General features: G+C 40.4%; 2 protein-coding genes across 3 annotated transcripts; one reads left to right on the top strand and one right to left on the bottom strand.

The window, feature by feature from the left end:
• Window positions 1–37,177: 37,177 nt before the first annotated feature.
• CRELD2 (CRELD disulfide isomerase 2) lies at window positions 37,178–51,515 on the bottom strand. Its single transcript, XM_076329257.1, has 10 exons — window positions 51,313–51,515; window positions 50,045–50,127; window positions 49,032–49,142; window positions 46,538–46,629; window positions 45,358–45,534; window positions 43,995–44,093; window positions 42,270–42,347; window positions 41,365–41,460; window positions 40,331–40,471; window positions 37,178–38,822 (listed from the first exon to the last, which is right to left on the bottom strand). The coding sequence occupies exons 1-10, from the start codon at window positions 51,451–51,453 to the stop codon at window positions 38,764–38,766; spliced, it is 1,077 nt and encodes a 358-aa protein (XP_076185372.1). The 5' UTR covers window positions 51,454–51,515; the 3' UTR covers window positions 37,178–38,763.
• A 444-nt stretch (window positions 51,516–51,959) lies between these two features.
• Window positions 51,960–67,260, top strand: ALG12 (ALG12 alpha-1,6-mannosyltransferase). Of its 2 annotated transcripts, none has more exons than XM_076329235.1 (10): window positions 51,960–52,016; window positions 56,297–56,486; window positions 56,634–56,766; window positions 57,304–57,477; window positions 58,859–59,053; window positions 60,357–60,460; window positions 60,954–61,177; window positions 61,924–62,093; window positions 62,293–62,368; window positions 66,392–67,260. In XM_076329235.1, exons 2-10 carry the CDS (start codon window positions 56,322–56,324, stop codon window positions 66,621–66,623), a joined length of 1,473 nt encoding a protein of 490 aa, XP_076185350.1. In that variant the 5' UTR covers window positions 51,960–52,016; window positions 56,297–56,321; the 3' UTR covers window positions 66,624–67,260. The 2 variants fall into 2 exon arrangements, with proteins under 2 accessions (XP_076185350.1, XP_076185360.1); XM_076329245.1 differs by lacking the exon at window positions 51,960–52,016 and adding an exon at window positions 54,560–54,579.
• The last annotated feature ends 4,829 nt before the right edge of the window (window positions 67,261–72,089 follow it).

Raw genomic sequence — 72,089 nt, 5'->3', positions numbered from 1 at the left:
TAAATAGCAGCCCCTTTTATCCCGGGCGTCAGGGTATTCTCACAGAACACCACTGAAGTCAATAGAACTTCCACCAAGAATAGTTTTTGTCCTTTCCATCATCTTTGTTGCCTAAAATACACGTACCTTTTTTAGTGTGGGGCATGTGAGTCATCTTCAGGAGAAAGTGGTCATAAAGGGCCACTGATTAGCTGTGGAAAGTCCTCCACTGGTATGTACCTTTCCACGATTGCATTGGTCCTGTCTTTGCTGCCTGTCTTCCTTCAGCTGCCTGGCCTTGGACAAGTGATATTTTGGGAGTTACGATCTGAAACATGTCAAAAGGGAGGTAACATGCCAGGGTAGATCTGTGTCTTTTCTCATTCCCATGGAAACTTTTCTTCAACAGGTACCTATTAAAAAAAAAATCCTACTGTAACTTACATTGGGATCAAGTATCCTGAAATCAGAGACCTGTCAATGCTCCCCAGCACAACAGAGTATTTGTGCAATGCCATGAGGTGCCCAAGTTAGTTAACTCAGCTGTACTGCTACAGCACACATGCTAACATGGGTAGTCACCGCCTAATCCTGAGTTTCCATGCATGAATCAGGGACCCAGATACTTGCAGGTTTGCTCCTGGCTAGGTGTTAACACCATCTTCTCTTTGCCTTCTGTTAGGCAGGTTCTTGAAGAAAGTGATGTATGAAAAGTCACCAGGAAGACTGTCACTTCTGTGAGAAGGCTGGGTGCTGTAACCTGTTGATGTGGGAGCGACAGGCTAGTGAAGCTTTATGTTATGTTTGCTCTATTTCAGGAAATGTGTTTACATTTATGCAAATGAAGATTTGTTCCCACTGATTAATGCTGTCTTATTTTTGTTGAGTCACCTCACAATGCAACCACTAATTTCTACTAGCTTGGTAGAAAGCTAAAAGATGAAGCAAAGTTCCCATGAAAGTCATCTAGATTAACTCTGTGACCAAGGGCTAGCTACATGCAGAGATTACACCAATTTAACTAAAACTTTTTAAACGGATTCAGTTAAAATCCATGCAATTCTCATATGCTGCTTGAAGAAATGTATTTGATTGGATGTATATTAATTTTAGGCACTGGTACAGATTGATAAGTTTTTACAAAAGACAGTGAGTCCCAGATTATATAAATCAATTTACAAATTGATTGAAAAACTCTCTATTTTCACACTGGGACCAAGACTGACAAATGTTGTCTTTTTCTCTTATAGCTATATTGATCGAAACAATTGCAGTCATGTAGCCCTGATCACTGTAGAGAAAACAAACAGCTTCTATGTTCACAGTGCCAAAGAGCAGAAGTATGGTGAGGTCTTTACTAAAAGATTTCTTATAAATTACTGGACAACTTTCTCACAAATTCAGAAACTGTTTCTCTTATCGAGTGAGAAGATTATTTTTGCATTATGTCAGGGATTAACTCAAACACTTCAAAAGCAAAAACTGGGAGAGGAGGGAAAGGTCTGGAAAAGTAAATCTGGTTGACTCCTGCCGAGTTTCTGGAGTGTCAGCTGTTATTACAGTTATACTTTGTAATGTGTGTCTCACAGGCACCACTGTGCTACACTCTAAATGGAAGATGTGGTCCCTGAACCAGCAAGTTTCCATCTGGTTTTAGGTTTTGGAGCAGATGGAACACACAAGAAGGGGCCAAAGTAAAGAGGCTAAAAATCTAGAGTAACATGTTACACAGATACACTCTAATCTCAGTTTGATTATAACAAGGAACATCAAAGATTAGGTTTGGATTTTTCCTAAGTAAAAATGTAAATTACTGGAGTTTTTAACTCATCTGTAAGACCAGATGAATTAATAAGCTCAAATAAAGCTCTTGCTCTCATGTATCCTATTTCAGAAGGGCTGAGCATTGCAAGGGCTTGCAATATAAAAGGCAACAACTTAGTTTGGTACAGATGCTGTAGTATACATTAATACCAACTTAATCGATATTATAATGGTAAGGAAGAAAAAGCTAAAGAAATGCAAACCTTGAAGGCCCATCCTTTACAATTACTATCTGCTTGTGTTCTTCACTTTACACTAGTGATGCATGGCCTCCTACGGCAGTGGCTTATCTGATGACAGGAGATATTGCAGGTTGTGTTGAATTGCTTATTACTGTCAGCTGGGAAAAAATGGGAGATACGAGATTCATAATATGACTGTGATGCTGGGTTTGTTTAAGCCAAAAGATAATACTCAACTAGGACATCCACGGGACGTGGCAGGTTCAAGTCTGTGATTGACATTTAAATCCCCATCATCCAGATTTTTCCCTAAGCATAAAGCCATGGGACTCTCTTAATCACTTCTGTGGTGTAATGTATTTAAAAACTCCTCCAAGACCAGAAGAAATTTCTTACCTACACAGATGAGAGTCTCACCCACCAGGCCATAGGATTAATCCCCTGATTTTTCCTGACCTATACCTGCCTCTTTAACAGATTCTGCAGCACTTTTCACACATAAAATGAGATGAAGACTGAGAAAAAGAAAACAGTTGATCCAGTGCTGAATTGTTGCAGCCACTTTGATGAAATTTGGTAACTGCTTAATATCAAGGGAACAGAAATTGTTTAAAATGGGAGAAGGAAAGGGTTGTCATGGGATTGTGAAAGGGAAAAAGGGGGATGTGTCATGAGCCTCTTAAAGCATCTTCCACTGAGACGCTCATCTGCCCACTCTCTCTTGATTTTGTTATGCTGGACCTACAAGCTTCAGGCTTCAGCCATTTTCTCTAGCTCTGCACAAACTTGCAAGCCCTCTCCCCTCATGTTCCCCCTCGAGAGATGAGCCCCACCAGACAATATGAAAGCCATGAGTGCTCGTTCTCCTCCATGAACACTTGTTCTCCCACACTCCCTGGCATCCTGACACACCTTTTCAGGAGCTTCCCAGGCTGAAAATGCTCCGACATTCATCTCATCAAGAGCCACAGGTCAGCAGAAGCACAAACATCTCTTGGGCGACCCCAGGCAGTTCATGCACTCTTCTGTACTTTCTTTCTCCACCTGTAAAACGTGGCTAATAATACTTTTCTTTTCCTACTCTTTTATCTGCCTTTCCTAAGGTTTCAGTCTTACTATAAGATGTAAATACAAGGAAACACCCATACAGAAATATAAAGTCCTCTTAGCTTTAAAACATCCTGGTTTTGCCTGCCCTTGAAAAGAACTCTGCCCAAAGCTAAGATGCACCCTCAGTACCAAAAGTCTGCATATCTATTTACATCTGTGTACAGCGCCTAGCACAGTGCATCCACAGTCTTGGCTCAGGATCCTTCAAAGGTGCCATAACACCACTATTAGATGCTCTATAACACTTTTCTCTATTGCCTTTCAAAACATACATTAACAGAGACCTGTACAAAGTTACACCCCTAGAAACGAAGAATGCTGGTCATGCCCTCAGCTAGTGAGGCTCTGTCAGGGAGATCCACGCCTGAAGAGCACAGCATTAGGAAAAGCAGTGTAAAACAAACACAAGAAGTTATGCCTCCACCCAGTGCAGAGTTAAGCTACAGTTTTTTTTTTTTGTCTCAAGTTAGAGTAGATGTTAAATGCTGTCATAGGTTCAAAAAACATTTAGAGAAATTTATGGAAGAAAAATCCATAAAAGGCTGTTAAAGACAAAGACACTATGTCCACCTCGGGAAGCCCCTCACTGGCTGGAAGAATATTCTGAAATTTATCACTGGATAATTATCCTGTTCCTATGCCTTACCTTAGATATTTCTACAACAACATACCAGGATGAAGGGATACTGCTGAGGTGAGATGAAGACATTCAAGCGCTCTTACAGAACGACCAGTGTGACTAAAGATCAGCTGAATGGTCTGTGGGATCTTCCAACAGTCCATGGCAAAGAGGGTTAGTACAATCTCTGGATCATCAGTGGAAGAGTGATTCAGGCATCTGAGCTATGCTGTGAAGGAGAGAAAGATGAGGAGGGGCTCCACAGTTCTCTTCACTGTGATAATGCTGACCTTGACCTCACTGGAAGGTAACTGGGCACAGAGGATTGTACCAAAGGGGGGTCCTGGGGCAGGAGACAAGGGAGAAGGCACCAGACAACATCTCTGTCTTCTGCTTTTTCCCTTCCCTGCCACCTCAGCTCTCCAGGTGGTTTCCCATGCTGTTCATTCTCCTATTAATGTGTTGTCCTCAGAAACAGAATCACAGAGGCATGGGAATGTGCACAGTTGCACATGCGCACATAGGCACACACTTGCAAGTGTTTAGGGATGTCACATCTGTACACCATCAGGAGTCAGTGCATGGCTTTGATACCACTTCAGAAACCCACAGAGCCTGTCGCACCAAGGCGGTGGACAAGCTGGGACCCCATTAGAACGTGATATGTGGGTGTTTGTCATTCTCCCACGATAGTTGCATGCTCGTAGCCTGTCTGCATTTATTTATTTATTTTGTTGGCATTGCTCATGGAGGTCTTAAATCACCCTAAATGAAACATTTGAATAAAAATGCCTGAGAACTGTCAGCGTGCAATCCCACTCCGCATTCTTTTCTAAGCTTTGCATCCAGCCTTCACAGTACAGATGCTTGCAGTCTGGTGTGTTATAACTTGCTTTTATTTTCAAATAGTGCATTTGTCAACATTTCAGAGCCATCCAACCTCCATCAGGACACAATGACAGCTGATCACAGGTTTTAAATAGCTGCCTGGTATTTGGAAATACAGCTTTCTAAGTGTCCATTATTAACTCCATGATTCATTCAAAGTTGAAAGAAGGAAGACAGTTACTCTCCTCTCATGCACCGTGGTTCTGAAGATGATCTATTTTTAAAAATCTCTGACTAGCCAAATTGTAAAGCAAGGGAAACAGCCAATATGCTAATGAGTGACCACTGCATAACTACATAGGAAGGTCAAGTATCAACATACGGCCAGTGAGTCATGGAGACGTCCTTCACCACTGTTCACCATAAGCTGAGGCTGAATTGCCTATAAAACTTTCAAAAAGCATTAGCAACAAAACAAAACAAAGCCCAGCAAATCTCTCTTTCTTGTTCATTCTTTGGCACGTAACCAAGAGGTAAGTGGAGCTGTGCAGACCTGCAGCAGCAAGATCTGAGGCCAGCAGAGCCCCCCAGCTGGCAGTGTATCAGGGCACTCAGTGCAGAGCTGCCACATAGCTGATCCTCGCAGCCAGGAGAGCACAAGTAGCGTAGTGATGGTTGTGCAGCCCTGAACCCAAGCTAGAAGCAGAGTTAGTCTGGGCTCAGAGCAATATTCACAGCAATATACTGTTTCTATGACCAAGCCAACATCTGTGTCTAGTGTGGCATTATGCTTTGTAGACACAGCTTTCACTCAGAGCTAGCTTAGGGCTCTCTTGAGCATGTACCATTGCAAAATTTAGTCTTGCCTCAGTGGTGGCAGGCTAAAGCCCAAGGATCAGAAATGAAATGATGTCTTTTTTGATGTCTAACTTACTGCTTCAGCTACTCACTGCTCACTGCTGGACCTATGTACAACTACTTGCTTTAGTTCCCACTATTTTTTCTGCACTTGGACACATTTTTTATAGAGAGGGAAAAAAAAGTAGATACTGAAATTCAATTTTCTTGTGAGCTTTGAACACCGAGGTAACATTGCTGAAGTAAATTTAGTGTTTCTTTGTATTAAATTGTTTTCAAATTGTGAAATGTAATTACTTTTGTTAGTTGACTATTTAAGAAATAAAGTACAAAGAAACAGTCATAGGATGCTACCTGAGACAATGAATATCAATCAAGTCTGTTCTATAACTCAGCAATTCAGGATGATTGATCTGACATATTTTAAAAGATGTATTGTAACTCATTTAAAGTGTGGTGGTAAGGGAAAATCTTGGTTTTATAACTTTCCTAAACGAATAACCCCAGTTACTCTTTACATAAATGTTGGCCAATAACAAGTCCTAATGCTTCATAACATTTCAGCTTTGCATTTGTTATTTAGCAGGATTTTGAATAATTGGCAGGATGACCCATTATCATGTTGCTGGATCAGGCTTTAGTGACCACCAAAAGGGAGGCTTCTGTGCCCACCAACCAGGAGAAAACTGGTTTAAATTTTGTTTAACCAATCACTGGCAGTTTGAAGATAGGAGCTTTCTAGTCATCATATACATCCCTTCCCTTAATCCCTAGATTTCAAATCCTGCCCTCATTTGGTACTGCATCTCTCACCCAACTTAAATATCTTTCTAATGTCCTCTGAAAGTGTCTAGAATGCCAAGAAAAACTTGTCATGCTGCTATGATTGTAGATAATAAATGACAGCTGACTATAACTCAAGACTGCCAAAATTCTTCATTAAAGTCTCCCATTCTAGCAAGCAATATTACCCTGTATAAAGAGAAATGCCAGCACACCCTGCACTAGTCCTTGAACTAAGGGGAGACGATTTATTTAAAATATTTGACATGATGTTTTATGGACTATTTGCCTACCAGGGAAGGACCCTAACCATTTGATTGACTGACTGACTGACTGATTTGTTTGCTTTTTTGCCTCAAACATTCTGCTCTCTGCTAGACTGGAGCTGTAAAGATCGACCTGGATTTCTGCAGTTTTGAAATCTGACTTAAAAAGAACTAAGAATTAAAATTTAAAACTAAAGAATACCTCTCCTGTCCCAGTGAAGAAGAGAAACAAACCTGAAGAAGAACAAAGAGGAAACTCAATGAGTTCATAGTACACCCCTCATTCCCCCCAGTTTCTTAACAGAGACCACAGAATAGAAAACGACTAGCACCATGAGCATGGTTTGGTATGAAAACAATTCATCTTAAGCATCGCTTGCCTTAATTGCTGAAATCTCTTCAAATCTTTTCAAGATGACCATCTGTTTTGAAGGACTTTTATATATGCTAAAATGTGGACAGGTCCAAGGAAAATTCTTCTATCAGGAAATGAAAACTTCTCTGAGTTCATGCAGCCGCACAAAGCATCCAGCTTTACATGCTGAAAATCACTCAGGTGATGCTTGCCCACCCGCTCACCCCTGCTGCCCTGCAGCAGTGCCAGTCACCTGCATGTCCTTGGCACAGGAACGAAGCTTCTTGCATGCTTTGGAAATCAGAGTGGCTGTGTCTGGGCAGGGGGGCGCAGAGACAAACAGAAGCTGTGGCAACAGCCTTGGTGGTGAGGTCCCAAATGTCAAGAAACCACCAGAGCTGGGGTAGCAGCCTTATGGCCAGATCCTTCCCTTTTCAAATGACCCAACATGGAGGGAGGAGAGCAGAAGTACTGCCATTGTATGACCCAGCCTGGGAAGCATGCAGCGCTCAATTAAAATTATACATACACTGAGTAAAAGAAAGATTAGGTGTCTGCAAAGATCGTTATTCTCATTTTTCACTTAAAGGAACAAGGAAAGATGACACCAATTCCTGCATGACACAGCTCCTTCTTGGCTCTCATTTCCTATTTGTCCTTTGCCACCACTAGCAGTAGCAATAGCTCTGTCTTCCAGCACTCCCAGCACCTGCTTTCATGCCAAGCAGTTTGCTAACCTATTGCTTTCATCCCATTCATATGCCTTAAAACTCCCCCCCACCCCTTGCCACTTTCCCTGTGAGGAAGGACTACTGGCAATATTTTAGCAGCAATCTCCAGCACTGACTGAGAGAAACAACTTACCAGTCATAGTGACTATTGATTAACATTGCTCCATTATACACTTTGCCATGACTACCTCATACAACATAAAACCCTTGCCATGTTGTGTTGAATTTAGTTCATCACAGGTCATTGGATCAAGTGCACAAACCGACATGGAAGTGGGAAGCAGAATCAAGGTTTTCTCCTTGCCAAGGATGTACCTATAAATAGTAGCCCACAGAATTAGACTCTTTTTCGCTTTCTGTGCTCCCATCAGTCTCACATTTTGCCTGTAGAGTAGATGAGCATAACCACAGGCTTGTCTGTGGACTGCCAAAGGGTGCAGTCTCCTGGGAAGGACAATCTGAATCTCATCAGGATGAGAGGAATATTAAACTAGATCTTCCCCTTTTTCATAACATCTCTAAACTTGATACAAAATGAAGTGCAGTACTACCACTGTCTTCTTTAGCTGTGGCTTGGAAAATACTGCTTTGCTCCGCGCTGAACTCAATACCCACAGTGTGTGCTAGATGGGTCTAATTTGCTCCCAGATTGGCTTAGGTTTAAGACAGATGCCAGAAAGCCCCACTAGCTATGACAGCACTGCCCTGAGGCACAAGCCACAGAGCTTTGACCACCTCTGCAAGTGCAAGGTCACCTGGAGGCACCCAGGCATGCTCTGAACAACCTGGCTCAGGTTCTGCAGTCCGTGTAGTTTGGACCAGCTGACATTGCTTCGCATTAGCCAGGACTGATGCCTGCATTAGCAGAGCTATACAGCTACATAGCTATACCTATCTGTATGACTGCTTGTGGCGTAATACAGATGTATTCCCCCCTGGACGTTTCCTTTCCCTGCAGCGGGGAGGGCTAAGGAGCACAACACACAGGTCGGAGCCACAGCAGTTTGTGTGCTGGAACAAATTCAGGAACAAGTTCAGATGTTCAAGTTCAGTGCAGCAGTCTTTGTAAGGCAATGCTTTGAACTCCCTCCCGGTTCTCTGTCTGCTAAAGGAGGACAGAGGCATTCTCTCCTTCGTAGGGATGTTATGAGAGAAAACATTTAATATTATGAAGCTTGCAGATATTTGGATAATGGGGCCATGCAGCTACCTTAGATGCGTTGTTAGAAACCATATAATGCGCTTGTGATTTGTTAGGAAGTATTGCTTTTCGATTGCAACGTCTATATAGGTACACAGTTATATAAGGGTTAAAACCCTTGCATTTTGCAATAGACTAAATCTTTCCTTTCTACTTTCTGTCCCAAGGTGAAATATTTTTGAAGATGCTTGAGTAAATTGCTCCATCTATCCCTAAGTTCTGTCAAGGTAAAAAAATACTTTTTTTCTCCAATTTACAAAATTAGAGCTGTATTTTTCCATGACAATAAATCAGGAACATTTGAGAGGAAGAGACAGACTGCCTCCTACAAAACACACAAAGCAAAATAGAAATACATAAGCTATACTTCATAGCTAGAAACTTATTTTTATGTTAAAGGTTTAATTCCCTATAACCAATGACATCAGTTACTACAGACTAAATGGTCTAAACTAAAATGGTAAAATCAAACTATGAGGTGTTCTCAAGTCTAAAAACTAGTGTGAAATATTCTTTCAGCTGTGTGTCTGGTTGGATTAGCTGATAACGAGCTTTGTTAAAGTGTGGCTGCTCCCAGGTGATAGCTCTGCCTCACCGAGGCTGAGTGACTGCTTTTGTATACAAATGGGGCCCATCCCTGGAAACCAGCCACTGTACCAAAATCATAATTAGTTACTTAACACTACCCAGAAAACCCCAAGACAATAAAAGGATGAGTAATAAAAGCAGAAGGCTCTTCTCACATCAAAGGCTTTGTGTTATCAATGGTCAAATGATGCAGCAGAAGCAAAAGTTATGGCTTGATTGACAACATGAAGCATATTCCATGCGCAGTTCCACACAGCGTCCAGAACAGACACTATGATATTCAGTGGTGATACAGAGGTGAGAAGTAGCACCACATTTATTGACAAATTAAATTGCTTAGATCATATTTAGCTCAAGCTGGAAATCACCATAGTCCTCACTAAAGTAATGAGGTGAACTCCAGCAGCCGTGTTCCTGTGCACGTTTGGGGAACAGAAGGTCCTGAAGTGCTTTTCTCCTTTGTACTTTCTGATGGAAACCTATGTCTGTGTCCCAGAGACCTGTGTCTGGGCAGTTCTGTGGCATATTAAAGTTTTACAGCACAGCATTTAAAAATCTTTTAGTGGGAGCTGACCATCTGACAGTAATATGAAAAAGGATATTGGGACTGCTTGGGGATTGTTGGTCTGTGCCACGTGCCATTCACACAATATCAAGAAATCTGACCATCTTAATTAAGGTCAGAAGCAATAAATATGTAATAACACAACCAGCAGTAAAGAAAAACTAACTAAAAGCTCTTCCGCACCAAAGGTTACCAAGACCAAGATGCCACTGTTCTGGGGGAAGAATTATTTAATTGTTTGAGAGCTGGTTAAAAGACAGGAAGCAAAAAATAGGGCTTAAGTGTCACTTACATGATGGAGAAAATACTGGGGTATCCCCAGGTACAGATGCTGGAACTAGTTTTATTTAACATCTTCATCAATGACCTGGAGAAGCAAGTGTGCAGTGAAATCCCAAAGTTTCCAGACCATACTAAGCTTTACATGTAGTCAAGTGCCACACCAATGGAGAGGAGACACAGAAGGGCTTCACTGATCTGAACAAAAGTGTAAAGTTCCCCTTAAAAAAAAAAAAAAAAAAAATCCCCTTCAGAATACACTGCATCTGCACTAGTGTGCCTTACTGACACGGCTGTGTAGGAGAGGACTTCTCATGCAGGCAAGGCTTTGCTCCTTCATGGGAGAGGCCATTATCCATGAGACCGTAACAGCAGATGGTCCCATTCCCGGAGGGGAATCTCAAACTTCATTTCGCTAACAATCACAAATTGCCATATTTCAGAACAAACTTGAGGCTCAAGGAGACCTTGCAGCATGGCTGGATGAAATGTTGCATTACATAAATAAAACAGGTTCCAGAAAGGACCACAGTAACATCTCCTGATTCCAGATTGGATTCCGTAACTGATGACAGTTTATTATGTGTGAGAATACTGAGTGTTGTTCTGTTCATCATTATTCGTAAAGCAATATTTTTTACTTTCCAAATTTGAAGAGTTGTGAGGCTCTTTTGTCCCTGAGCCATTCAAGGAAGCAAAAATCTAACTCCTTCATATTTTCAAAGAATAGTAATTAGATCTGCTGTCTTTCGTCTTAGTTTAAGCCCGTTACTCCTTTCCAAAGCCTTCACCATGACTAAATCAGTGCAATACTGATCATCTAGTTACTAGTATAAGCATATTGATGGACATTTGCAAAGCTGAAGTTTTGAGGTTTGTTGATTGGAATTGAAGTCACTGAATGTTAGGAGTAGGATTTAGCACTGGATTAAGACAACTAGGTTTTGGTGTCAAAAGTGTTTAAAGTATTCAAGGAATATTTGTAGGTGCCTTGTGCTACTTTAGAGTACTTAGGTACTCTAAGCCATCTGAGGCATCCTCACAGGGCTAGCATATGACACTGAATTTGCAAAAGATTTGAAATTTTTTGGAACAGCCCGTGGGATGTCTCACAAGCATTTAAAATTACACAGGATCTATGCTGAAATGACACAGGGCCTACATTTAGATAACTGAATCCAGATGCACGTGAGTCTAATCTAGGATGAAATAAACTTGAACTTTGACATCTTAGATTTAAGTAACTAACTTTTTGAGCAACTTCTGTAAGAAGAACTTTGTTCCTAGCGTATTTGTTCATGTGATGAATATGTGTTTCCTCCACATTTTCTTATCACTTTGCATGCACTACACATATGGTTTTAACTACCAGTGATCTCCTGTTCCCAAATGGCCAAGCAGAGTACGAGATCACAGCCATTAGATTCACAGGCATTAAATATACACACCCCGTATGTGCCTTCAACATGAATAGGAGGTGCATGTCCAAGTCCCAGATAGCTTTAGTCAGAACAGCCACTACACTTTAAAAAATTCACAGCAATGTTATCTTGGCTCTGGGCTGGGTACATGCTTATCCCAGCTGCTGCTCAGCATTATGGCCTTCCTCCTACTCAGTGACCGCTCTGCAAGTGTGCAAGATCAGGCTGACCGGTGGCAGCTGGCATTGTACTTACAGAGCAGAAGGGAGACTGCTGCTAGGATTTAAAATACATGTTTTACAGCATGCCAGTGCAAGGCAGGAGCCAATTTTATGAGATTTGGCTGATATGATATGTCTATCCTTGATGCTTTAGGGAACTAAAAAATAAACAGCGCCAAATATGCAAATTCAAATCATTCTATTCCATACACACATTTTACTAGTATGATAGTGTGCCTGACATTTATGTCCTCAACTAACTCTATATCCGGTTCATTTCTCACTCCCCAGGCCAGCCCTTTGTGATTACCAGTTATAAAAATTGGGCTTTGCAATGTACCTAGAAAATTATTATTTTGGGCTTTGTTTATACATGTCTGCACAACTCATTGCAGGTAATTTGGAGAGACATGGCAAGCAAGAGAGCCCTTGTCTTTCCAAAGTGATATGATTTGGCTACACCATTGCTCATAAATTGACATTTATATTTAAAGAATAAAATTTGTGTTGAATTCGATCTTTCTTGAACTATTGCACTGTAAAATGTATATACAGGGGTATTTATATGCACTGGTATTTTTTTATACCTGCTAAAAAACCTGCTGTAAACAAATCCTTGGGCTCCTACATTTTTCACTACTACACGACCTCAGTAATACCGTTAAGTGAAGCCTTTCACAGCCTTGTCTAAACTAAAGGGAACATTTACCGGAGCATACTTATAAGGAATTTTTGAATAAAAAGCATCTTTTTCAGAGAGTCTGAAATCCACTTCACACAGAGATGCTCTGGCAGCTTGGTACTTAACCATCGGACAGGAGAAGGATGTTGTGCGACATCCGAGGTCACGAAGCACCTTACAGGCAGCATTCAAAAGCATGTACGGTCAAATCCAAGCTAATTGTATGAACAGGAAAGCAGCAGGCACTCAACATTACTCTCCATTTACTGGTAAAGCCTGGCTATGAAAGAGATCGTTGTATCTGTGTGTGTGTACATGTGTGTGCACAGATACAAACGCTGACGGCTGGCCCTTCATGGCAGAACAAAGTCAAATAGCAAGCGAAAATGAGAACATTAAAAACAACCTGCTCTGCAGTCACTTTGGTTCTTTCTTAAATCCATTTGGATTTTTTTTTTAAATTTTATTTTAAATCAATGAGATCAGTTAGGCCAAACAAGCAAAAAACCAACCAAAGCAATTATTCACAGTCCAACACAAACCTGTAACCAAGCAGCAGAGAAAACACCCCAATAAAAACTCGCAAAGATAAATAAATGAAAAAAGGGAAATGGAGTATGTTGCTTAGTGTGGATATGAGTAGGATGGGGTCTGGTGTGCATAGCACAGGCTATAAAGCACTTAATCACCTGTTCAAAGCCAGGGGCTGAAACTTTTTTACCATATCCTGGTTACTCAGAAGCTGTTTTGTAGTGTGGTTGGTGTAAGCTTAAAGCCACCACCACACCTGGTGATGCCTCCGAGGCACTGTCGGGAAAGAGACAATGACAATATCTGGGACTCCCTGAATGTGCAAGAAGTAGCAGATTTCCATATGGATTCAAGAGGCCAGGATGTGGTCTGCATGACCATGGAGTTTTCACTCTCCTCTTACCTGAGTGATTCACCTCAATCACCATCAGTGTTTAAAACAAGTCACCTCACAGAGACCCTGGGTGACCACAGAAAGCCACAAAAGCCCTATTTCTGACTGCAGTTGAACCACAGTGCTTGCTTCCTGCCTCCTGACACTTCCTTATAAATTGGAGCTCAGGGGATTCCCTCTCCTATTGCTTTTAAAAGAGCTGTTTCTAGGCTGTCCTCACTTTCCCCTTCCTGGACTTGCTGCCATTTATAATGACTCTGCACTTTTGACTTGCAATTGCCTGCCTTTTTTTTTTTTTTTTTGAAGAAAAGGGATTTCCAGCTGATTTTCTTATATCATCTGGTTTCTGAGAAGTTACTAAATAATCTTGCAGATTTCTCCAGTGCCTTTGGTTCTCTGAATATATCTCAGAGTAGAGATGCACAAACCAGAGACAATTAGTACCCCTGCTTATGGGTCCCCTTCCCCAGCTGAGAGTCTCCTACATACCAGCTCAGCCAGCTCCCAGCTGGGAATCTGCAGCCTGGTACCACTGTACACCGTATGCTCCCATAGTTATGCCAGACCCTTTGAAAGCTTTTGAAAGGTCAGACACCTCATCCATCACATGGACCAAACTCATCTGGAGCTCAGATGAAGAAGTCTTCAGGTTGATTATATAAGCAAACAAATCTCCAGTATGCTCTGAGAGCATGGAGGGTGCTCTAGGAGGCTAGCTCTTGGTTTTGCTGTTCAACTGAGAATTTGAGAGTCGACTGTCACATGCTCAGGCAGTTGTATAAATTAAAGGCACTCTAGTGCAGTACACGTGATGGTTCACACAGCTGGAAGCTTATTCCAAGCTAATCAGCATGCTTCTCCATCTCACAAATCCTTGAAAAACATAAGACAAAGATGACAACTTTTAGAGCAGGATGGAAGCTTTGTCCAAATTAACTGAAGTCAACGAAATCTTCCTAATTGACTCCACTGACCTTCAAACTGGACTACCCCCAAAAGTTTTCAAGGCATTTGAGAGCTTTGGGTAGCTTTAACGGAATGATATACCATGGAAGTGCAGTAAAGCACACCAGGAGGAATCAGGAAGGTGAGAAGGCTTCTGACATTTTTGGACCATGTGCCAGAGACTTGTCACAGTACTCAGCTGCAATAGGGAATTCCTCAAGGGGAGAAGATGGTAGTATTTACCCTGAAAAGAAATGGAAAAGGTATTAGCATTGTTACTACCATATCTCTGAGCTCAGAGGCCTTCTCTTTGCCCCAAGGGAAGCAAAGGTATTTCATCAACATGGGTTTATTCTTGTAAGCCATCACATGTCTCTGTAATAAACTTACGGGACACAGAAACAACAGTGGACATGAACCAGGTGTCTCAACTCTATTAGGATACTTATTGTCCAGGCTTCCTTTATCCACAGACTCTTCCTGTATAAATAGAACTGTATAAAGGATTGCTATATCCCAAATATATCTAGATAATGCACACATATTTTAAGCTTTCTCCTTTCCATAAAAACCTAAATAGTAATTTCTTTATCATTTAAAGAGGTATCACTGAATGGGTTTCTTGTGTGGCCAAGCGTGCAAATGCTTCTATCTTGGTGTTAACGGAAATGGGAATCAGGGATGTGTATGGATGAAACTTTTCCTGACCAGGTTTCATTTTCTTACCACGTTTCCCTGTGAATCCAGCAGTCTCATACCAAACACATCACTCGAGCACTTGTAGATCTCTAGAATAAAACGTCCAGGGGGGCCAGTGGGGGTCTCGGGGCCACGCTTCCCTCCCGCGGTGCGGTCAGATGTTAGCGTGAGGGCAGCAGCCTCCCTCCCCATCCAGCCTCTCACCCGCAGAGCCGCTGTCAGAAACACCGTCCCTCGCCCTCCACCGTCCAACTGGGTGAAAGGGAAAGCTCCAGGCACAACCTGCCTCCTGCCTGTGCGGGACTTATCACAGACACAGGCCAGACCTGGCAATGAAACATTAAACAAATACGTATTAGCAACAGAAAGCCCATGCTCAAAAGCCCCTAAATCCAGCTTCTCTGGCACAGAGTCGCAGTCCCCTCTAGTGGCTGTCTGACACCGGGGAAACCTCACCAGCATTTTAAAAAGACCAAAGGTCAGGTCCACGTTGGTATATGTAATGCAGTGAAATCAACTGATGCACGCTCACACACCTGTTGTATAGAAATAGGTAAAGATAGGCATATGCAAGAAATTTTCAGTTATGAATGCAAATGTTTTAGGCCTGAAGGATGGGCTTTTTAGGATCAATCACAGTGTTTAATACATTTATACACATGCGTATGCTTATATGTACATATGCATTTCTTAGTGCCATTCACTCTGTGTTGGTTTTTAAATCAGCACCCTACTAGATAGCTTTTCCTTTTTATTTAGGCACTTGCTGCTCGTAGACAGACACAAGCCAGAAGGAGTTCGGAACAGATAAACATCACATTCCTGGAGCTCTTTCACTTTGCGAAGGGAAGAGGAAAAGCACCCCAATAACAGGATGTAGGTTTCTCCAACGGAAAACGCCAGGGAAACTCCCACCACCTCTCAGTAAACCCCAGCAGTTTTCTAGCCAAAAGCTAAAAATGACCCGATAAGCCAGCGGCACCTTTAGTAAGGGAAAGGGCAATGGAGGTGCCTTGACGTGGCCCACACTGCGTATTTTAAGCATGTGTTTGTGCATGATGTGAAAGCCATGCCAGGGAAACTCATCAGCCTGGATTTCTGTGACCCCACCGGACACTGCAGGTCCCAGATAGCCAGCCACCAAAACGCCTGGGGATGACACGTCACAGCAAGCTTTCCGGCACGGCTCTCAGTAAGTGCTTTTCAGGTAAAAAACATAAAGTTAAAGAAATGAGATAAGGAGACATAGACACGTGCTTTCCCTCTAGTTGAGAAAAGACAAGAAACAGAAAGAAATTTAACTGGGAAACTGTAAAAAATAAGATTTGTGCCTGTGTAGTGACTTGTGTCAAAATAAGCAGTTTAGAAGGTGGACAGCACCCATCAATTAGAAAAATGCGCCACTGCTTTCTGTTTCTGTTTTACTTACACACAAACAGGTTTCGTGCCTTGCTGTCCTGTGAGGTTGCTGCATTTCACATTATTTGTGAGTTATATACTTTTAATAGCACCTAATGAGATATCTTCTGCAGAAGCCTCCTCTGTCTCTAACACATGATCCATTGCGCGCATCTATAGAATTACATGCCAAAAATAGCTTACAGCTACTACCCACTATTCTATCACACAAAAGAAGCACAATAGAGGAGGCAGACGTAAATAGAAATCATGTGTAATGTCTCAGTAGAAATGTTTCTATCTAGTAATGGAAAAGTGTGTTTTAAGATTACTATTAAGGGTGATTTGAAAAGTCAAAATGCACCAGCAAAAAGGATTATTGCAATTCAGACTTCTGTAAATGCATTGGCATTGTCTTTCCTTACATGATCTCACCCTATTTTTAGCAAGATTCGTGTCTTATTTAGTACTCACAGGTTGAATGAGATAGAGATAGGTGGGAAGAAATGTTTTTCCAAAACGGTTGTAAGCTTTCAAAGAAAAAAATCTCTTTTTGAACTGAAATGAACCCTCACACTTTTAATAAGGCTAATGTGGGGGGTTTAATACAAAACCTAACCCCTTAAATTCATAGAAGAGAGTGAGAGGTTTTCACCAGCTCTGAAAGGAACAGGACATTTTGCCAGTTTGTACCACAAAAAGTGGTAAGTGTGGATGAATGGCGAAGGTCAGGAGTGTGGTCATATAGTGAAGAGTATGTTTTTAGTGTTCACCACTTCTCATCCATTTTTGCTAAGGCTCCCTCTCCCTCTGGGCTGGCCTCAGTCTTGTCTTTTCTACATCCCTGCCTCCAAGGCTTGCTCCTATTTCCCTCTCCCTAGCCAGGCCCACTCCCCCTGCCCCGGACGGCTCAGGCAGCCTGGCTCCCCTCTCACCCACCTCCCATCACTTCTCCCTACCCACAGGTCTTGATCCCGGGAGTTCAGATTTCTAATTTCTCTTCAAACTCCTCAGCCAGTTGCAACGCCCTTGCCCTGGACACCTCGGTCCCTTGTCCTCATGTCCTTGCCTAGCCCATCTCAAAGCTCCACTTATCACCAAGTCCTTGTTGGCTCTGCCGTCTCTGTTCTCCCTTTGTCCAACCTTATCTTGCACTTTCCTGGTCCTTGTCCACAGTTTCTTTGCTTCCTTCACAATCCATCAGCCTCTATACCATCCATTATTTCCTTTCTTACTTTACAGTCCCAGTTTCCTTATCAAACAAGTCCCAGGCAATGCGGTCAATGAATCCAGTCATCATAGGGAACTTTATCCAAGTTTTTAAAGTCCCAAGGAAAGCCACGGGAAGAATGTCAAAGAAAACACTCCAAGAGATCCAGCAGAGACCTTGTTTAGCCCCTTTAATTTTTTTAGGAGAGAGCTTTATATGTCTCAGAGGAGCATGCTGAAGAAACCCCTAGGAGCAGGAATCACTTCTCTCTGCTGTCCTGGAGTAGAGTTGTGGAAGAATGAGTCATTTTGCAGATCAAAAGGTCTGGGAATTGTTCTTGTTTACAAGAGACGTGGATTCAAGATCTAAGCTGAAAACACACTGATTACACAGGAGATCAAAGTAAGAACATCAAATACATCTGACCCAGATGTAACGTGGCCACAAGGGCCTTTATGGTTTTGTCATGTTATGCCAAGCCATATTTCCATTTAAAAACAAACAGCACCTTATCTGAATAGGATGGGACATCACAGACAAATGCAAGTTTCACCGTTTTGCTTTGTCAAAATAATATATGTAGTTTTCAGGTTTTCATTTCTTTATCCAGGTGCTTGAATGCATAACATCTGTTGCTTTCATCCCTAATTCCCAAATGATCCACTGCCAAGCCATTAAGGATGGAAGTTTTACAGATGCCATGTGCTCCTAGTTCAAGCATATGTCATTTCACTATTGTTCCTGAACTGCTTTGTTCCCCCCAGGGAAACCTGAACAGAACTGCGAAGAGACACCAAACATGCTTTGCATAGCTGCACTGGCTACCAACACTGTTGGGTCACCTTCATGTCACAGGAGGACTGAAGGAAAACCAGCTCTGGGGAGTCAAATCACAAACTCATTCCACCATCTAGTACAACAGGCTCCTGCGTCTCTACTTCAGGCCAGTGCTACAATAACGAAGCAGGCTGGATAACTGTGGTTTTCAAGCAGATATTAAAACCAGATTTTGTAACAGTAGTGCTTATTTAACTATGCATGCTGCAGAGTAAGTGTTGACAACATAAATATCAAAGGACGTCATAATTGCATGTGAAAGGAAGATCAAGAAGTGCAAATGTATAATATACTTAATGTTATCTGAATTGCTAACAGTGCTTTTTTAATGATCAATTAGCAGCTATTGTACAGCAAACCATTATATACATAATGTATATAGCATACAGCCTTCTCAGAGGTAATTTCTCCAGCATCTGAAGGCCTCACCCCATAAACTGATGCAACTTTGCTGAAGTCTTGCCAGCTGAGGATCTGGCCAATTACAAGTTTTTTTCTGTTTTTCTTTTACTTATTTCATTCCATTAAGTTAATTAAAATAACAGAAGATAAAGGGTCTAAGTAATGAGGTCTTGATATTTGGAGACATAGTGGCTTCAAATATCAGCGCAACAATCAGTTGCAGTTTTAGGAGCACACTAGTAGACATACCTATTGTATATAAGGCAAAGGCTGTATACGATGTGGAACAACAGATCCTGGCATTTCTGAAAACAAGTGTTTGAATCGTCTTGGTAAAGGCAGCAGTAATAATGACAGCTATCTATTAGATACCTGAAAATGTTCTTCATAGTGTTTTAGAGGATGTGAGGAGAGTAAAGTTTCAAAACACCTCAGTATCGGCCAGCAACAGCGGAGACCACACAGAATGAATGCATCATCTGCTGGCCAGAGGTACAAATCACTCAGTTGAGTATACAGATGAAGTCAACATAAACTGACAGGGCACTCACAGGGTAAAGCACCATTTAACATCAGTATTAAGTTTGTACCTAAGCAGGACACCACAAGAAATGTAAGTTTTTGTAATGGTAGCTTTCATTACATTCTCAGCTGGAGTGAGAATAAAATGTATTTTGTGCTCTTCAGTGAGAACCCGTGACCGTTTTCATCATTAGATTCCAAACTAAATACAACTCAATTAATATAAAGCCTGGAAAGAACCCTAAAACTTAATGAAATTCTACAGCGCAGATAATCTGAGGCCAGGTTTCTAGTAGGTGAGGTTTATTGTCTAGCAGGCTGAAGCTATACAAAAGATAGTGAATACAAATGCTTGGATTTAAAGTGAAAAAGAAGGGGTTATGCCATTTCCCTGCTAAACAAGTTCTGTGCGGCTGTGTTTGCCATGATTCATCTTCAGGACTTGCTGCAGTCACTGCTCTGCGCTTTACACATTGTGGTACTCTCTTTTTTAGGGAGGAAGTGGAAACAGGTGGTTTCAGTTACTTTTGTGGGTTATGTTTGATGAACTGCTATATTCCGCAAGAATCTAATTGTCTTATGGATGCTTTTCTTTCTGTTTCTTTTTTTTTTTTTGTAAATGAACACTCAGCAAGTACTGGGTGACATGAACACAGCATTTTTCCAGCATAGTTTAACTACTCTGAAGTCTAAGAGAGTTAAGAATCTGCTTTTCTCCTGTATTTCACCAAGTTCTTGTCTCACTGAGCGGGCACCTCATACCATAGTTTTGCCTAGTTGCAAGTCCAGGAAAGGAGTATATCCTAAGAAGAAAGTAATTTCCTGTTCTGATTGGGTATAAGCAATGAGTCTCTAGCATTTCACAGGTGGTTTGTATTACTTAAACTATTCATAACCCTACCCTATAAAACAGCTCTGTAATACAGAGGCTGTATTTCTGACTGAGGACGCTCATGTGGGCAGTGGGTAGGGACCTTTTTTGGGGTTTGACTGACACATTTAGCATCAGGCGTCTCGTGAGGAAAGGTTCAGCTTGCCATGAGTTAAGGAGTGGGCAGCCTTTCCACAGTGGGGAGCATATGGGAAATAGCGATGTACTTTTCTGTTTCCATCACCTTCAGTCCAACGAGAGGCCAAAGAGGCTCCTACAGGAGTTTATAACAGCACATACGTTACTTCAAACTTAGTCTGAGACCTGCTTCTAAGAGCTATGTTTCTAATTAGGGAACAAATTTCTCCTGCTGCTACGCTGTATTAAGTCCATTTTGGTGGCTTCTATGCCAAGGGAACCCCTGGCTGCCCTGATGGGTAAATCAACACCCACTGAGCCTGGAGCTAAGTGTAGCCCAGACAATAGGAACTGCCTAGAGCTTCTGAATCTGAAGGTTTTGGTTTTGAATGAGGTTCTCGAACATCCAGATGAAGATTTCTCAAACTCAGCTGCCGCCCACAGACAAAGCTGACTTGGGGTCCCCGTGCTCCTGCTCTGAAGGGAGCACACAGCCAGCGTGCAGGTGGGTCAGTGCCAGGCATGAGTGCTGATCCAGAGCCAACGCATCTACATTGAAGAATCCCTGAGCACATTATGCCCAGCATCTCTTGACTTTTTTAAACAAACAGCCCTGGCAGTTAAGGCTAGCTCCAAATGGACAGCTTATTGCACAGTGCACCCTAGATATTGTAGAGTAAACTATATATGACATCAAAACTTGAAAAGTTTTTTTGGAGAGACTTGATAGAGGAGCAGAGAATTCCTAAGTAGTCCTAAAAGCTACCACTGCTGGACACCACAAATTTCATATACACAAAGCTGGACACACAGAAAATTCATGCTTTCTTTTGGAAGACTTGGAAGATACTAAGCAGGTGTTAGCACAAATACCAAATAATTTAATTGCAACATACAGGTCTGGTCCTGATTGGTACCTAAGGCATCTGATGACTTACCATAAACTGTCCCCCATAATTACATTTTTTGTCATTTGTCATTTTTGGAGAAACTATAAAATTGGTACAGAAAGCAGACTTTCACAGACAATTATTACCAATGATAATTGAATAGCAAATGACTTCATTAATAATAATGGAAAATTAGGTTGAGAAACATAATTTACTGAATTGGTAGACATACTCAGCCAGCATAACAATAGAATCTTACATTGAAAATGTACTCCTTGCACGAGAAGCCTCACCCTACAGAAGTGGCATGCTATTTATTAGTAATATAGCGTAGCACTAAAACTACTATACAACTAATGGAATTTGGGATTAATTATCATTTTTCTGTCCCATAACACTTCTGCAGGCATAAATTCTTACCAATATGATAAAATAGAGTTTATAAAAGATGTCTGTCTGTTGACTGAGTTCAGTCTGCCAGAAGAACTATTTCCAATTAAAAAAGGACACATTTTTCTGTTCTTTTCCGTGGTGAAACTGCAATGCAGATCTGCCTTGAAAAATATATGCTGATTCTGAAGTCTTTGTGCTTTTGCATCCAAACCTCTTTCGTACCTTTAGTCTGTGATAACCTGCATTCAAAGTGGCGCAGTACTCCACAGCCAGATTTTATTTCTATCACTGCATACCCATTACAATGACATTTCTGCTAACTCAAGCCAAATTAAGCCTCCCTGCAAGACAAAAGACTATCAGTTTCTAAAACGGGAGGGACTGTTTTGTTTGCTGAGTGCTACTTAGTCTGTTTTCTCAGCTTCATCGGGGGGATATAGTAGTCTGACTTTGCATTAAGCCACTGACACATCCAAAACAACAAATCATCATCAAGACAGCAGCATTTTATTCACTGATGGGTTCAATATTTTTGTGTTCAAAAATATTATCTATGTTTTACTTGGACAACAGTTTCATAAATATTTTTATTTGCAATTTTACTCAGCAGACTACCAGGCGTTGTTTAAGGTGTATAAACACGCTGCCAGCCCTGCTCAGTACTGCTAAACCCTTGTGGAGAAAGTCTACAATCATAATAAACAACTCGTAATTTCTCTGTGAAGCACCTAATGTGGACTGGCACTGTACCAAGAGATCTTCAGCCACCTCAGCCCAGCGCTTTGGGAGGAGATTGTTTTTCAGAGGTATTTGGCACCTGCAGGCCCAGAGATGCAGTTACCAATATCATCCAAATTCCTGCCACCAGTCACACTCGGTCCTTATTTGCAAGAACTTCCCATGTGAGGATTTGGCTTACGAAGATACTTTGCTTTTTCTTATATATGGGCAAGCAAAACCATTTGCTATTCAGTAATTGATATTTATTCATTTGTTTAACCCCTATTCTTGCATTTCTTTGGAGTTTGATATTTTTCTTTGTGAGAGGACCAGAATAAAGTTTTCTCTGTTACTCTATTCTTTAATACTCTAAATTGAATATTCAGATAAAATCTATTTCTCTTCTTTATTTTTTGAGCTTTTGTTCCTTTCTGAGAGCTCATTTGCTCCAATACAGAGGAGTCCCCAATGACTAGGGTATTTTCCTTGCAACAGACCTCTTTAAAACGTTGGCAGAAAGGTTTCTGGTTTTTCTTATTCATTTTCAGTGCTCTAAGGTCTCAGTCATGGTCCAGTTAAAAGCTGTGGGCGAATCCCCCACTGACCACAGCAATGGTCACACCTTACTTGCAGTGATACCCCAGAATGACAGGGTTGGCTGCGCAAGTTGGGCTAGTTACATACTGACTAGTCCCATCCCTTCCATGGTGTTGAATCCCTGGGGATCATCCGGGATTTTACTGGCGAGGAAAAGCAGCCGATACGTCTCTTCAGATGCCAGCAGAAGTGAGGTAAGCAGGGACTGAGAGTGGAAAAAATGTAAGCAGCAAGCAAAGGCCTTCGGACAGCTGTGGTCTGAGGAAGGAGAGAGGCTGCAGATAGAAGCAAGGAGGGAGTGGGGAGGAATGCAGCAGGTGGGGAAGGGAGGGGTGGAGAAAGCCAAGGAGTTAGCCAGAAAAAATGATCCTCAGCATCGCTTAATCAGTATCACCAGTCATGTCCAAAATCCGTTCGGTGTTGGAAAGCATTCTTCAACTTCCCTCCTGCCTGCCTGTCTGCGTGCACAACTTTACTAATTAGCTAAACATTTGTACATAACTTTGAAGCTGGAGAAGGCCATCCAAGTAAAATAACTTAAGCTGCATTTGCAGCTGGAAAAGAATAAAAATACCTTTTGTCTGGTTTCAGTGATTTCCACTACAGTAGAAGCTGATTTTCAGCTTCTACTTTAAACAGGAATCACTGTATCTAAGAGCTTTTATCCTGGAAAATATGTTGTGACTCCTGCTAGCAGAAACAAGTATTTTACAAAATCATTCATCATTTGTCACCAGGAGATAGATCACTCGCTATGAAAGAATGAGAGGTTAAAGAAGTTTCATGAAGTTTAGTATTTCTTGACAAGTTGGTCAAGAGAAAGGTTGGTTTTGCTAAGAAGAAAGAACATTTCGTCCTGCTGTTAATGCCATCCCCTGACAAGCTTTGTTTTTATTAGAACTGGTACTTTTTAGGGAAAAAAAGGAAAAATTTAGAAGTTTCCATTTGGAAAAGAGAAGGATTGAGGACAATATGTATTTGTCATGTTGCATTTTGTCATTTCCTCTGTACATCTATTTTATTATTGCTGTGGGAATGCAGCAAAGTGCTGATTCCCTGAACAAGAGGCTGTATAAATTCCAGTTATGACCATACGACCAAACCTTGTATAATCAAAAGCAACTTTTTTTTCCCTGCCTATATTTTGCTTGAGTTCTTGCCAAAAATGCAGCTGCCTGTCCTTACAAAATCTACATTAATTCTCAGTTTTGTCTGAACTGGTGTGAGATATGCTCCACAGTCCAAAGCCTGTAGTTACTTCATCATTTTGGACACTTCTCATTGGGGTATTTGAGTGCTTCTCCCACTTCTGTGGTGATATGAATTTCACAGAAGCACTAGAAAGCACAACATTGCTTTGATCTCTGTGTTCACTAGAGGTGTTCAGTTTACACCAGATGCCACTGTGTTCATCCAAAGCCCAGGCTGCCACGGGCCTGTCGGGTTCTCCAGAGCAAGTCAGGAAACCATGAGAATTCTCTGAATAACAGTGGCTATGGTGGTCACTAAGCCCATTAAGTTACCTCGTTAAGGTCAAAGCTTTCCATTCCTGAGTCTGGCCTCCAAATTCAATGGGAGGCACTGGAGTCATTTCACTCTCTATATTAAGAGAGATGCCTTCCTACCTGTCCTGGTTTTGGCTGGGATAGAGTTAATTTCCTTCCTAGTAGCTGGTACAATGCTGTGTTTTGGATTTAGCACGAGAATAATGTTGATAACACACCGATGTAGTTGTTGCTAGGTAATGCTTACACTAGTCAAGGACTTTCCAGTTTCCCATGCTCTACCGACTGAGAAGGCTGGGGGTGCACAAGAAGCTGGGAGGGGGCACAGCCAAACTGGCCAAAGGGACATTCCATACCATGTGACGTCATGCTCAGTACATAAACCGGGGAAAGCTGGCCAGGGGGGCCCTGCTCGGGGACTGGCTGGGCATTGGTCGGCGGGTGGTGAGCAGTTGCACTGTGCATCACTTGCTTTGTGTATTCTTCTTCTTCTTCTTAGTATCTTACTTTATTTCAATTATTAAACTGTTCTTATCTCAACCCATGAGTTTTCTCACTTTCACTCTCCTGATTCTCTCCCCCACCCCACCGGCGGTGGGGGGAGTGAGTGAGCGGCTGTGTGTGCTCAGTTGCCGACTGAGGTTAAACCACACTACCTCACGCTGGGATAACACTCCCCAAGCCAACCTATAAAGTACAGGCCTGCCCAAAGAATAAAGCTCAATGAAGCAAATAATCCAAAAATCACACAGGTAATTTACAGCAAGGCTAGACCTAGAACTCAGAAATCTCATCCCTGCCTGCACTCCACCAGACTGTCCTTTCCCATGGATTTGTTTATGGACATGCTATCTGAACCTCCTGCACTTTCAAAAAGGTGCCTCAAAGGTGTCCCTGGAAAAACTCAGAGCAATCTTTGTTGTTATCTTGCAGGATGCAACTGACTGACGTCTCGGTGTGCTACTGTTACACACATCTTAATTCATCAGTCGTTTGTCCTTGCTGACAGGTGTAAGTCAAAAAGCTTTGGAGACATGTTCCACAGCTCCTCCTGTGGAAGAACGAAAGCAGAATGTCAGCATGCCATTGAAACGACTTCTGTGGCAAAGGCCTGCTCGTTCCATTTCACTGGCATTGTCTTCACCGTATATTCAGGGTTATTCTAGTTTTCAGAAGATTCTATGTTTTGCTCTACATGTCATCACATCTATTTTTTCCTATAGTCCCATTGGTTTTAAAAAAAAAATTGTTGAGGTGAAGCTCACCTACAGTTTGGATGCTTTGGTAAAAATCTTATGTTTACTGCTTATTTATAGAGGACAACAGAATTAGAAGAAGAGATATTTGCAATGACAAAGCTCAGCAGTGACTGTTTCCCACAACCGCTTATTTTTACAAATCCCCATCATCTCCTCCTTCAACCTGCTACTAGGAACTGTAAGGTTTTTAAGGCTTTCCTGGGACCTTAAATACAACTGCCGAGCTTAGTTTGCAGAATTACGATTTTTTTTCTGTCTTTATATTTGTAAACACAAAGACCCAAAATAGAAAGTATAGCATGTCCATTCTTTCACTGGCAAACTGAGAAGGCCATGATCCCGTGATAAAATCCCTCTCTACCCCAGAGAATAGTGAAACTTTGTCACAGCACAAGTATTTCCTGGAACCATTTTTAAGTTCAGAAATAAACAAATTTCCCATGGAAGTTTATTCAACTGCTATTCAAAGAACATTAACTCATATAGTTGCTTCTTTCCAGTACTGTGTTTCTAACTCATGTAAACACTGTGTTCTTACTTCACATTGTGGGAAGCCCAAATATTATTACAATAAAGAATGCAAGCCAATAGGGAGTGTGTACTACCACTGGTGATGACTTCCCTGGTAAATATCATACTATTTTCAGAGTAATAGCAGATAACTCTTCAGAAGTACTACATATTCTTGTTTATAGAATACTATGAAAACTGGCAGGTTTTTAAATTGTTGTTAACAGACACATAAGTTCACAGGATTTGGAACACATGCTCTGATATAGCTAAATTCAACAACCATGGATGTTTCCCGTGGAAGTGTGAGATGTAGAACAGGGGTCAGCATCTTCTCAAGTGCAGTGTGCCAGACTACTTTTTTTTTCCCAAACGAGAATCTAAGTGCACTGGAAGGAGCTCAGTGGGAGCTAGGAAATACAGCCTCTGAAAGGGATGATGCAGCCGATTGTTCCTCCTCTTTGCAAGGCAGGGATGTCGGAGCCCTGAACTCAGAAAGAGTCGGGAGAGCCACCAAATGACTTGTCAGGACTCAGTAACCCTTGCTCTTTATACCTGAGTGACATTCAGGATCTATCTCTCCCCCACCTTTGGCACTTATGCCATATGTTGTTGACCCTTGCCATAGATTGAAGCATTTCAGCCATCATGCAGGTATCTCTCTCTTCAATAGCGCAATGCACTGCTTGAACCCTCCAGGTCAGTGCTGAATCCTCTCACGTGGGTATTAAATTTTAATTGCACCAGTCACACTGAAGACTGTGAGATTATTCATAACCTTAAAACGAAGCATATATGTTATTGTTTGAAGAGCATCAAGCACACATCCATGCTGATCTACTTGACTCAGCAAATTGGTTAAACCTCTGCTTAAATCCCACTACCTTTATGGGAAGAGGACTATGTGTATGTTTGGCTTTGAGTACTTTCTACTTAAGCTGTACACACTTTCCTGAATAAGGATGTACATGTGTATATTTGCATGGATTTACTTTCTTCTGAAGAGTGCCCAAGCCAGGTGAAATAAAAACCAGATGTACACATACAAAATACAAACACAAGGATTTTACATTTGAAGCAATGTGTATTCCTCATGCCAAACTGAAATGTCATTTCTTATTATTATATTTGGCATTTCTATCATACTGTTTGAATGGTCTTCATAGTAGTGATAAAGAAGAGTTAAAAAAAAAGAATTGCCTATTTAAAGTGATGATGGTTGGAAAAATAAAAAAGCTCTAAGGAGCAGAAGACTGACCTCACCTTTCTTCAGGAATCAAGAATGCTGTCTGGTCTACTCATATTCCAGTACATAATTCCCTCCTTGCTAATCTCTTACTTTTTCTAACTATCAAACCATAAAAAATTAAATAAAAGGGGAAGTACACTAGTCTGTGACCTTTACAGAACCATACATTTTTACTGTTCCAATACGTTTCCACAAGGTTTTGGGAAGAAAGAGGTAGAATTTAATTGGCTGTAGTGTTAAGTCAAGGGTCTTTACAAAACACTGCTATACTGCACCTAATGAGTCATCAGCTTTCATTAAAACTCACCTGGTTCAGGTGGTGCCAGGTTGCAAATTGATCATAAAAGTGGTTCCATTAGTCTCCGTGCTCCTATGATCCTGGAAGCTCCAGAGGTGCCAGCAAGAATCTTGAAGAGGTTCCAAGTGTTTCTGGCTACCTCATCGCTCTGCTTCTAATCTGCAGAAAACATACAGCTGTAGGCAATAGGAACAACTGGTGATATAGCTGACTGGCAAAGGCAAAGACTGAAAACCACCGAGGGAGCAACAGTTGTGTTTTAAATAAACTGTACTTGTACAGATGAGTAATAACATAAATACATATGGTTTTTAGAGAAAGATTATGAGCCTTTAAAAATAAAGGTCCTACCTACATCATCCTATCAAGTATAGTGAACTGTGCATTTGTGCCTTGTACTTTGACTATCACATCACACAGGAGATATGTAAGCTATGTAAGAAAGACTATTTTTCTTCTTGAAGTATTATTTTTCAAAGACAACGTAAAACTCTGTTCCTCTGTTATTTGCTGAATAGGTTAGAAATCCATAACCTAATTTTGTAGTTTTGCTTGTAGTAACTTTATGTATAAATCTGTAATCCACAAGCCTACAAACTTTTAGGTTTTATACGTGTAATTCATTCTATTAAAGGCAGTGGAACTGTTGATTTGAATGAAAATGAAGTGTAAATATAAGAATTCACAGAAAATTGGGATCTATCCAAGCTGGAGGAATGGACTGACAGGAGCCTTATGAAACTCAACAAGGACAAACCCAAATTCCTGCACTTGGGAAGGAAGAGCCCCTTGCAATGATACAGGCTGGGACTGACAGCTGGAGAGCAGCTCTGTGGAAAAAGCCCAGGGGGTCATGGTGGGCAGCGAGATGAGCAGGAGCGAGCACGAGCCAGCAGCGCCCTAGCAGCAGAAAGGGCCACCAGCCTGCTGGGCTGCATGAACAGGAGCAGAGACAGAAGATCAAGGATTCATAGCAGTGCACGGCAGGAGGGCAAGAGACAACAGGTGTAAGTTGGAAGAAGACAGGTTCAGCCTGAATATACAGAAAAACATTTTGACTGTGAGGACAGTTGTCAAAAGAGGTTCTGTGGTCTCCATCCCTAGAGGTTTTCAAAAGTGGGTAAGGCAGCTACTCAAACCTCACGGCTGACCCTGCTTCAGTAGATGGTTGGATGAGAGACATCCTGAAGTCCCTTCCAACCTGAATTTTCCTGTTTCTAAGACCATGTTATTTTATATGACTGAGATCATCTCAGTTGTTTGTGCTTTTGGAAAGAATGAAGCATGGAAGATTTATTCAAAGAAGTATATGACCTATTCATCAGTTTCACTTAAGTGCAATCAGGCCCATACAATTAAAGAGATCACATATTTGGCCCCTCCCCTCAGTACTGTAACCGTGTTTGAGATCGTGGCCTCCTGACGCAGCCAATATAACAACTTCTTCTTGGAAGCTTAAGAGTACCCTCTGCTGGCTTAACACGAAAGTTGTGAAAATCTGCAGCACAATCTACTGAAACAGCATCGCAGAGATATACTCCTTTCCCAGCAGAGCACAGCTGTGCATCTCTGCATGGGGCAAACAGCTGTGCAGTAACATTTATCATCTACAAAGGGAATGCCTGAAGCAACATCACACCATGCCTGCCACAGAGGTCTCTTTCTCAAACAACAGGAATCCCAGAGCTGTCATCCCATTAGGATATCTGTCTTGTCAAATAGCCTGTCAAACGCCATCTGTGTGAAAAGCTTTAACATAAAATAAAACTTATTCTAGGGACACTCTGGTTTTTTTGAACATGAACAGTGCGCAATGAATTGATAACAGAATTGTGTCCTAAAGGACGGAACAGCTTGTGTCTTCATGACTCATCTTTCTCCCTTGCAAGATCATGGGAAGAGTTTATCCACCTTCTACAGCTCACACTGCAATCAAATTTCTTGTTGTGAAGTTGACGTCAGGTAGGAAGAACTTATTTTAATCACTGCATATAGTATAATGTATAATAAAAAAAAAAGATACAAAGTTATGAAGTACTTCAATTGAAAGGTGTTTATCTATACTATGGCACATAGGTCTTATATAGACCTACCTATGAAAGTATTTCTTTATAAACATAAGCATTTAGATGTATAGATGAATAAATGTAAAAATGCAGTTGAGACATAATTCTTTATTTCCTAACCTGATTACTAAGGAGAAGCTGCTGCTTCAAGTCCAGGCTCTTGGACAAAATTATTAAAGAGCTCTAAGAGGTTGCCATTGATGGTGGATCCCACACCACCCGTTTCTGGTGGCTGCTTGATACACCTGATGACTTCTCACATTCCCTTTTCTCCATTCCTAGTGATGTGTGATCTTTCTATTTGCCAACGCTGAGCGGCTACAGCTAACCTTGTTGTTACTTGATAAATAAATGAAATAATAACTTTCTTAAAGTATGTTACAAAGTCACTGAGGGGACACACTCATACAGCAAAAATCATGAATTTCCTGAGAGCAAGTTAAAGTTGATCTTAGCACTGAAACTACATGTTTCATTGCTGCCAAGAGTTATGGTTAGCCATTTCCTTTACATAACTGCATTTCATATGAAAATGTCATCTGTTGTCATGCTTTTCTGGAGTTTCTGGCCTTCTTTGCTTCAGTGCCTGAAAATGTGACATTGCCTACTCCAGGAACCAAAAAATTTGAAAGTGAACTAAAATCCTGCATACTATTTATGTTAAATGTCAAAGATGAGTCTCAGTTCCCTGAATCCATTCCTCTTCCACTTTTTGCAAGGCAAAGATCTTATATAGGACCATCTTTTGTGTCTGTGCATTACCTCAAACAAATGAGACCATGATCACAGCTGCACGTAGGAGAGCTCTTATTTATTATGCTAGTCATTAAAAAGAATTACTATCAAATGAGCACCTGACAATAGGTTCTGATAGATAAAATAATAGGGAATGATGGAAAAGACATTACTTCAGCAATTCTGTAATTAGATACTGCATTTCCAAATGGCACAGAGAGAATAATTCCACACTGGCAAGGGAAGAATAAGATGACCCACAAGGTCTCTCCTGTTAGAATACTGAACAATTTATTCACACATCCTTTTTTGGGCAGCCTTTTTTATCTAGAAAAAACCCAAACAAAACAACTCAATATGTAGGCCACCTTATTTTTTGGTTTTAAAGTGTGTGTTCCTCCTTTCTCTTCCTCCTCTTTTATTAAAAAAAGCCAAACTTTTTTTAAACTAAGAAATATTAAAGAACAGCAATAAATTAGAAATAAGTTCTTACAGGTACACAGAATGGGCAAGAATAACAGGATCCAGACTAGATTCCTAGAAGACACTGAAAAAATTAATGTGAAGCAGAGCTGATTTTATTTAAGGTGCCTTTTCTTTTTTCCTCAGGAAGGATAAATATGCTTAGTCCAGGTATAACTCTCAAAAAGAGGACAGAAAAGTACTGGGTTTATAAAGTTATTGTATATGAAATCTACCAAAATGATAGATTATACTACATGGACATTACAGATTTGCAAAACATGAAGCACCATCACCAAAGTATCCATAATAATTTCTCAAATATGCTTAGAAATACTAACATAGCAGCCCCAAGATGTATTTAAAGATGATTGTCTCCAACATTAACAAGCTTAACTTGAGCATTCATCTTACAGCTAGTAAGAAATCCAACTTTTTTCCCTTCCCCCCCCCCCCTTGGACTTACTGTGCCCTGTTAATACAGAAGAATTTAGCAAGAGAAGAATGTTTCTCCTAGCTGCACAACTTTCCAGCTACTACTCAAGCAGTTTCTGCACTAGTGGATGCAGTGGTAGATGTGGATCCTACATATCAGATGCTATGATGCAAACTGGGGAATGGGTGAGGATTAGTGCACGACTATTTAACAAAAGCAAACCAAAAATATGACCCTCAGCCCCAAAAAGCCTATGTCTCCCTACTGACAAAAGCTAAATTAGGAGGGTCAAATTCAACAAAAAAAGCATCATTAAGTAGAGAGAATATTTTTACCTCAGCAGCAGACCAACTAGTGTAACCAAATATCATTTTGCCATCAAAGCAATAGCAGGATCATAACCCTTGACGTCAGGAGAGTAAACCTTGGCCTGTTCTGGGATCTGCTTGGAAGGGAAGCTAAGGCAGACAGTCCTAGACAGAAGAAGGGTCCAGGAGAGTTGGTTGATTTTCGGTCATCGCCTTCTCTAATCCTGATGCGTGGGAAATCAAGCAAAGGTGGCAGGAAGCCGGCACGAATTAACAAGTAGCTCCTGACTAAACTCAAGACATAAAAAGGCACACAAGGTGGAAACAGGGGCAAGTGACGCAGGAGGAATACAGAGACACCGTCTTAGCATGAAACGATGGGGTCAAGAAAGCCAAAGCCCACCTGAAGTAGAACCGGCAAGGGATTTGAAAAGCATCAAGGGCTGCTACAGGCATGTCTGTAGCAAATGAAAGATGACAGAAAACATGAGCCCACTGCTGTGGGCAGGGGATGAGGTGACAAAGGACACAGAAAAGTTCAAGGTACTCAAAACCTTCTTTGCTTTGGTCTTTACTGGTAAGATTTGCCTTCAGGATTTCCAGGCCCGTGGGAATGTCTGGAACAAGGAAGACTCACCTAGAGGAGAATCAGATTAGGGAACATTTAAACAAGCTGGACAGACAGTAAGCCCATGGGGCCTGATGGGATGCACCCATGAGTGCTGTGGAGGCTAGCTAAATTAGTGCAAAGCCATTCCTGATCATCTTTGAAAAGTCATATTGATCAGAAAAGGTTCCTGAGGACGTGAAGAAGGCAAGGTTGTGGGGTCTCCATTCCTGGAGACATTCAAAACTCAAGTAAACATGGTCATGAGCAATGAGGTCCTGCTCTAGCCGACCCCGCTTTGAGTAGGGTGCTTGACCTAGACAACCTCTGAAGGCACATTCTACTCTCAATCATTCTGTGATTTTGTCATCTCAGAAATTCATTTGGCTTATATTCCTGGCAGTGGCAAAGCTCAGTTTTGGTCAAGTGGCAGAATGAGTTCTGGCTGCAGCAAGTGTAAATGTGGAAGAGTTAACTGCGTCTCAGGCACATTTAAGAGACAGGTCACTAACTTCCTTACAGTCCAACTTTAACGGACAACCAGGGTTGGTGTAATCAGGACCTGCAGCTCATGATCATAATACCATAGTAGCAAAGCAAGCTGATGCTAGGCCAGGCCCAGGTTAGCTCAAGGTACGGGACATAGCGCTGTGCCAGGAGTGGAATGGAACAGTTAGTACTTTCATGTAATCACACTCTCTGCAATCTGGACTTCTACTAGATTCCACTCTAGGAGCCCAGCACCCACTATGTGTGAGCAGGGTGCCAACAACAGGTGTAATCTGTTCTAACAGCAATTATCAAATAACTTGACCAGGCTTTGACGTCTACATTCTAGATAGCCAAAGTTAAGCAAGCGACGTATATACTCCTAGCCAAAAACACCCCTCAAACCTCCCCCACCCAGGACATGAATGAGTCTGACTTTTCATTCCTTCTACAGAACTTAGGTGTATGAATCGGGATCAGCAAGTTGCGTCTACTGATAACAGATACTCATTTTCTAAGAAAAAAAAAAAAAAACACCACCAAAAAACCACAAAACAAAACAAAAAAACCACAAACAAACAAAAAAAACCCCACACCAACCCTCTCCCCCTCACCTAAAAGAACACACAAACTTGTACAAGCTCACTCTTTTCTTTTGATGTGTGGTCAGATGTAGCCTTGCCCATCTAGTTGTTAGAAAACCTAGTGGTTAGAGCACTCTCAGAAAGCAAGAGAAATAAATCCAGGTCTAGGTCTCTTACCTCCCAGCGGATTATCCCAGGAGATTCCTCTACCTTCCAGAATCTTGGTTTAAGAAGTCTAGATTCAGTAGGACTAACAACAACTCTCCCCCAAGAAATTCAAAGACAGGGTAACAAGGACGTGCCTGTTATCTCAACTACTTTACACGTAGCCATGTGTGCCACTAAGAACAATCAGTAGACTAGAAATTAAGTTTTAACATTCCAGTCCTGTAAGAGGAAATATTAACTTTTCTTTAAAAAAAAAAGTTAAAATCAAGACAAAAAAGCTACAAAAAAGAGGTTTAATGATACAGAAATACAATTTCAAAGGTACTTTCAAGTAAGAAAGAATCTGATACACTAGTGCAAGAGAAAGGCTACTACATTAGCATCCATTAAAATCTAATTCTAAAAGAAATCTGAGGAAAAAAAAAAAAAACCAAGATCCTTGCAAACATATTTGAGCTCTGTCTGCAGATCACATTTGGATTAACATTGGAACTGAAACCAGAAAGTTAGACATGGTGTGAAGTTGCTGAAAAAGATGAGGAAAATTCCATTTTGATCCAAGGAAGAAAAAAAAAGCACAGGCAGTTGCTTTAAATAACCTCAGAAGTTTCCTTTCAGAACAGGTAAAATATAATCTTAGAAAATAACCCATGGCAGACTGATAGACAGAGGGAAGGAAAGGGTATCAAGAGGTTAGCTAGGACCATTATGGAGAACTGTCTTTTATATTATTGCTATATATGATCCAGGACTGCTTGAGTTGGGGTTTTTTTTTGTTTGTTTGTTTTTAAAAGCTTTTTTTTTTCCTCCTCCCCATGCATTCTTTTCAATTAGTCACTTATCGAGGCAAGCTTGAATTATTTGTATGCCTAACCTTGTGCTGTATTAAGAACGGTCTGAAAGCAACTTGAAGGGCAGAGTGCACCCTGTCTGTCAGGGAGAATTGTCTTAACCTATGCACATAGTGCTGTATACACTGAGAGCTTAACACTCAAAATGTGATTTGGTGATTTTCACAGCTCTTGGTGCTTTTTCAACTTGCAAATGTCAGTTCAAAGGCTAACACTGACAACTGCCTGACTGAAGAGTACCTCTCCCATACATACGAGGATGATGTATGATCAGTCCTCATCAACCATAAAAGGAAAAATAGTGTTGTGTTTGTACAATATATCCCATATATTTTACAGCGACCTGTGTCCTGATCTCATTTATAACCTATGGGCTTTGGCATCTCTCCTGAGAAATAAGATAGTGATTTGAACCCTTTCAAGTGATCTCTGAATTCCTGAATTACCTAAATCAAGTTACTCTGCAAAACAGACTTGTTTTACCCTATTTATGAATGGATGGTATTATACTTTGCAGAGAACTCAGTGTCTATGGCAGACGTGCTGGGAATTCACACCAAAGAATAAATCCAGTATTATGTCCCAATGCTCAGATGAAAACATTTCAGCACATACTTTGATTCCTAAGTTTAGACACTGCAGGGGGATTTTGGTATACATGCTGCATACCTGAGACTGCTTTCCTGGCCTTGTTTAGAGCTTTAATTGAAACATGCAGGTCTGTAGGTTTGCTTGTTCCTAGAAAGTGTTCCTGGACCTTCTGTGGAGTCCAGCTATAAAGGACAAGGTTCTCTAGTATGTTAAAGTGACTAGACGATACTGAGTAGTGTATTTCCCATTGCAAAAAGTGCTTAATCTTAGGTCAAGAAGCCCCAAAGAAGTAGCAAGACAAGCTACCAAAAAAGGGATGCTGTTTTTAGTTTGATACCACGCAATATGAAGTTTACAAAATAATAGATGTGAATCTAGAAGTTCAAGGTTCACCTTGGTATTTATGACAAAAGTACCTCACCAACACTTCACTAAGGCACAAGTCTTGTTTGTTGGATCTCTCAGATGACTTCTGAAGTATTTACCAACATATTCATATAGTTTGACATGAGACCTGTAATTCTAGGCAACCGTAAGTACAAAGTCTTGTACTGCATAACCAGGTCTCCTTACAATGTAATGAAACATTTAATGGGAACAGCTCACTTTTTTCAGCACTAAGCTGTTAATACATACAGTAGAAAGCATTCCTACCCTGGACTGGTTTGGTTAACACAAACCATTTGACCTTCATTGCCAGTTTCTGCTAATCAGTTTAAATCCTGCTCCCCCACCCCCTTCATTCTGGTTATGAGGGGCAAAACCCAAGACAACTAAGAGTTGGATCCCCACTCTATTCAAGAGAGAGAGGAAAAAAAAAAATTCAGTCAAAACGATTTTTAGTTCCAACCTCTAAAACAGAGCAGTAATTACAGTCTGAAGTAGTAAAATGAGGATGCAGAATAAAACAGGAGGACTAACTCTAGAAACTCAGCATTGAGAAGGCATAAGGCAGTAGCATAGTGTTAAATATTTTTTTCAAGTACCTAACTTGGTCAATATTCCTTCAGAGAAAGCTCTAAATATTTGAATTCACCCTTCTGGGCCCCTGACTTAAGAAGTTTATCCACAATAAATTAATGCAGAGCAATAGGTGCTAATAATCAGGGGGCAGGGGAGTGGGAGGATTGAGGAAAAAAAGATACATGACTCCTAATACCCAGGTACCACGTCTATGTATTTCCTAGGGAAAAACACTCTAATGGTTCTACTGTGGTAATGGAAAGCTGAAAACATTATTCTCCGGAACTGAACAAGAGTTTGGTTATATCAGACTACTCTCATTACTTTTGCAGGTCAGGCTGGGAAGAGTTTCTCCTTTCTATCACCAGAGAAAAAACAAAGTTTTTGTTTTTCATTACTTCATCCCAGAGTTGAGCTTAACTAGGACCAATTCAGTTAGGGCTTTTTGTCCAGAGCTTGGCAGGGGAGGAAGTGGAAAGCAAATGCTTCTACAACGTAGTTAAGAACCTCTTCAGATATCCCCCCAGAGTCCCAAATAACTTGAAGGGAACTTAGAATAGCAAGTTGTTCTTCATATGAGGAAGCATTATTTCAGGCTTGAAACATTAATAGAAGAGTTTGTACTGGAGAGACAATTCTCTTGAGTGTGAGTTGATGGTAGTTTCTAAACACAACTGACATTTCATGTTACTATTAACAAGGACCATTTGGACCATCATCTGGAACACCTGGGAGTTAAGTGTCAATGACTGAGCAACAGAGACAAGCTACACTCCTCTAAGATCCTTAAGGCCTAATAGTACTATAACTGGCTACACCTGTACTAAAAAAACCCTAAAGATCCTCGAGATGTATTCCCTGTGCTCCCCAAACTGCCTACTTTTTCCCCCTTTTAATTTAGCACTTATTAAATACAACACCTACCCTACAACTTGAAAGATACGTGGCATATAGGTCCATCTCTGGCAATTACAGCTGAAAAAGCACTAAAGTTTTCATTCTCAGACTGGCAAATTAAGAAACATCTAGATATAATGGCTGAAGAAAAATAACTTAAAACTGTTACAGATAATTTAATACCATCAGGTATTTAAACTACAGCACACAAGATCAGCTTAGCTTTTAACATAAGAATCCAACAGAATCCTTTCTTGTACAATATTCACATAAATATCTATTGCACATACAAATCCTAAATGGAGTGTTCACAAACTGAACTGTGACTTAGTCTGAACGAAAGTCTTCAGAAGTATACAGAAGGTGTTCGGCCTTCACTGCTCAACAGGTCAATCCTATTCATACCCTTTTTATTTCCACTTACCTCAGGGTACTGTTTATACCTTCTTCATAGCCAAGCCTAAGCTATGATCTTTTTAGCTGTATTCTGTAATCCCTCTTTATGCTCCCTGTATCCACCACTGCAATGTATTCCAAACTTTACTCACTTCCATCAGAGCTTTAAATACTGTACCTGGATGGTCCCTTAGCTTATTTACAGCTGTGATGGTCCTGCACAATATACCAATTTTAGCTCTTATACTTGCCTTTAAGCTTAGAGACAACACATAGGAAGTTGTGTCTATGCTGTGCTTATTAGCTTTCCCTCTGAAATGGCACAAGAGACAACAAGATAAATTGATTGTAGTATGCTTGCTCTGAAAAAGACAGGAAGCTATTACATGCAGCAGTAGACTGTAGTGAAAGCCATGTATTCATCAATTCTAGAGAGTACTCATATAACAGTTGTGAGCCACTAAGTGCAGGTGTTAGCCAAACTTACTTTTCATCACTGTATAAACTAGTTTACATACTTAGTGCAAGTATCTGGATGAAAGACTTGTCTACCTACCTTTGGAAAGTTTTTTCAGTTTGACATAATTCTTCCTTTAGAGGAAAGTGTGTGTGTGGCAGGGTTTGTTGGGTTTTTCTTTTTTTTCCCTCCATATACATTCCAGCACAACTGAGTGCTGGAATTCAGTGCTGAACTGAAATACAGTGCTTACAAGGTTCTGGGGTTTTGTGGGTTTTTCTGGTTTTTTTTGGGTTTTTTGTTTTTTTTTTTTTTTTTCCACTGCCTAAATGAAAAATAGACATGACGACAGCAAGGTATTAAAATCTTAAAGATTTTTAAGGTACATTCCAACAAAATAAACTTTTATTGAATGCAGTATTAGGCATTCTATTTTGTTTAAGGGAACAGTGCTTCCCCCCAAAAAAGATTCCCTTTGACAATTTCTAAAAGCTGTATTTCAGTTACAGAAATATTTCTCATGTCAAGAAACACCAAACTTCAGTCTAATTTTTTCTTGAATTATGAAGTGCAACTAAGTCCTTCCAAATGATGATTGTTTTCAGTAGGCACTAGAATGAGAAACCTGCAAATTGTTTACCATTGCTGGGTACAATCTTATGTTAATTCAAATTTTATACTAACCCACCTAGAGTGTTGTTCTTGAAGAATTATATAAAAAGTGGCATTTAAGAATAAAGAAATGCAGCTTAAAGAGCAGTTTGTCACCATTAAAAAAAATCTTAATGGCAACCTGCATATTTAATATCATTTCCACAGTATGTCAGCTAGCAGAGGCTTAGTCCAATAATTTAAAACTTTAGATAGGAATGTCTTTTGGTTCTGAATGCAGATCATAAGTCATCATGTCCAGCAGGTGAAGGCTCAGTTGTTTCACTCTCTACTTCCTCTCCTGTGAAATTAAGTATCATAATTAGAATACAAATGTATTATTAATTACACCAAATAATTTTTGACATTAGGAATTTTTTAAAGAGAAACACAAATCAACATTTATCAAGACCAGAGAAGCAATAAAGTCATATAGAAGAGCTACTTGCACCATACTCCTAGTCTAAGCTTATAATTTTTTTTTTTTTTACTAGATATAAAAAAACCATTTCAAATAAACTGGTATGATATTGTTAGTGGAAGAAAAAAGCAGCACAGTTATTTCTATTCTAAGCTTTTGTTTTCAGCTATTCACAATGAACTTTCTCCTTTCCACACGACCTGTCAGAAGAAATTCTGGTATTTGAAAACAAAAAGCAAGTATTACTCAGAATTATTTTCTATAGTGCAAACTGTTTAGTTCAGATGTTAAAACAACCTTTAAAAAAAAGCAGAGCAATTTTATTATATTGGTAACAGCATTAATCTAAGAAAAAAAAGCTAAGCCAATTTGTCAACTTTTACATTTTGCTTTTATTCTCATAAAATGTCAGGCCACATTAAAAAACATAGTAACTTTATCCTGAGTATCTGCACAGGATAAGTGCATAACTGATTTTAAAGGACTAATAACAGTGAGTATCAAGAGTATAAGGTCTGAACTGAAGGGCCTTCAGTAGCAATACTACATACTACAAGAAAAAGCAGTCAGGGATGGGGGGGAGGGGCAGGCAAAAAAACCCAAACAAGCTAAGAAGTAGAAAGAAAATAAAGGTATGACATTGAGTCTCTCTCATCTGTTCTCCTACAATCTTTACTGCAAAATAATCCTGTCTTTCACTTCGGAATTGTAAAAAAGCCTAGACGGAGTAATGAAACACTAATGAACGTAATTCTGTCCATAATGTGTTATACGTCCTAGAGCAAATTCCACTTGAGTTTCTTGACTGAAGGTGTAATTTAAGTCAAGCTAAACAGTTCCCTACTACTGAAAGATGGATGTCTTCTCCATATTCATCTTCACACCAGCTCTGGCACTTTTGTGATCACAAAATAAACAAATTCAGCTTGCTCATCCAGCAAAAAGAATTCTGCTTAATTTTCTGAGATATCAGTGAGTTGAAGCAGCTTGCATGAGATCAGATAAACCCTTAAGTCATTATAATTAATGATAAAGGAAAAAAAATGGGGAGGAGGAAGACCACCTTTTTATGATAGCAGTAATTTGCTAGTTCACTTTATGTAATGAAACTAGACACTTAAGTGACTTACAAACACAACCTTGAGTTAAGAAAAAAAATATCAACACAAGAACAGGACATTTAAAAAAATCCACTGTCTTTAAGCAAGAAAACATGCATGCCAGAATGTGGCCTACACCACAAACTACTTGACACAGACCACAGCTGTAGGAAGATGAGAAATTATATAGCAGAGTTTACAAGCAACTAGACCCTTAGACAGAAATACACCTCCAAGTTGTCGATATAGCATAGTCTGAAAAAAATCTGTCATTGAAAAGCCACTTGCCTGTTGTTACAGTTTGAACGCATGTTCCATCCTTATCCTCAAACCCTTCTGAACATACACACTTGTAACTACCTGAAGTATTAACACAGTCTTGATTCTCTTTCATGCAGACCTTTTCAGGAAGGTTACATTCATCTATATCTAGAGTTAGGATAGGGGAAAAAAAAAAAAAAAAAAAAAAAAAAAAAAGAGTCCACTGCTGTTATTTTGTTATAAAACTTATTTGTGCTCAATCGTATAAACAGAATTCTATTCAAATATAAAAAACACTGAGGAACAGAATGCTGCTGCTGCAACAGATTTAACTTCTGTTAAAATAATCTGTTATGGTTCTTCATGATTTAGACTGTGTTTCAAATTTATTCAGACAGTACTGTATTTTTTTATATTTTGCAGGCCCCTATGTGGGGAAATGAATTAAGCAACAGCACTCATCTTAACCTATTGAAGATTTCCCACAGTCACTTTCTATTGATGCCATCAAAGTACAACTAAAGGGAAGTGAGCCTGTAAATACTACATCATCATAGTTAACAGTTACTTAAGATTGTGCGTACCTTCTGCTCTTCCCCACAAAGAAGCTCTAATTTCACTCTTTTTATTATCATTTCACATTATAATTCACTATGAATTAATATCATTTTAACTTGGACATTAATGGATTAACAGAAAGACAATAGAATCCACATTGCATTCCTGCCTTTCTGTTACAAAATGAATATAGATGCACACTTCTAATGAAGTGGTAGATAACTGACAAGAGACTCATGTATTTGTTTCCTGAACCTGATATAAAATACTTTGTTCCTTTTGTAGGAGTGTTTCACCTTTTAAGTCTTGTCATGCATATTAGCTCAATAATATAAAGGAAGTGGTAAAGAAAGTCTTTGCTGCTAATACCAGAACGACTGGGTTCAATTTGATAGGCTTGAAAACTGAACCAGCCAAATACGAACATACTTAACAGGTCCTCAGCGTGGCTAACCAAGAGTGAGCTAACTGGTGTTCTACCATGTACTGCTAAATCCACCAACCTGTACACTTTTCATCTTCCTTCATGTATCCAGATGCGCAGGTCTTACACTTGTCAGAACCTTCCCCTGTGCAACCTATGCAGCTGGCATCACATGCTAAAGAAAAATATTTTAAACATAAAAATTCATATATCTGAGGTTTAAAGTACCGCCCTTATAGTGAGTCAGCTTACCACACAAGAAATCATAGAATCATAGAATGGTTTGGGTTGGAAGAGACCTTTAAAGATCATCTAGTTCCAACTCCCCTGCCATGGGCAGGGACACCTTCCACTAGATCAGGTTGCTCAAAGCCCCATCCAACCTGGCCTTGAACAATTCCAGGGATGGGGCATCCACAACTTCTCTGGGCAACCTGTTACAGTGTCTCACCACCCTCACAGTAAAGAATTTCTTCCTAATATCTAATCTAAATCTACTCTCTTTCAGTTCAAAACCATTACCCCTCATCCTATCACTATACTCTCTGATAATGAGTCCCTCCCCATCTCTCCTGTAGGCCCCTTTTAAGTACTGGAAGGCTGCTATAAGGTCTCCCCAGAGCCTCCTCTTCTTCAGGCTAAACCCCAGCTCTCTCAGCCTGTCCTCATAGGGGAGATGCTCCATCCCCCTGATCATCTTCGTGGTCCTCCTCTGGACCCACTCGAGCAGGTCCGTGTCTTTCTTGTGCTGGGGGCCCCAGAGCTGAACACTACTTCAGGTGGGGTCTCACAAGAGCGGAGTAGAAATAACCAGAATTCTCTTGCTTTCCTCATACGATACATCTAAAGCCTCATCCTCCCCATGCCCAGTCAGGACAGGACCACATTGTACTAAATGCCTGGTATCACGCCCTTTCTAGCATTACCTCTAGCATTAGATTAGAATTCTAGATGATAAAGTACAACAGCAGATTAAAAAGAAACCTTTGCATGAGAAAGATCCATCTGTGTTCAAACAGTACTGGTGATCTTTGCAAGGAGAAGCAGAACACTCATCTAAATCTGAAAGATAAAAAGTGACGTTACCTAAAATAGTAGTCATGATTAAACAGCCAGATTAATACTTGAATGCTATGCTATGAGATGTTGTAAGAACTGGCCCACAGAAACTATAAACTTAAACTGACTGCACTGAGAGTAATTGTTACAGTGAGTTCAGGATCAGATACACAACATGTTAGACATAAAAGCAACATGGTAACATACACTGTTTTGTTCAGCTTAAACTTACATTAACAAATCAAAACTGATCCTCAGAAGATGTTTTGTGATGACAATAACAGACACATCAGAAATTCAAGAGCTCAAATTAAATAAAGTTTCCAGAATACCTGCCATCCTTGTCATTTTCAAGTCAATGTTTTGCACACATTTATGCTTTTTATGCAAATAGCATAACAAATAAGCAGACAGACTACTTTTCTGGAATAGTGTTGATTTCTCTACTCCTATATTACCAAGCTATAGAAGTTTTTAAAGTATGAAAAAAGTTACACAAATGCACACACATACACCGCGTAGTTTTCTACAAAGCAAATTGGAAAGCCAAGTTATGGTTAGGATCAGTCAAGCTGAAAACCAGTTCTACCTGGGAAGTTAAAACTTGCTAGTCTTGTGATTTCAAGGAAAAGGCACAACAGTACTCACAACTAAAAAAATTGGACAGAGAAAGGCTATTTCAGTCCCCTTGCCATCTCATCTGTTACTGCAGACATAATTCCTACCTATTACTCAATTAATTTATACTTAATCAGTTGCAATGATTATTTGGGAAAAAACAGCTGTACAGAAGACAATACTGGAGCATCTTAAAAATGCTCTTGGAGCATTCAACAGTTGCCTAAGCAGGTACCTCAGGAGCTGTAATTCAAATCCTAATTCTTATTAGCCTTTTAAAAAGAAACAGTGTTCACATAATTTCTAAGATACTGTTTCCAGACATTATGTTAAGGGTCTTTAACTGGTCAAATTCAACTAGTTCAACAGAATGTGTTACTCTCCCCCTAGTGCATTCCTGCACTGGGAGTATTTTAGTACTTGGGTTTTTCCTTAAATGTTTCATACGTATCTCCTCACAAACCAAGAGAAATGCTAAGCTAGAAATAGATAAGAGACTAATGGAAGCACTGAGCTTGATGTCTCCTAGTATTTCTCTCCAGTAATGGGAAAAATTAGTATGCCTGGCTTTTAGTGAAATGTTTGAACTCTATCAGGGTTGAGCATTTATAAACATACAGTAATGTGAAGACAATTGTGCGATTACTACAAAATATGTAGATAAGCTGACAAGAATCTTCCAGTAGTTGATAAAATAGTTTAAATCAAGAGCAGGGCACTGTTTAGCATTCAAATAAACACAAAAACCATGTCTTACAAGGAACACCCCACTTGCTGCTATCTGTATTCCACTAAGCTAAAAAGACACATAGTGAACAGTTTGATAAAAACAATTATAATCACCAGGTGTTCAGCGGGGAGGAAATACTTTCCTGCAATGTGAAACAAGTTTGGAAGAGAGAGACTACAAGCTATAGAAATCTAAACTAACAGAATGCTTCCATAAAATACAATAAAACAATGTGATGTCATCTAATCTCACTAGCCATCACTGCTACAAAACCTGTTTGAAGTCTACTAAGCATTACTCACCCACACAAGCTGCTTCTTCATTTTTAATCCAGCCTTCTTTACAGTCTTGGCAGTCCTCGTTACTTGAACCAGTACAAGTTTTACAGGCAATGTGACAGGCTGACGTAAGAGAAAAGTACAATCTGAGCTTTGCTGAGAAAATCCAAGACAAGTTTGGGCACACAAATTCTCAAAGAAAACCTTATTTAGGATTCACTGGGAGCTATCATATTTTAGTAGCTTGACCCTCCCACTCACAAGATTAAATCTTGACTTTGTGTAGATATCATTTACAAAAATGCAGCTCTATCCTACAAAAAGAAAAAAACACCAAACCCCCAAAAAACCCAGGATGCCAAGACTGGCAATTACAATCATCTGCACCACTTAAAACAGTGCCATGAAATTCTAGTGACTAGAAGCAGCAGATCCCATTTCCAAAATATTTGGGAAGAGGAGATCAAGAAGGTAAGCTTTGCTCAGCCACTCAAGGCTGGCACAACAGCTTAAACACTAGGCTCAGCACTCCCACCTAACGAATCCTCAGGCTACTTTATCTGCAACTAGCTATGAGAGCAATGTGTGAAGAGATACCAGTCTGAAGAACTTCACAAGGAAACATACTAGAAATCCAGTTGTATATGCATATTTTATATATGTATATATATATTACATGCATATATAACACACAATATATATAACATATGCATGTTATATATTGTAATATAAAACAAATCATACAGAAGAATTACTACACAGTCAGATAAAAAAACAACATAGATCGTGTTGAAAAACAATCTTATTGGACCCCATGGTCAGGATTTAGTTGCTGCAGAATCTCATTGAAGATGTAAAAAGAGACAAAAATCCAACTGAAAGTTTATTCCTACAACCTGACTTTGTTTCAAAATTAAGCTTAGACATACTTAACTGGAATCTATGTAGCCTACAGTACAGATCAGCCATTTCCATGCCCATTTGCTCCAGTTAAGCTTACCTGAGACATGAGGAAAACCTAGCTTTCAAAGTAGTCCACTACGCAGCAATTTCAGCTCAAGATTTTTGTACAGTACTTGGGGAGCAGAGGGGCAGGCAAAGCTTGCTCTTCCCTCCTGCCTCCCTCATGACATAGATGAATTCTGCTTCTTAATTTAAGGCGGGGCGGTGGGGGGGGCAGGAAATCAAGTGCAGTCTGGAAGGATGACTTAGCAAAACTTTAGAATTCCACCAAACTGACTGACATGTCATTGATGGTTAAAGCTGAGTGACCAAACTATAACTGTTTTTTGTTGCTACATCTGTCAGGTTAAATTGTTTCTAGTTTTGTTTACAAAAACTAAAGAAGGAAGACAAAGATCTAAGCATGTGTCAAAGACTTTGTTACCTGTACAAACAGAATGTGTCTCATTTCTCAAGGTACTGAAGTAACCATTAGAACAGTCCAAACAAAAATCTCCTGTATACTCCTTGTTACAGCTACATGAGCCATCTCCACCTCGGGTACCATCACCATCACAGTGGCCATTTCCATGGCAAGGTCTTTCCGATCCACCACGACAAGCTAAAAAGGATCAAAAATACTTTTAAATCAGATGTTAAAGGAAATAAAACCCTATTCTGAGCCACAAGCACCTGAAGTCCCTCCCTCTTCATAGACAGTAAAATGTAAAAAAAAAAAAGTCACACTAAACCAGGATATAATCACCAAAACCTTTTTTCCCTTGGGAGCAACCAAAAGGCTTGCAACAAGGAATGCTCACCAATATATTCAAGTATAAGAGGAACTCAAAACAATCTCCAGGAAAGTTCAGTTATAAATTTAATTTTGGGTAAAGACCATGGCTTAGAATTTTATCTGTTTTCCTAGCTTCCTGGCTAAAGCTTCCTGAGAATGCTCATACTGCAGTTGGAAAAACTTATTAGCAATCATTTAGATCAATATTGGGAATTGGCACTCAATTTTTAACAATATAAGAGGCCAAAGCTGATCTCTAGCAAGGTGCGAGGTTTTACAGATTTATAAGTTATACAAACGTCAGGGACCAAAATACCTCTGTTACCACTTCTGCATCAAAGACCTTACTTTCATCCAATTGTCTCCCACCTACTTGTATCCAATTTCTCCCATTGCCTTTTTAACTAATCCTCAGTTGTGAATTTCTTCATTTAATCCCTAACAGTGTTTTGGCCGTTTTACTCTTGAAACTGGTCAAGGACTGTGTCTACATAGCTTCTGAAAGGCCACCTAAACAACAGACTTGATGTCACAGAGAGCCGTTAAGCATAGGTCAGGTATGGATGTGAGCATCAGACCAGATGGATTCTGCACATGTAAGTACCCTTGATAGCTTTGTACATTACTTCATGCTCGGAAGACTCTTCTTCAGGCAGGATGCTCACAAGGCACCTACCTAACTGTCAGGCAGCAAGCAGATACATACTACACAGCAGCTGGCGTCTCACGCAAAATATCATACTTCATGTATTTGTCCATGTTATGAAAGACTGAAACAAACAGGTAAAGAGAACATATCTGCTACTGTATTTTTCAAAAGAAAAATTACCAAGGCAATCTGGTCCATAAGTTCCAGCAGGGCAGCAAACTTCTATTGTTTCTATGCAAAACCACTTAAACAAATCAGGATACTTCTTCTTTCTGTACATGAAAGACATTCATTTATCAATAAAAAGAACAAAGCTTCTTTGAAAGCCAACTCACACAACCGAACCTGCACAACGCTGTAGAGAAATCTATTGCACGTGACAGATCAGAGCAGGAAAAATAGGTTTCTAAAGACAATCTTATTTCAGGAACCAATTTCTAGAAGTCCTCCAACTTGAGGTGAATTTACCTTTTAAACTACAATACTATTAACAGACTCTACTCAAATTTTATAATTATATTTATGAAAAATGTGAAATAAGAGCAACCAATAAAATCAATTCATCTTGATACATACACACACCCCTTTTTTTTAACACCTTATTTTCAGGAAAGGTTTAGATGGTCTTATTCATGTCTTCCTCTTAAAGATAACTGCTGTGTCTTTATCTTAACTATGCAGAAGATAACCCAGGACAGATATTAACATTTGCTCAAATTATTGCCAACCTGACGATAGGGTACCTGTTAAAATTTCTCCTCTTTTTTAGCATGAATCAAGTATTATTTTAGAAGGATTTTTTTAATATTAAGAAGTTAGTTATGTGCTACTCTAGCACTAGCATACATCCCAAATTAACAATGAAATTGCTAGATGTTATTTTGCAAGCTAGCATGAGGACTGCTACAGTTCTGAATGACAATTCACAGGTCTCAGTATCACGCTGATGCTGAAGTCTCAAAAACTTTACTAAAGGAAAGGCTTCGATATTCTGTAGCCTGACGGAAGTCTTCAGCAACTCCTGAGGCATGTACAGCTTCTCTTTCTAAACTATTACGTCTGACCATATTGACTCCAAGGCTCAGGTCCTGAAAAGTAAATTTACCAAGTACCACATGCAATGTAACAACTTATGAAAAAAGATCTAAGGTATTCATGGACAAAGAGTCTGTCTTTGGAAACTACCACAGAAACTGAATGACACTTGGATATTGCAGGTTAAAGGACAGAAGGCAAAGTTAATCAATTGCACTCAAAAGGTCTTCAGAAACTTTCCAAAAAACAATGTATTTTATGAATGGTTTTGTTTATTTTAGGAAGTCTACTTTGTCAAATTCTCTAGTTTAAGACCCATTTCTTTCAGTTCTGCAAGTTTAAGACAAATTTAAGACTCTGGGTTGCATAGCTCACCTTTCCGGAAGGAATGTCCTATGAAGAGCAGCTAAGGACTTTGGGTTTGCCTAGTTTGGAGAAAAGGAGGCTGAGGGGTGACCTCATTGCTCTCTACAGCTTCCTGAGGAGGGGAAGTGGGGAGGGAGGTGCTGATCTCTTCTCCCTGGTATCCAGTGGTAGGACGCATGGGAATGGTTCAAAGCTGCACCAGGGGAGGTTTAGACTGGACGTTGGGAAGCATTTGTCTACCGAGAGGGTGGTCGAACACTGTATCAGGCTTCCTAGAGAGGTGATCGATGCCCCAAGCCTGTCAGTGTTTAAGAGGCATTTGGACAATGCCCTTAACAACATGCTTTAACTTTTGGTCAGCCCTGAATCGGTCAGGCAGTTGGACTAGATGATCATTGCAGGTCCCTTCCAACCGAAATATTCTATTCTATGCTATGCTATTCTGCTCCCTTAAATTGCCATGTTAATGGATACACAATCCTGTATAGTTAGGTAAAAGGATAAAGCAGTCATTAAGAGTAAAGTGGGTTATCAAAAATCCTTATCCAGTTACGAAACGTTGTAACGTCAGTTTGCCCTATTGAATTCTAGCTGACTGGGAGTGCTGACAGCCTAAAGTAGTAAAATAATTACTTAGAAGAAACATGATTTGGAATTAAAAAAAGAGATCTTAAGACATTTAAATGCTACAACGCCATCCTTGCACTAATTATATTTTATAATGGTATATCAAAAGGTTAGTTGTAACAGAAACCACAGGCAAGCTTAGAAGGCAGATAGAAAAGTCAGCTGCTACACTACCACCCTCAAGAGATCCAACTTCTAGATTTATTAGTATCAACTATTTTTCTGATTGCCAGGAGAACAAAACAATGTTTCAGGGAAAAAAAGCAAGCAAACAAAAAACCCATAGGAACCAAAGAGTCCCTTGCAGTTTTATGACAAAGGAAAACAAAAAAGGTAATAAACCTCAAAGTTTTCCGATGTTAGTTTGCCTCAAGACCCCACTGGTAACTGAGTAGACAGTGTATGAGAAGCCAGACTGGGTGTTTTGGTGCAATGCTTCTGGAATTGAAAATAAAAGAGAACACGGTACAGTGGCACATGCTATTAAAAGTCAGCCTGAACCCAGCTGTACCCAATGGCAACTCTTGAAGGATAATGAAGAATTACCCATGCTGCTATTGTTCAGGCACAAGATTTAACGTTAGTAGTTCATCCTCTCAGATAATGTATCCACACAAAGATCTCCACAAAAAAATTTTATACTTACAGTTTGAACCACCATTTCTCTATATGTTCTTCATGTTCTTCTACCATGTTGTTACATTCAAAGTTACTACTGTCACACAGATTCTCTATGATCTCTACAAGACGAATTTCACTACAAGCAGAGAAGGAAAATCGTAAGTTTAATTTAAACATTTGACACCACTCAAGACATGACAGAGAAGCTAGACTTCAGACTAGAATACTTTATCCATTTATGGTGTGTTCCGAATTAGTTCCAAAACAAAGCAAATATCAGAATAAAGAACTAATGAACATTACTTCAGCCAAAAAAATTAGAAGGATGACTGCAAGCAAGCCAAAGTGGTTCTTGTGTTTATTATGTCTGCAGATTGTAGGTTTGATAGATTTTTAGCTTCCCAGCAAATTTTGAGTGCAGTATTTTTCTCCTAAGTTCAACAATAAATTTCATGTATTGTTAATATTTGATACAAGCCCACTAAGCTCACAGTAACTGAGGTTCAGAAATCCCACCCTTACATCTCAATGCTCCGACTGAGATTACTAAGTGAATTTGGAAGAAAGATACCAGATCACTTTGCTCAGTAATCAAACATATATACAAGAGAGTACAGTAATCTGCAACTCTTCTGGTTTTCTGTTCAGCACTGAAATAGTGACGACTCTAGGGAAGAGATACTGCTTTTAGTTCTAAAACAAGTATTGCAGTACTTCACACCTTTTATGACTATCAATTAACTATTGACCATTATTTAAGATCATTATTTTAGGACTTCAATGGGTAAGTAGAAAAAAAACTACTATGACCAATGACGGTATTAACTTCTGTTGTTTTCAGAAACAAGACAAATAAAGGCATTAATAAGGGGTTTCAGTCTTTACTTTACAATGTAATGTTACATTTTAATCAATAATAATTTAAGACTTGGACATGTGAAACTTTCAATATTTAAGTTCCAGACAAACACCGGTACGGTGAAGTTACGCACAGTGGACATGAAACGTAGCTGAATGAGAAGTCCTCAGACACCTTACCTGGATTCATACTTTGACAGCGTCTTCTCTTCCCAAGCAGTGTTTCCACCACCAAAGTTCTTTTTAGCTGTATCTGCTAATCCCTACAAATGAAAAGTAGCAAAAGAATGTAAGTTACATACGGTTTGTTTCTAAGAAAAATTAAGGACAATAGTAAATACTTATATGAAAATTGTGAAAAGCGCCATGCAGAAACTTCAGTTAAGCTCTGAAGCTGCTGATCAAGTGAAAGAAACAGCTCGTGACAACATGAAAAGTCAGAAAGCGTAGGTTATAGCATAACACAACTCAATTTTCATAACACATAAACAAGGCCTTATTACAGTCTTCATTTATGTCAAAAAACATACACGTATGAAACTTTATACCCTTCTCCTTTAAGTTTTCAGGAACTTTATTAATCAGTTGAACAGGACCTCTGCTTCATTCAGTTTTGACAGTACTTAGCCCAATCTTCACCATGTTGTAACTTAAACACACAAGCATGCAACAGGTTAATTCATCGCCATCAGCACAACTTCCCCGAGTTGCAGCCAATGCCTATCAAATCACACCTTGCAAAAAATCTCCACAGTTAAAGCGATCTACCAAGCCTACAACAGTACAAAGAGTACTAAGTATTTGTCACAAGCCGAAGCAGCCCCTTGCTGCCTACGTTGAATTTACTGTGCCACAAGGTAGGGCTGTTGCAAGTGGCAACAGGCACAGAATTTCAGGGGATGACGTTTTCCACCAGCACTCCTCATGGAGCCGGGCACGCTACAGCCAGCACAGCCAGTCTTTTTGCACTAAAGCACCGAAATACCTCTGACAGCAAAGCTCGAGGAGCTTTGTAACCTACCGACCTAAGGGCTACGGCTGTTACCGAAGCCGGCAGCGAACTGCTGCCGTGTATCAGCTTGACTAGACGCTGTCAGTAACGGAGCACCCGGCGGAAGCGCTCCCGGAGTTTGGCCGAGGGGCTTTAGGAGCAGCGGGGCGCAGAGCCGCGCAGCCCCGGCGGCCGCAGACCCGCACCGCGCCGGGCGGTGCCGCCGGCTTTCTGGCGGGCCCGGCACCCCTCCGCACCCGCTGTCGCTGACCGGCCCGGAGCCCGGGGGCTGCCCCTCAGAGCGGCAGGCGCGGAGCGGCCTGCGCCGCTGCCACCGCGCCTCAGGCTGCCCGGCGGGACCCCGCAGCCGGCTCCTCGCCGAGGAGCCCCCGCCCCACAGCGAGGCCGCCCGCCGCCACCGGCGGCCTCCCCGCGGCCCCTCAGCCCTGCCACCCACCTGGTTGAACCTGTCCACGACGCCCCGGCAGGTGGAGCACGCCAGGCGCCGCCGCTCGCCAGCACCCAGCATCAACAGGGCAGCGCAGAGCGCCACGGCCAGCGGTGCCCGGCCCGGGCGAGACGCGGGGCCGGGCCCCATGACGAGGGCGCGGGGAGCCCCGGGGAGACGGAGCGGGGCCGCCCCGGCCGCGGCACCAAGCCCGCCTCAGGGACGGCAGCGCCTGCCGCGCGCAGAGCGCTCGCCCCGCCCCGGCCCCCGTAGCAACCGGCCCGCGAGCTCCATTCAGATTTCCGCGTCGGCCCCACGGACGCTCCGGCCGCAGGCGCTCGTTGGTGGAGGCAGGGGAGCGGAGAAACGTGGCCCAATCAGCGCCCGCCACGCTCCGGACCAATTGGAGCCCCCCGCGTGCGCAGAGAGCTGAGAGGGGGGCGTGGTAGAGAGCTGGCTGAGGAAGCAACGCCCATCAGCCTCGCGCGCCGCCGCCGCCATCATGAGAACGGGCAGGCACGAGCTCTGTAGGGGCTTCAGATCCGTCCGCCATTTGTATTTGGCAACGGCCTCGGAGCCCTTCTGCTGCGGGGGGCGTGCTCTGCCCTCACCTAATATGGCTGGCCGGAGAGGTGGTCACGTGGGCACGGGGCTGTCTCCCCGCCTCCCGCCGCCAGCCCCCTCTGCGGGGCGGCCACGTGGACGCGCGGGCGGTGAGTGCGGGCCGGGCCGAGGGCGCTGCGCCCGTGCCGGTGCCGGCCGGCGGGAAGGGGCGGGGCGGGGCGGGGAGGGAGCGGCGGGAGGTAACGGTCGTGTGGGGGTGTGCGCGCGCGCGGGGGAGCGGGGAGGGCGCCAACGGCCCGTTCGTTCGCCGCAGCCCGGCTGCAGCCGGGCCGGAGGGCGTCCCCGGGAGCCGCGTTCCCCGCGGAGGCGCCGGGCTGCGGCTACAACCGCGCGGCAGGCGGCGGGGCGCTGCCAGGCGGCCCCCCCGGCTCTCCGCCTTCCGACGCGGTGGCTGCGGCGTGGCGGGAGGGAGCGGGGAAGGGCAGGGCAGGGCAGCCGCCTCCTGAGGGGGCGCGAGCGCTGCCTGTCAGCGGGCGGGCGGGCCTGCCTGTGCCGCGGGGGTCCCGTGCGGCCTCGGGGAGGGTGCCGGCGGCTTCAGAAGCGGCGGGTGATGTGTGGCCTCGTCCTGAAACGCCCCAGGGCCGCACAGGAGCGACCTGAAGGGGAGTGACTTTAAATCCGCCCCGGGTGCGCGCTGTGACGTGCGGGCTGACGGTGATCGTAATTCGGCGTTTCTTAGGTTTTGAGCTCGGTGGGGTCAACGTCGCAGGTCCGTCCCCAGCGCCCTGCGTGGCTTCGCGGCAGGCGGCGAGCCGGGGAGGCAGCGCTGCCCGTGGGGACCCGCCGGCCGGTGGTGGGGGGCTGTCCTCCGCGGGGCCGGCCGCTAGAGGGGGATCGGACACACGCTGTGGGGCTGGACGGGGCGCTCGGGTAACGGTAGGGTGGCAGGCCAGCTGAGGGGGAGGGTGGTTGGGTTGGGTTGGTTTTGGGTTGTTTTTTTTTTTTTTAGTCGAGGTCATTCTGTGTGTTTCTTCCCCAGTCCGAAGAGTGACATTTTCTACATAGCTTTGTCGTACCTTCGTATCTGGTGCTGTCCCAGACTTCATTTCCTGCCTCAACTTTCTCTTCTTGTTTTTTTGTCTTAATTTTCTTTTTTTAGCCAGTCCCCAAACTCATGAGGAAATGTATGTAAGAGTAGCAACTGTCGTGTTCCTTCTTAGAAAAGAAATAAAATCAATCCCAACTACAAGGTTTAAATCTGACCTCATTTGGAAGTTAGCTTTAGTGCAAAGTTGGAAGAGCTATTAAAGTGTAGGAAAAACTCACTAAAATTGAAGATAATGCGACACAGGTTTTACCAAAGCTAGATCAAGCCAAAGAGGGAGGACCTTATGGTGGGATGCTCTTGCTGGTTCTGCTTAGATACCTCCATGCAGAGCATGTGAGGGAGTGAAATGCAGTCTTTGTAGATAGATTCAACATGCAGTTTGGCTGCCAAACTCTAACATATTTATACTGAAGAGTGTCTGAAAAACGTGAGCGAGCTAAATATCGTAGATTTTTCATGGGAAGAGTAAAAAGTCCATTATTGGAACTAATGACACTTTGGCAGAAAAAGTATAGAAAAAGAATAAACCATTTTTGATTAAAGTGCTTCAGCCTTTTTTTAATGTAAGAAAACAATTTATTTTCACCCAGTTTAATCCCAGGAAGGGACGAATTCTTTGTGTTGAAAATCTCCGCTCTTCTGTCATTCAGTCTTGATGTAGACATCTGGGGGGGGAGTCACTGTGGCTATGTTGTACAGGTCTGAGGAAGATTCTTCTAAAGTTGTTAATGATGGATAAAACTATGTCTATTCGCTTAACGATATTCCTCTAACCTTCGTTATTAAAATATTTTTATTAAGTGAAAATCTGTTTCTGTGTTTTTGGCATTTAAAAATAAAAACTCTAATTGCAAGTATTTTGCCTTTATATAGCAAATTTATTTTAAACGTCAAATCCAGTGTCTACCCGTCTTGATAAATTCCACTTGAACTTTGAGGTTTGTTGGCATCAATTTTCGACAGAGCAAGTTATCTTGAGTCTTGACAAGACCACTAAATTTATTAGGCTTTATCTCAGAAACCTAGGTGTTTTCTTCGTGCTTTGTTTTTTTTTTATCTTCTAGCGTGTTTCCCTTCAGGGAATCTCAGTATGTGTAATGTATATAATTATCTTCAACATGTATGAGTATGCTGGCAAGCTTGCTTTCTTCAGGCATACAAAAGGATTGGAGTCAACAAGATAGAAAAAAGCCTTGTGATAAACTGTGTATGGGATATGTAGCTTCACTGTCATTCTGATGATTTAGGAAGTTGGGGACTGATCATTCATATGGTGATCAGCTAAAGATATCAGGAGCAGGCTATACTGTAGAGTGGTCAGGGTATAATGAATGCAATATTTATAGGTGAAGGTAACATCTTTTTATTACACAACTGATATAGTTAAGAAGGAAAAAATAGAGCTGCTTGGCACTTGGGTCCTTTTACAAGGATTCATTGGGTCCTAAAATATCTGAAACATTAAGAAGCTGCGAATTGGGAGTGAGGAATACCTACCTTGCTGGTGTATTACGTGCTGCTTGACACGACACACAAGCTACTCAAATGCCTGTGTCGCTCTATGCAGCGGTGGATTGATCCTTCGGTGTCCATTTTTCTCTCGGGTAAGTTTGGCCAGAAACATGAGATGCCTCTGTATTTATTGGAAGAATTCAGCAAGAGAGCTTTCTAGAGACAAGAATTTGTACAAGATAAATTGCCCTGTGGAGAGGCTTAATTCCTGCCACGCACTTCTTGAAGTGCTCCTGATGGCAGTCCCATACCTCTTTTACTACTGCTGTGGAAAAAGGATTCTGTCGTAGCATAACCCATTTTTATCCATCCTTGTAAAGAACTAATACTAGGCACAAGTTAAAAAGACTTCTTCGCACTTCCTGGGATGTTGTGTTTATTTAGTCTCTTCACATTGCAAAGCAAGCCAAAAATCGTAAGGACCTACCACAGAACTCTCTGTCTTTGAGCCCAGGGTTAGAGCTTCAGTTACAGCCTATGGCAGCGGCAATCATGAGAAAAAGAGATGCAGTCAGTGAGGTATATAAAATAATATGCAGATACATGCAATTTACAGGAAGTACACAAATTTTGGGATTTATTGGTGTTAGCTGTGAAAATAAGGAATATTAGCTCACTCTTTATTTTTACTAATGAGCAGGACAAATGTCAATTCAGGAAACGGTAACTCTAGGAGGCAGTTGCAAGTGATCCTAGCAAATCTGCCAACTATCTTACATCTGTTTGATGGACATATTTAAATGAAAACACACGAGAAAACATCTCTAACCAAAATCCCAGTTGTACCTTAAAGGTACTATTTTTAAAGTTTTGTTTCTGTAAGAACAGAACAAGAATAACAATAACCAAAATCTCTTGTCTTTTATTAAATCGTAAACTTACAAAAAGTGGGAAACTTAAATTAAAAGAACATGAAATAGATTACCATATTTTTGCTGGAAATGGTCGTGGAAAATAACTTCTTTTTTTTTTTTTTTTTTTTTAACTGGTTTATAATCTGAAACTAGGAAAGATGAACTGTTTACCCATGACAATACCTGTGCTTTATGTGCTCTGGCATCACCTGGACACATGATTTTATCATGATAAAATACATCATAAGTACTACTGTAAGAGTGGCTCAGCACAGTGTTGTGAAACTAAGCACTGGGGAGAGATGGCCTTAATTTCTGGGTAGGAGTGCGAAGGATGGGGTTCAGACCATCTCACGCCATAATGACATGTGGTGTGGGTGCCGAAGGGGATTTGTCCTTCGCTTGCCAAGTCCAGACCTAGCCACTGGCAAGCTGGCAAACTCAGAAGATCAAAGTACTCTGTTCCGAGCAATTTCTCATCCTCGTGGTTCCTCTCCCACTAGTTTCAGAGTCCTAGACAAACAAAGAGTATGTTCTAAAGACCATGTGTAAATTCATTGTGAGAGTAAATTACAAAGCTGTCTCTCCCACAAAACGCAGATGCAATTGAGGTGGCACTCAGCAGTGGTGGCAGTATGGGACGCAAAGGGAAGTATTTTCTTAAGTAGGGTCTATGTTGCCTGAGTTTTTTTAGGTGAAAACTAAAACCTTTATATTAACAGAAGGTGGCATAAATCCTGAAATGCTGCTTGAATATGTTTTTGGCTATCTACTCAATTCATTGAATGTATAAAAAAAAAAATTGGATGGATTATTTAATTTATTAGTCTTTGTTTAAACTTTTACAGTACTGTAGTATGTTTTCCTTGCGTTATCAATCTCTCTTTTTCTGTTTGTATACTTCATACCATGTTATTAATGTATTTTCTTTTAATTTTCTTTTTAATAATAATAGAATATAGGTGAATTTCAAACCCAGTATGGCTCAGAAGAGGAGCTCGAGTGGGCGGTCATTCCCGTTGCTGCTGCTGATTATTGTTGTGGCCTTTGTTCATTTAACTGTCTGTCCTTTTACAAAAGTGGAGGAAAGCTTTAACCTACAAGCTATCCATGATGTGGTGTACCACCAACTGGACTTGGATAAGGTAAATTGGAAAGAAGGTGTTCTTGGACACCGTTAAAGATTGCGATTCCCTGCTCTATGAGTAGGATAAATGCAATGTGAATATGATTTATCCCAGTTTTCCTTTGTTTCTGATTTGCCTATCTTACTTAGATTTTCCTTTTTGCAGTATGACCATCATGAATTTCCTGGAGTTGTCCCAAGAACGTTCCTTGGACCAATTTTTATTGCTGCTCTTTCCAGTCCAGCTATATACGTACTTTCTGTGCTAAGAATGTCCAAGTTTTACTCCCAGCTGATAGGTATGAGAACTTTAAATCGTCAGAATAGAAATGTTCTTACTACTGGACTAATGGGTGACATTGTTGTAACATTTAGTGTTTGGATCAGTGGTTAAAATGTGCTATTCTTTTCCTTAATGAGGGATTTTGCAAACTGTAGGTACTTGGAGCCACCATGGTAATTCCACCCCTCTTTGGAGTAACTAACAGCACAGAGAAAGTCTGTGCTAACAAATGTCAGACAGTGTAGAAAAAGCAAGTGTCTTCAGAGAATACACTCCCGTGTGTACTTCCGTGTGTGCTTCAGAAAATATTGTTTAACTTGGGCATAGAAGCATTGACCTTTGTGCAAAAGTATCAGACAAGTTACAGGTGGATTAAGATAGATGAACTAATGGGGAAGTTTCTTTTTTTTTTTTTTTTCCTTTGAAGTGGGTTATATTGTGACATCTTCAGTATTATTCTTCATAACTTCTTCCCATTACATTATGTAACATGGTCGTTCATCAGTGATCTGTCTGATATGACTCTTATTTCCCATTTTTATTCTTCTAATAGTCCGAGGAAGCTTGGGGCTCAGTGTGATTTACACATTATGGAAGCTGCAGAAAGAAGTTAGAAAGCAGTTTGGAGCAACTACATCAACAGTCTTCTGTCTCATCACTGTTACTCAGTTTCATTTGATGTTTTACTGTACACGAACCCTCCCTAATGTGTTTGCACTTCCTTTTGGTAAGTATTTGCATAGGAATAATTTTAAAATATAAAAATTCTTCTCAAATGTATCAACAGTTAGAGCACAGAAAATGTGTGGTCGGACCAAATTAATATATGTGCTTGATCAAATTGTGTGATAACCAGACTAGAAAACTTAAGCAGTTGTGATTTCTTTGTTGTTTTTTTTTTACCGTATATGCTTACAATGACTGTTGAGTCAAGTTTCATTGAATCTGAGTATACATGGAGTTTGTCAGATGGCTTTGATTAACTAGAGGTTTGAGTACACTTACCTGATGCATAAAACAGAGCTATTGAAAAGGCAGTAGGTACACCTGCAGTTCAAAAAAAATCTGTGAACTTAGTCTACACAGGAAACATTTTTCTCATGAGGCTGTGGAACAAACTCCCACCGCAACCTTTCCACCTTCCTCTTCTGGAGTTACCTACAAATGTAACAGTTTGTACACTTAAAGTAAAGGGGGAAAAAAATCAAAGTCAAAACCTTACTCTACACATACAGTTTTTGCCCAGAGATGATGAGAGGGGAGATTAACAAATATTAGCTGAGTCACTTAATGCTTCAGTGCAAGTTGTTCAACTAATAAAATCATGAGGTTGGTGTAGGAACCTGTGTAGATCAGAATTGAAAAACAAAACAAAAAGCAGTTGAATTGTCAGATAAACACTGCATAGTAATAAACTTCTCAGATAATTTCTGCAGGTGTTAAAAAATATAAGTGGTTTCATGGCTTTGTACTATTAACGTTTCACACATTTTCCTTAGGATCATGACCACTTTATTATGTAGTCAGTGTTATCGTGATTTAAACTGTGAAAAAGTAGAGGTAACTTCATCTGTAGAGATACTATGTGTCTCCAGCTAACCATACAAATGGATTTATAGTTCCTTCTCCCTGAGCGGTAGTCTGTAGTCTCTTTTTCGTGTTTGGAATGGGGTGCTGCTATCATGAATACAGGATATACTCGGCCAAGAGAATAAACTAATTCTTCAGCTAATACTGAGCAATAATAATTATGAATCTTAGTTTGAAAGGCTTTTAGTACTCCCTTAAGGTTTGGGGTTTTTTTTGTTGTTTTGTTTTTTTTTTTCCCAAAAAAAAGCTATTAAATATGCTGTTTAGGAAGAGTTCCCATGTGTTTCTTCTGTGGTTATACTTTTCCTAATTACTTAAGCATCAACAGTAGAAAGTTGTGTGTTGTTCCAAATTACATTTCTAACAGAAGAAGAATTTCTGGACTAGAAATGGTAGGAAGACCAAGAGAGGCTTGGTGTGAAGTTAGAGGAACAAGACGCTAGCACTGAGAAAAGTGTTGCCCTTTAGAAAATGAATAGTTCAGTGTGTCAGACGTTGTGCTTTATTTGTTTTTGCAGTGCTCCTGGCATTGACGTTTTGGATACAACAAAAGCAAAGGCCATTCATTTGGTTCTCAGCTTTGGCAATTATAGTCTTCAGATCAGAGCTTTGCATATTCTTAGGCCTTATGCTCCTGGTGACGTTATTAACTAAAAGAATCTCCATTTTCAAGGTGCTTTCTCATGCTGTTCCTGCTGGAATTTTTTGGTTGGGTAAGTGTTTGCTTGGAAAAAACAAATGCCACATAGTAAATTCAACAGAAGTCTAGAGATTTGACTGACTTCTCTGGTGACCTGGCCCTTAGGGCTTTTTTTGTGTGTGTGTGTCTGATTCCATTTGCTAGTAATATGACAAGGGTATTTATTTCTTTGAAAATGTCTGTGTGAGGAAATACGTGTGCACAGAGCAGTAGAAAGATACTGTGACCCCGGCCTTTAGATGCTTACAGTATAACGTCCTGGTCTTAAAAAGGCTTAGACATGCAAGTTGACTTTAGTATAATTAGTACCTGGCTGTAGCTATATGTGCATTATCAGCTGTAGTATCTATTGCCATGACGATAAGCTGAATCCCAGGATAAACTACAACAGTGTGACAGACAGGGATACTGAGCAAGAGGGTTGTGGGGAGAGTCACAGTTCAACTCTGTTTCTGTATTACGTTAATTTTAACAGCTTACGTGATTATCCATGCTAGAGAGGTTGAAAAATCTCCTTGTCTCTACCCATCCGTGGAAGGCTCATGCATATGCACGTAAATACTCTAGGCTTCTCTGCCAGCCTACCTAATTAAAAATGCTGTTGTCAGATGCCTGATGGTGACCTCTGGTAGCGTGCTGTCCCTTCCACAGTGTGGACAGTAGAAACAATAAAAGATCATGCCACGTGCATTTAGAGGCACCTCACAGCGCAAGAGTTTGGAGGTCCAATGGGAATTAGTCACTGGTACTCCTGTTCACTCTCTGGGCAAGCTTCTTAAATACCAGAGCAGTTTTCACAGAGCTGAGCGGAGGAGATGGGGCTGACGGATTTGCTGCTCTTCTGTCTTTTTGCCTTTCATCCCTTATCCTCCTTCTTCCCTCCCACCTAATAAATAGTAGCAAACCTCTAGAGATTGTTTTTCTGGACTTACCAGCTTTACAATAAAAATCCATTTAGGGCCATTTGAAGTTCACCCGGGTTTCTTACCATTCATTAAACTTAATGCTCTAATATTCTTTTAAAACAAACTTTAATTAAACCACTGCATTTCAGACCTGGGGTTGGAGTGGGGCGAATCTCAATCAGATTCCTATCTAATGTGCTTCTCTTAAGACTTCTATTAAGAAGTGCCTCCCTCCCCTGCATTTCCACTGCAAGACAGACAGATTCAGCCTTCTCTGTGGCTTTGAGTGAGGCTTACGATGCATGTTCCAGTTTATGTTGATCTCATCAGTAAATGTGCAATTTGGATGCGCTAGTTTGCTTTTCCCTGGTTTTTAATTCACGCAGATTTGTATTTCTTTAATTCTTTTAGGACTAACAGTTGCTGTGGATTCTCTGTTTTGGAGGCAACTTGTGTGGCCTGAGGGGAAAGTGCTCTGGTATAACACAGTTTTGAACAAAAGTTCCAACTGGGGAGTATCCTTTGAAACGTCCAGGGAAAAAGATTTATTGAACACTACCAGCCAAAGCAAAGACTTGATGTAACCTATTCCTGAGACTCACTTATGGTGTTAAATTCTACTTTTCATCTAGTATTTCATTATTTGAAGCTTATGAGACAATGTCTGTTTCTTAGATCTTTCCGAAAATTTTAACTTTCCTCTGCTGACTGTTCTTTCTTGCTTCTTTGTGTTCTACCAATGTAGAGCAAGGTTTCTTTCCTTTGTTTTTTCATGCTGCCCATCATTAGAGCCATTTGATGTGCCTCTGTTTGGTGATGTGAATGTAGTTAGGCAACTGCTTTTATTTTTCAAAGGGTAAGGCAGAAAACCAAATGCCTGGAAGAATGTGATCTGAATATACAAAAAGTATACTGCGTATTTGCAAAATTTGTGTGCACTACTGTAAAGAATAGTTACTTTACTTGTCAGCAGTGAAAGCATCCTTAACTCTCCTTTTCACCTTGAAGACCTCCCCCTTCTTGTGGTATTTCTATTCAGCCCTGCCTCGTGGTTTGGGATGCAGCATTATATTTGTACCCTTAGGCGTAGCAGAAAAGAGAACTCGGATATTACTTTTGCCAGCACTGGGCTTTATTTTCTTGTATTCGTTTCTCCCACACAAAGAGCTGCGTTTTATCATATATACTTTCCCTGTCTTCAACATAGTGGCTGCTAAAATGTGCTCACGAATGTAAGTTCGAAATTCTGGTTTTGTTTTTTTTTTCTCTGAAAACGCAAAAGAAAAGCAAAACTATTATTACTATTTTTATGCACTTCTTGCCATCTTGGCATCTGGATCATCTTGAGATCTTCATATGCTTTAGAAAGGAGGTCTGTATCATTGTACCCATTCGACTAATGAGGGAAATGGAGACAAAGAGAAGTTAAATGATTTGGCAGGACCATTTGGCAAATCTGGGGCAGAGTCGAGAATAGAGCCCTGATTTTACTGTTATGCTGTTACAATTCAGTTTATTTTATCCACCAGAGAAAAAGACACATTCCAGTGTACTACTGTGTTGTTAACATAACTTACCTTAGGAGATAGTTTAATATACAGGTGGGGCTCGTGAAACATGGAGTTTGTATTAAACAGTTAAACTTGGGTATACTGAGTAAACAAATGCAAATTAAACTCTGAACTTCTTTGAAAGATAATACATTCATAGCTAAAGGTTTTAAACACAGAAATACTTAGCTTTATCGATGAGCTTTTATTAGCTTTATTAATGAGAATTTTCTAATTTAAATGCCACTCGAAGCTAGTCTTTTAGAAATGGATAATAAATGCATTCTATACACGATTGTAATAAAGTTTGCATTAATCTTTATTATCTAGCAGTGGAGTTTTCATTAAAAGTTCTGTCACAATAGTCAGTGACCAGTATGAAAGAAAAATAACAGTTTATTCTTACTCATTTTTCCCCCCCTCAACAGTCTGAATAACTACCGGAAATCCTGGCTGTACAAACTTGGATCTTTCTTTGCTATAATGCATCTTCTAGTTAATGCTGCTTATTCAGGAACATCTTTGTATGTTTCACATTTCAATTATCCTGGAGGAGTGGCAATTCAGAAGTTGCATGAGTTGGTACCTTCAACAGCAGGTATGTAAAGCTGGCTTGAGGTATGTTCGCCTAATTTCAACTGCAATTTTTTTTTCTGCTAGTATATCTTTACATGTATTGGATGTTACTTCTTCACACTATTTACATGCATCTTTTCTGTTACTATTTCGTTAATTTATTAATCAGAGTGTTCTTAGAAGAATTTTGAAATTGTATTTTGTTTTCTTTGTTTATGTAGATGTCTCTGTTCATATTGATGTGGCTGCAGCACAAACAGGAGTTTCTCGGTTTCTAGAAATCAATTCAGATTGGAGGTATGTTATGAATGAGGTATTTTGATCTGAAGACAGAAGCCTGCTTTTTTCTTTTTTGTATATGCACAGGGGCAAACATCACAGGTGTGGTTTCTGGTACAGCATATTTATTAAACCAGGTCAAGAACAATGTGAATCCTCAGAGAATTTTGTTGTGTGCAGTGCTGCCATTTCAGAAATAGAGCACTGCAACGTTTTTTAATTGTTTTGGTTGGTTCTGGTTTGCCTAAATAGCATAGAATCTTTTAAAGACATCAGAAACAGGCCAAAAAATTGTTAGCTTACTAAAACACCAATACCTTTAATGCAGCTACGTTTGATATCTCACTAGATCTTGTAAAACACAGCTGTAGATGAACACTTTTTGCTCTTGGCAGAACAGTGTATATAATTGTGGGGGTATCTTTTCATTTTGTTTGTTTTTGAATGATGTGTGGCAATGTGAGGCTTATCTGCTTATTAATATTCAAAGTCTATTTTTATGTGGAACATCCTTCACATAGATGGCATTGAAGCTGCTGTTGTGGACTATCGGTCACATTCATTGGCTCTGAGAGAAAGCAGTTGAGTGCTTTGTTACCATGACCAGCAGCGATGTACAAACAGTTTTAAGAATGAGAATATTGAAATGGATAATAGGAGACATTTGTGGGATGGCATTGTTTGCTTTTCAGGATGCAGACCAAAAAAAAGGTGTCTTTCTGATTTGTAGGCCTGCCTCTTCAGTTGAAGTGTAGGTTTCTAATTTAAAATGTCATCTTAATCAAAATGATTCAGCAGAAGGTGACACAAAGCCTCACTTCATACTTGCACAAAACAAAAGCAATATGAGCAGATTTTGGTTTAAGAAGTACTCTGAGCATGGAGTTCTTTTTCCCCAGTTACAGTCTTCAGGATCAGATGAACAAACATAATTTAATTATTGGTATGTTTAGAGATAAAAGTATTTTGGAAGCAAAGAGAAAGAAGGGAAAAGTGTGCTTCTGGGGGAATTATGAAAATCATTGAGCTTGCTATGCCTTGTTTTATTTCCGTGCTCTCTCATAATATTGTGGTGGTACAGACAGTTTAAAGCTGAATTGCCTTCACAGTTACCAATCCAATGTTTATTTCAGATTGTTTTTTGCATGTTCAATCTAGAGGAAGTCTTAAGCCATGAACAGTCAGGAGGAGACATTAAACTATTAAAGTACAAGTGATAGAACACGCATGATAGCTAAAATGTTCCAATCTTTGGTTTTTTGAATATACTGAAGTACACACTCTACTCTAAATACAACTCTACTCTCTAAATACAGTGCTTAATTTCAGTGAGCTTTTTGAGGTGGTGAGTTTTGGATTGGTTTGGGCTTGCAAGGCTGTAGTGTAGTGAGATTAGAAGGTGAACAAATATATCCCTGTCACTGATGGATGTTTCATAGTGTTGTAGCAAGAGAGCAGTTTGTCTCTCTCACTTTTATCTTTATTCATCATAAAAAAGCCTCAAGGGAGGGCTGATTCATCATAAAGTTTCACATTAAAAAAATCAGGCAAAATCCACAGCTGAGCATCATATGCAGGATCATACACTTTGTCTGACAGCACAATAGCGCAAAGTTTAGTGGCACCAGCTGTCCTTTTTCTCTTTATCCAAGGAAGTGACAGCCTTTCAGATGGGTGAAAACTAATTTACCATCTTCATAGACTGTGTACATCAGGTGAAAACAGATTTATGGATGGAGTGGCTATGAAGGCTGATGATTCATCAGGATAACTACAATCCATAAATAAAAGTGTCTTAAAGTTAACAGCTTTCAGTGGCATGCTCAGATTAGATCTATTTGCCTCAAGAAAAATGCAAGTGATCCATTATTTTTCTTCAAAGGGTGACTGAAAGAAGCTTGATGCAGATTCTTACACAGAACAGGTGTTACAATCTTGTCTTCAATTAGTGCAGCCTCTTTGAACCAGGAATAAATATGCTGTATAAGCTTAAAGTATTTAAAAATAATAAAATTCAGAAATGCTTGCAGCCAGATGAAAGGCCCTTTATTTGCTGATGAAGAAAATGCAAAATTAGTAGTTGGTAAAGTTGTTACAAAGTATGCCATTCCTTCTGCCAGTTTGAACGCATGTACCATCCTAAGTGGTATTGTGATCTTTTTGGAAATAGCAGATGAAATTAGTGTGAATTTTTTTTTTTTTTTTAGAAGAAGAAAACACTTGTTCAGTGTGCAAAGTCTAATTCTGCATTATATCGTGTATTTATTGACACCTCTGGATTCTGTCAGCCTGGGGTCTGTTCTGGGTTGCCAAAATTTTAGTTAACAATCCACACAAATCCTCTAGTTTGCTGTAGAGTACTTGCTTTAAATGTCTTAAATGTTAATGACTGCTATGTCAGGGAGTGTTGTAAAAATATAAATTGAGATTGTTTCCAGTTTTTCACAGAGAATTCAGGCAGATGAGAGGCCAGGCCTGCAGACACACGTGGCGAAAGATGCAGCCTGGATTTACTCCTAGGTGCATTTAAGATTATTTAGGGTTGGGATTGCACCACTTCCCTGCCAGTGTCCATGCCTGTAAGAAAAGCCACAGCCTTGAGTAAGTTGCTTGTGAAATGCGTGGGAGGAATCAGGTGCCTAAGAATAGGAGCTCCAAAAGCTGGTAGAAAACAGTTCACAGAAAAGGGCAACAGAAAGGGTGAAGAACTGGGCACTGCTCTTCACCTGGGTTACAGAGCATGGACACTCTTTTATAGTTGGATGCCTAAGACTGTCTTGTTATAAACAAACTAAAGGTAAGTAATCTCCATCTTAACCTCTGTCTTCTGGACTGTTACCCAGCATTAGTGTAGAACGTTTTTCTGGGATATAGAGCAAAGGTTTGAATCCAGGTCTCCCACTTTTGGAAGCACTCTTAACAGTGGTCTGTGGAGTGTTTTGGGTGGACTTATCTTCTTCCCCTTTGAAGTTGTTGGACTGAGGACTCGATCAGGTTGCCATGTCCAATATAAGCATCCTAACCCTTGGGCTATAAATTCCACCTGACTCTCTTCAGTGAATAAATAAGTAACTATTGTGAGGTAGAACAGTGTCTTCATGAGACAGTGAGGGAGATCTACCTCAGTTTCTAGAAAATCAGACAGGTTCATACAGCTCTGTGAGATAACGAACTCAGTTCTGGGCTTAGATCAGACGGAGAGTGGCTGAACCTAGATCTTTCACATCCCTGCCAAATGCTTAAGTCACTTGTTTTCTCATCCTGTAAATTCCCTCCATGGCTAGATTGAATATAACTCCTTTTAAGAAACAACTGTCAGTGTACATGTTAAATAGTTTTAGAACTCACTAGTTACTTTATATATAAATTTTTTTATATATCATTCATATATATTTAGGTACCTAAACAGGTTTATAAAAGCTGACCCAAAGTGACCTGCCCAAACATGTAGCAGATCAGGGAACTGAACCCAGAAATAACAAGTGCCAAGTTAATACTATAATTGCCAAGCTGTTCTTTCTTTCCTACAGTGTTCAAGGAATTCTTCTCCCTGCTATTCTTTGAGGCTGCTACTTTAATGTATGACTACCAGAAGAGAAAGGTTTCTGCGAAAGTGCTTCATAACATTTTTTTTAATTAAAAAAAGGCAGGGGAAAAAAAAAACAAACACTGAAAAACCCCCACACTTATCCAAACCACAATTCTTGTAGAGTAAAACTTAAAAATGAGTCCAGTTTTCTACAGTCTTAGGCTTTGGTGTCCTTTTTCCACAGAACTCAAATGGAGGACTAGTGAGAAATTTTCTAGGAGTGCTGATTTCTATCACAATAGCAGCAGAAAGACTTGCATGGAATGACTACCTCCCTAAACCCTTTAAAAATACTGTTTCCTCCTCCAGTACTAGTTAATTTAATCAAGAGATGAACTGTAACATTCGCAGTTATCTTTTGTTTCATCTTGGATGCTACATGCCCTTGCGATAATGGAGATGTTTAATAGGTAAAGAGAGGAATGTAAATAAGCCTTCTTTATTCTTTACAGGTATGACAAAAGAGAAGATGTTAAACCAGGAGATCAGTTGATGTTTTCTTACACACACATTCTGATGGAAACAAACCCTCTTCAAATATCACATTACAAGACAACCCACAGGCCACTGGCAAACATACCTGGCATCAGTAAAATTGGGTTGAACCTTACTGCACTACCTCCTTTTACTTTAAACTTGAAACCAAAATTAGTACTGTTGGAAAAACTTCCTCTGTCATCTTGACTGTGAATTTTAAGTAAGTCTTTTGATGTAATTTTGCTGATGACTGAATAATCTAAGACAGCAGCAAACTGTCATTCCAGCACTGCAATTCAGCTTCTGTGGAAAGGCATGGAAAATCTTTGTACCGATTGGTATTTAGCTCTGTCCTGTTTCTTCCATAAATATTACAATGCATTCCTAGTCAGTATATACTTGACTACTGAGTTGTATTGTTAGATATGTTTGAGAGGCTACCTACAAGTTTAGTGGTATTAGGTAAAACCTGTCTACTTGGTTTGGGTAGCTGTCTGTTTCATAACGTAGCGCAGGTATGTCCTAATTGTCCTATATAAGATACATAATGGAACAGGTTTGTTCTGCGGCAATAATTTGATATGTAATCTGTGTGTGCAAAGATGTATTACTCAATGTATCTGCAGGATTGTAACCCCCTCAGTTGTCAGATTGCCTGTGTGAAACGTAATGATGTTATCAACATAGGAAAGCCATATTCATTGTAGCTTCATCACAATACCTAATTGTGCCCTGTAGCCTACCAAACTAATTAAAGATTTGCTTAAAAAGCAGTTGGACCTCTTGACAAGCACTGTCTCATAACAGATTTGAGTATTAAAGGGTGGTTATCTTTATTCCAAGAGTTCATGAATAAACAACAATTTGGATTTCACAGGAAAAAGAATTTTTAAAATAATGTTTCCTTCTTCTGCTGCAATGATATTATCTTAATTTGCAGTGCAAAAATTTACCTATGAAAATATTCACTTGAATACACTTTAAGAAGATAGGTGCTGTTTTCCTTTTTTTATTAAGTAGTCCCTTTGGAAAGGAATAATCTAATGTGCCATGTGTTGCATTCTATAAACTAGAATAAGATAGCATGCTGTGTAATCTCTTCTTTATTAGATATTTTTGTAAAGGATGTCTGCCTAGATTGCTGAATGGAAGAAGTTAAGGGGTAAACTAAGGAAAAAAAGTTGGAATTTTGGTTAGGGCCAGTTGTAATACGACAGGAGCTCCATTAGTGTTAAAAAAATCAGTATTACTGAAATAATCATGGGCAGAAAACTTCCTTGCTGACTGAAAACTCGAGTAAAAAATTCTTACTGAAAAAAGTGGGGTTTTTTGTTTTGGTTTTTTTTTTTTTTTTTTTTTTTTTCACTCTTAAAGCGTGCTTCATTCAGGAACTATATTTACCTGTGTAGATCTCAGTTTTTAGGTCCATGTCTTTATCCTCTAGACTGTGTATCAGAGGAACTGATCTGGTGGGGTGGAGCCTGCTCCCCTGTGGGTGGCTGTTGCTGTTGCGCAGGCTTCCTCATGCTGAGCAGCTCTGGCAAAGGCAACCTGCAGAACTTGTTGGTCCAGTCTCTGGCTGCTCTTGAAATTGAAATCACTCAAGTATTATCTATTTGACTTGTCTTTGGAAGAAAACTCAGCTTCCTCCAGAGCCAATTTGAACATCAAACAATTCACATGAGACAGAAGGAAGTACATGTGCAAATAGCTGAGAATTTGGAACAATACAAAGGAAAACGTTTGAGTAAGGATGTAGGCCCTTATGTTAAGCCTAATCATTGACTTTATGTAACTCCCCCACACTGTAATCCACAACTCAAGAACCTAAACTAGGATTTATCCTGCCCAAGTGTAGACAAGTGCCTGCACTCCTGAAGTTAGGTGTATATCCAGCTTTCCAAATCCCTGGTTGTCAGAATCCCTCTGCAGAAACAGAAAAAACCTAGGGCTATTATGCTTGTAACATAGGCATCTCATGCTAATGCCTGAAGTGGCACAGAACAAGTGGACATTAGGCATCTGAAGAGTTTAATTTTGCTGAATGTCAAACACACAGAGCTGATTGATTGGGTCCTTCCACAGACTTGGGTTCTGGTATCTGGGTGCTACTGGTTGGACTTAAACCAGTGATGATGTTCAGCTGCAGTAGTAGTGTGTACTACTGCTCACAGCCTCACTACTGATGAAAAGAGATGCTATCAGCTCAAATTGGCCTGTTTAGTGTATTTGTTTGGGGTAGAGAAAGGTAAAATGCATACAAGGAGACAGGAAAGAGATACTGGATTGCAGTTTTGAAGTGTGTCTGAAGTTTCCTTACGTCCTGTTGCATCTTGCTCTGCATATGCGGTTCCTGAAAAGTGCTTAGTTTTAAGATCTGCAACGTGATCGGGTTTGTAGACAAAGGGCTAGATCACGACCCATACAGTGCATGCAGCACCATAGCACCACTGGCTGTATGACTTCTGTGACAGCACGGGTAACCCCCCCAAACATAGGGCAAGAGTGTTACAGTAGCCCACGCCCTGAATAGGAAGGGGCATCTGTCACACCGGGGTGAAGATTACTGCAGCTTTTCCCCAAAGGCTGTTTTCAATAAACAAACAGTCCTTGGAATAGGCCATTTCACATATTCCCTTGGTGAGACTGGGCACATTCGGGCAAAGAAGATTGAGATTGAGCTGCATCTCCTACCGCAACTGTTCTAGGACGATTCCTATCTTCCTGAATACTTCTAGTTCTTTCCATAATGCTTAGGAGCTTGAAAGTTGATAGAAGATTTAAGCACTCATTTGCTGTATCTCAATTTCAATGAACGTGTCCGTGTGTTTCCCTTGCATCCAGGAGCACTTTTTCATACATAACAGAAGTTGCACAGAAGCCTAGTGCTGCCTTCCTCGCTTTATTACCTGTGCTCATTCTTAAATACTTCCCTTCGCCACCTCCCCCAAGAGCTTTCCTTGTAACTTAGTATTCAAAGAGTCTTTCTTGTACAAATGACTTCACTTTCTGTTCGCGAGAATAGAACAAAACCACAAGTGGAGTTTATCACCCATGTAAGCAAGACTGTTTAGCCACAGCCTTCTCAGTTAGCTGGTTACATAATTAGTCTCAGCTATGTCTTAAATGAAAGGTATCGCTATCTGCTTAACATATGACACAGAAGATTAAGAGGGTGTTTGCAAAAATTCCTGAAGTTAAATGACAAAGAATACCTCCGTGAAGGATTTTTTTTAATTTAAATATATGATTCTAAAACGTAATTGATCCATTTTGCATGCAACTATTTACTTTGTATCAGCCCTTTAGATCAACGTGAGCAACTACAAGTACTTTCGATTGTTCATTTCAGACCTTTGTTTATGATAGCAAAGACAGCTAGTTTTTCTTCTGGAATTCTACATCTTACTATTACGGGCAGTCTTTCACCAATTCTGCTTTATTTCAGCTGCAACTGCCCTTGGTTCTGTACCAAGGCTTGATTTGTGTCCAGTTATATCAAGTGTAAGGTAAAAGTGCTGTCTGAAATGGACTCCATCTTTTCCTTTAAAACTGCCAATTTGTATCAAGAAATTGGAAGAAGGAATTGGTTCATACAGGAGAGAGAGAGAAAGAAAAAAAGGCAGGGACTGCTTAGGTGTAGATCTAGCCCTTGGAACCCAAGCTGATACCCAAGTTGGGGACATTGCTGTGGTTACTATTTCTGGTTGGCATATTCATTTTATGAAACGAAGCAGTTTTGGGTCAGTTTTGCAAGGACACCAAGAAGGTAAAGAATCAATCTTTCTTGTTGCTAAGAATAAAGCAAAGGATGAATATATTTTTGGAAAGACTAAAATGCTTAGTTTATAAAATCTAAATAATCTGTAATTAGAAAGTGTTATTTGCTAATATGTTTATTTTTCCTGTGTTTGGAGATACCTAAATGCAAGTTTGTTATGGTCAGCTCTGTATAGTGACAGAAAAAAATGCTGCTTTAAGGGACAGATCTCTCAACAACTGTAAGCATCTACTTTGAGCTTGTAATCTATATCTACATTTAATCAATCGCATCCTTATGCTAGAATTTAAACTGTTCTGGACTGAGGTTTTGGTTCTTTGTAAATTCAGAAGCTGTTCTTGGGGAGCAAGGAGAAGCTATGAGTATTCCTAGAAAACGCTCACTGGCCAAATTCTGCAGTCAAACAGGTTTACTGCACTTTTACTTGGTGGGTAGGGAAAGAGGCCAAATGGAAAGGTGTGACGTGGGGGGAGCATTATCACAGGTTTCCGGAGCATAATACAGATCTCCATAGATACTTCACATTATATACCCTTCAAGACTGAAGTTCTTTGAAAAGGCTGTTGCAGATCTCTACTTCTTCCCCTTCCTGCCTTTAGTACTAGAAGATATTTCTTGCTGCAGTGTGTAACTAGTTGTTACCTGCCTACTCTTAAAAGAAGCAAAAGCTGCAAGATTCTTACGATGACACAGAGTATCATCTTTAGTACCATCTACACTTTACTTTTTATGCTAAGAGGAAAAAGTCTGCTTAGCAAACTTATTCTAAAGTTGCTAATGTTCTGAAATTAACTGTTTAAATAAAATAAGTATCACTGTTGCAGGTTCACCATATCATTACACATTAGGGAACTGTCTGCTGCTGCAGGGATTGTTCCAGCACAAACTCAGCATGATGAAAACTCCCACTGTTAACAGAGCTTGTGCTTTATTACAGTCTGAGAGAGAGTAATGTAAAAATAAGGGAGTTTTCTATACATTACAAATATGAGAAAGGTTGGAAAATAAAAAAGAGGAAGTTTTAGCAATCACTAAGAATTCATATTAAAAATAATAAAGTAAACCCAACACAAAACCCACCCACTCAGTAACTTACCTCAATACTTCAGTGAAAGCTTTCAGTCCTTCTTTTGAAGTCATTCTTTTCTCAAAGGCAGCAGTACCTGAACTGAAGATGGAGATGTTCCCATAACTCCTATAGAAGGATCAAGGCTTACATCCGAAAAATAGCAGCTTTGTCCTTTCAGTCTCTTGTATTTTTGCTTAGATTTTTAAGAATTACGTGTTTCAATTTTAAGGCCTTTTGGGCTGGCATATTATCTTTTTAAAAAAAATCTAACGTAATTATGAATTCTTATCCAAGCTGATACTGAAACAGTGTGGTCTTAAGAACTAAGCCCTTCAGAAAAAAGGAAATTGCAGGTACAAATAAAGTAGACTAACTGGTAAAATTTTACTTTTTAAAATAGTTACTAGTTCTTGTGCTCTCAGGAGAAGTTTTAACAAAAAGCATGACTATACAATTAAGTATCCATATAAGATGCAAACTGGGGGCTACAAAATGCCATCACTTCAACTTTCCACATGAGAGTTACAAAGGAGCTACAGTAAAGACTGCCTTCAGAGGAGCCAAGCTGCTTGTTTCCAGAGAACTGGCATCTTCAGGTAAGCTTGTTTACTGCCAGCACTGCTGCTGGTATGATGTGGCTCTACAATGCTTTAAGCTGAAGGCCATATTTACACTCAAGCCTTGAGTGAAAATTATATGACTTGTTTAAAAAGAAAAAAAAAAAAAAGTTTCTTCATCCTCTACCTCCCTCTCTACTGGTTTGGAGAGATTAAACATCTTCTTTACAAAGGTCAAGGTTATATTCACAGTTAAGATGTAGGGG

The sequence above is a fragment of the Aptenodytes patagonicus genome, chromosome 1, assembly GCF_965638725.1.
Source record: "Aptenodytes patagonicus chromosome 1, bAptPat1.pri.cur, whole genome shotgun sequence".
Lineage (NCBI taxonomy): Eukaryota > Metazoa > Chordata > Aves > Sphenisciformes > Spheniscidae > Aptenodytes > Aptenodytes patagonicus.
This window is presented reverse-complemented; position numbering and strand designations above follow the sequence as displayed.

Excerpts from the sequence above, each read along its gene's own strand:
- CRELD2 (XM_076329257.1), bottom strand. The coding sequence starts at position 51,453 with ATGGGGCCCGGCCCCGCGTCTCGCCCGGGCCGGGCACCGCTGGCCGTG. Across the intron at positions 46,630-49,031 it reads GAGAAATGGTGGTTCAAACT|AAAGAAGAAGTATCCTGATT; the intron begins GTAAGTATAAAA and ends TTTCATGTACAG. Across the intron at positions 42,348-43,994 it reads TGAAGAAGCAGCTTGTGTGG|ATTTAGATGAGTGTTCTGCT; the intron begins GTGAGTAATGCT and ends TTTATCTTTCAG.
- ALG12 (XM_076329235.1), top strand. The coding sequence starts at position 56,322 with ATGGCTCAGAAGAGGAGCTCGAGTGGGCGGTCATTCCCGTTGCTGCTG. Across the intron at positions 56,487-56,633 it reads ACCAACTGGACTTGGATAAG|TATGACCATCATGAATTTCC; the intron begins GTAAATTGGAAA and ends TCCTTTTTGCAG. Across the intron at positions 62,094-62,292 it reads GTTGGTACCTTCAACAGCAG|ATGTCTCTGTTCATATTGAT; the intron begins GTATGTAAAGCT and ends TTGTTTATGTAG.